The following is a 70,084-nucleotide window of genomic DNA, read 5'->3' on the forward strand; positions in this document are numbered from 1 at the left end:
ATACGTGTGGCGGATAGCTATGCGTTGGGAGACCCAACGCAGCCGGCGGTGCAACTTGAGCCGGAACAGTCAAACCCGCCTCAGCAGCGCCAAGAGCAACACCGGGATAACCGGAACAACAAAAGAAGGGAAGATTTTCCGGATCGAAGGTACGGTCCGCAGCAAGTTGCTGCTGTACAAGAAAACTCTGAGGCCAGCGGCGATCGGAGGCGAGAGAACAGTGATCGCAGCCATGGGCGGGTCCAAAGAAACAGTGGGTCGAAAAGAAACCCTGGGGCCAGAAAAAGAACTGGCAAGAACCCGCGAAGTACACCATGGAAGCTGCCATGGACCAACCTTGCCGGTAGCACACACCGAATCCAGCGCCCCCTCTGACTTGGTAGGTGTTCCGAGGGAGTTGGCTGAGCACTCATTAAGTGTCCGGAAAGATGTAAAGCCGGTAAGGCAGCCGCTGCGCCGGTTTGCTGAAGACTGGAGAAAGATCATTGGAGAAGAGGTGACAAAGTTACTGGTTGCTAGTTTCATCGTGGAAGTACTGCACACTAAGTGGCTAGCCAATCCGGTGCTGGTCGAGAAGAAGAAAGAAGAGAACCTGGAAGCAAAAGCTCCAAAGGTGTGGCGCATGTGCATCGACTACACCAACCTGAACAAAGCTTGCCCGAAAGACCCTTTCCCGTTACCTCGGATCGATCAAGTGATCGATTCCACTGCTGGTTGTGAGCTGTTGTCTTTCTTGGATGCTTATTCCGGTTTCCACCAAATCCCCTTGAAAAAGGAAGATCAAATAAAAACTGCGTTCATTACCCCGCACGGGGCTTATTGCTATGTCACTATGCCTTTTGGTTTGCGCAACGCTGGTGCAATGTACCAGCGCTGTATGCAAAAATGCTTGTTTAACCAAATTGGAAAAAATGTGCAAGTCTATGTGGACGATGTCGTGGTAAAAACTAAGGTAAAGGAAACCTTAATCGATGACCTCCGGCAAACATTTGATAACTTGAGAAGATTCTGGATGAAACTCAATCCGGCGAAATGTACCTTTGGTGTACCTGCCGGCAAGCTGCTTGGCTTTCTCGTGTCAAGCCGGGGCATTGAGGTCAATCCGGTAAAAATCCGGGCAATCGAAAGAATGACAATACCGCGCGATCTCAAGGACGTGCAAAAGTTCATCGGTAGCTTGGCATCGCTAAGCCGGTTCATAAGCAGATTGGGAGAAAAAGCTCTGCCACTCTATGCTCTCATGAAGAAATCTGATACGTTCGTCTGGACCCCTCAGGCAGACGCGGCGTTTAAAGAGCTAAAAACAATGCTGGCTACAGCGCCTATACTGGCTTCACCTCTAGAGAGAGAGCCTATGTTGTTGTATATAGCAGCAACAAACCGGGTTGTGAGTGTAGTAGTTGTGGTTGAAAGAGAAGAGGAAGGAAAAACCGTCCAGAGGCCGGTATACTACCTGAGCGAGGTGCTCTCCCTCTCAAAACAAAACTACCCTCACTTCCAGAAAATGACTTATGGCGTGTACATGGCCGTCACAAAGCTTAAGCATTACTTTGAGGAACACCCCATGAAAGTGGTGAGTGAGGCACCCATTTCCGATATCATGTGCAACAAAGATGCTAGCGGAAGGATTGCAAAGTGGGCAATTCAGATATCACCATATGTACCGGTGTACGAAAGGAGAGACGCCATAAAATCGCAAGCTTTGGCGGATTTCCTTGTCGATTGGGCGGAAATGCAATACAAGCCGCCAGATCAAAGAATAGAGTACTGGAAGATGCCCTTTGACAGATCCAAACTTAAAGAGGGTCTGGGTGCCGGTGTGGTGCTTACTTCACCCAAGGGAGATCATCTTCGGTATGTTTTGCAAGTGCATTTCAGGGCATCAAACAATGTCGCTGAGTAACGAAGCTCTGATTCATGGACTTAAAGTCGCAAAAGAAATCGGTGTGCACCGGATCATTTGCTATGGGGATTCAGATCTCGTGGTGCAACAGAGTTCCGGAGATTGGGACGCAAAAGATGCAAACATGGCCTCGTACCGGTTTCATGTGCAAAAAATTGCCGGCTTCTTTGAGGGCTGTGAGTTTCACCATGTACCGCGAGCGGAAAATGAAGCCGCGATGCTTTGTCCAAACTGGGCTCATCTAGGCAAGAAATTCCTCCCGGAATAGCCTTGGAACACTTAAGGATACCATCGATCAAACCGAGCCCGGAGTCGGAATCAATTTTCATACCGGAGTCACACATAGTACCCATGGACATCGATGAAGGGAACCCGGGGACTGCTCCGGTAAGCTCGGGGACTGCTCCGGTAAACTCGGGGACTACACCGGCAAGCTCGGGAATTGTTGCAGCTATATCGGAAGAGACAATGCTGGTGGATAACATGGAGATAGACGCACCGGTGTTTCTAGTTCGGGAAGCACCATCATGGGTTAAACCTATTAAGGAATTCCTGATCAACGGCACCTTGCCGGTTGACGAAAATGAATCCAGAAGGATCCAGAGGAGGTCCAAAGCGTACACCATCATCAATGGCGAGGTGTACAAGAGAAGTGTTACCGGTGTCCTTCAAAGGTGTGTGGAACCGGAAGAAGGAAAAGAAATGCTTGAGGAGATTCACCAAGGATAATGTGGGCACCACGCTTCATCAAGGGCGCTGGTAGCAAAAGTATTCCGGCATGGGTTCTACTGGCCTACTGCTTTGGAAAACGCTGAGGATTTGGTAAGAAAATGCAATGGGTGCCAGAGGTACGCCAAGCAAAATCATACCCCAGCCTCCGGTTTAAAAACAATACCGCTAACATGGCCATTTGCTGTTTGGTGCCTTGATATGGTTGGCCCATTCAAAACTGCAAGGAGCAGCATGACTCACATCTTGGTTATGGTGGATAAATTCACCAAGTGGCTAGAGGTGAAACCTATCGCAAAGTGTGATGGGCGCACAACGGTGAAGTTCTTAAAAGATGTCATTTTGCGGTATGGCTACCCGCATAGCATCATCACACACAATGGAACCAACTTTTCTCAAGGTGAGTTCAAAAGATTTTGTGAGGACAACAATATCCGGCTGGATTTGTGCTCAGTGGTACACCCACAAGGCAATGGCCAAGTGGAGAGAACGAATGCTTTGGTACTTTCCGGTATCAAACCAAGACTAATCGAAGCGGTGGAAAAGTCACCGGGGTGTTGGCTCAATGAGCTACCATCAGTACTGTGGAGTATAAGAACAACTCCAAACCGGTCCACCGGATACACTCCATTCTTCATGGTTTACGGAGCAGAAGCGGTCATACCAACCGACATCATCCATGGCTCACCAAGAGTACAGCTCTATACCGAGCAAGAGGTCAAAGATGCCAGAGAAAACGATGTGGACTTGCTAGAAGAAGCAAGAGAGTTGGCATTGGCAAGAACAGCCATTTACCAGCAAAACCTCAGACGCTATCATAGCCGGAAGGTTAACCCGAGAGTATTCTGGGAAGGAGATCTGGTGCTACGCCTGGTGCAGCGCACTGAAGGCCGGCATAAGCTTTCACCTCCATGGGAAGGTCCCTTCGTTCTGAGAAAAGCTCTCCACAATGATGCCTATTACTTGATCGATGCACATGAATGGAAAAAAGGAAAGGCGGACAGGTCCGGAGAGGAGAGCAAGCGTCCATGGAACGTAGCTCTGTTGCGTCCCTTCTACTCTTGAAGTTGTGGAGTAAGAAGTTCCTTTTTGTACCTTATATGCTATGAATAAAAAGATGTCGGAACCTCGAATGAATCTCGGGGACTACCCCTAAAGTTGCATGCAATATGTTTATTTTTTCAGTTCACCGGTTGCTTAGTGAACATTTTTTCTTTTCGGTTTAGTAGCGTGCTAAACCTACCGGAGTCTTCGACTCTACTGCTGTCCGCAAACCGGCTTCATGGCAAGCAAGATAAACCGGTAGCAATTAAGCACGCGAACTGCGAAAAGAGAGAGTGGAAACAAACAATCCGGAAAAGCTTAACTAACCCGGGTTAAACCGGTTTTTTGCAAAAATTTCGAGTTATTTCTAAGTTCAAGAAAATGCTTGTTTGGCAAAAGAACCTTGTGCTCATACGCCAAAGAACGCCCAGAGAAGGCAGGTAGGGCCAAGGTTAAAGAGCCAAGTGTGCATCGAATTGGATGCGGAAACAATTCTGAAATGTTTGCAGTGCAGGATAAAATCAAAACGATAAGCAAATATGCTAAGGCAAACATAAGATAATTAACTACCGGTATAACTGATACGTCTCCGACGTATCGATAATTTCTTATGTTCCATGCCACATTATTGATGATATCTACATGTTTTATGCATACTTTATGTCATAATTATGCGTTTTCCGGAACTAACCTATTGACAAGATGCCGAAGGGCCAGTTGCTGTTTTTTATTGTTTTTGGTTTCAGAAATCCTAGTAAGGAAATATTCACGGAATCGGACGAAATCAACGCCCAGCATCTTAGAATCCCCGGAAGCATCCAGAACACCCGAGAGTCGCCAGAGTGGACCCACAGGGGGCCCAGGAGGTAGGCCGGCGCGGCCCAGGCCCTGGCCGCGCCGCCCTATCATGTCACCGCCTCTTCGACCCTCTGACGCCGCCTCTTCGCCTATTTAAGCCCCCTCGACCTAAAACCTCGAGACGGAAAAGCCACGGTACGAGAAACCATCTAGAGCCGCCGCCATCGCGAAGCCAAGATCTGGGGGACAGGAGTCTCTGTTTCGGCACGCCGCCGGGACGGGGAAGTGCCCCCGGAAGGCTCCTCCATCGACACCACCGCCATCTTCATCACCGCTGCTGTCTCCCATGAGGAGGGAGTAGTTCTCCATCGAGGCTCGGGGCTGTACCGGTAGCTATGTGGTTAATCTCTCTCCCTATGTACTTCAATACAATAATCTCATGAGCTGCCTTACATGATTGAGATTCATATGATGATGCTTGTAATCTAGATGTCATTATGCTAGTCAAGTGGATTTTACTTATGTGATCTCCGGAGACTCCTTGTCCCACGTGTGTAAAGGTGACAGTGTGTGCACCGTGTGGGTCTCTTAGGCTATATTTCACAGAATACTTATTCACTGTTATGAATGGCATAGTGAAGTGCTTATTTATATCTCTTTATGATTGCAATGTGTTTTGTATCACAATTTATCTGTGTGCTACTCTAGTGATGTTATTAAAGTAGTTTATTCCTCCTGCACGGTGTAATGGTGACAGTGTGTGCATCGTGTTAGTACTTGGCGTAGGCTATGATTGTGATCTCTTGTAGATTATGAAGTTAACTATTGCTATGATGGTATTGATGTGATCTATGCCTCCTTTCGTAGTGTGAAGGTGACAGTATGCATGCTATGTTAGTACTTGGTTTGGTTATGTTGATCTGTCATGCACTCTAAGGTTATTTAAATATGAACATCGAATATTGTGGAGCTTGTTAACTCCGGCATTGAGGGTTCGTGTAATCCTACACAGTTAGTGGTGTTCATCATCCAACAAGAGGGTGTAGAGTCTAGCATCTATTTATTTATTCTGTTATGTGATCAATGTTGAGAGTGTCCACTAGTGAAAGTATGATCCCTAGGCCTTATTCCTAAATACTGCTATCGCTGCTTGTTTACTGTTCTACTGCATCTGTACTGTCCGCAATATTACCGCCATCAACCACACGCCAGTCCTGGACAGCAAAGCACTTTTCTGGTGCCGTTGCTACTGCTCATATATATTCATACCACCTGTATTTCACTATCTCTTCGCCGAACTAGTGCACCTATTAGGTGTGTTGGGGACACAAGAGACTTCTTGCTTTGTGGTTGCAGGGTTGCATGAGAGGGATATCTTTGACCTCTTCCTCCCTGAGATCGATAAACCTTGGGTGATCCACTTAAGGGAAACTTGCTGCTGTTCTACAAACCTCTGCTCTTGGAGGCCCAACACTGTCTACAAGAATAGAAGCTCCCGTAGACATCAATAACATACCGGCATGAACTGTTGTGCCACAACCAAAAGGGAGTTTTAAGTTTTACATCACGAACCCCGGCATACCGGGGTAGAATTTAACGAACAATGTTTTAAGTCAAGCAGGACCAACAAGCATTTCATAAGTAAGCAGATAACGGCAGAGGCTCAAGCAGTAGGGGCTTCAGGGGGAGCGTCGCCAGCGCTAGGACCATCCAGAGGCTCGTCATCAGCTCCGGCCTCCTCATCAGCTTCACCTTCCTCCTCGTCGCTGAGATAGTCCTTGACGTCTGGAGGAGGAGGGATGAAGGTGCGCATGTCAGCGTACTCCGCGATGTGGTACGCCCGATCCTGCCGCTTAGCGGTGAGGACCGGGTCCAGATCGGTTTCAGCTCCTTCACGTACTCTGAGGAGGGCGTCCAGGTCCAGCTCCGGGTACCAGGAGCAGGCAACGCGAAGCGCGGAGTCAGCTCCGGCACGGGCAGCAGAGCACTGCCACTCCCGGATCCTTCTGCCGACACCCTTGAGGTGGTCGCTGATGAGGGAGAAGGTGTCTGGCACCACTTCTCCAGGCCAGAGAGTCCTGAAGAGCTGGGTAGCCACGTCAGGGATGTCAGAAAGGTTCCGATCTATGGCGCGCATATGGGAAACCCGCGCATTCAGCGCAACCAGATGGTCATAGGGGTCCCATGGCGCACCAAGATTCTCATGGGCCTGGGCAACACGGTGCTCTTCAACCCTCTTCATGGCAAACGCCTGGGAGTCCGGGAAGAGACCTACCCAACGAAGGAAAGAAGCTAAGAAAATGCAACTGGAAGAAATAAGCTTGTAAACAGAAACCGGAAAGAGAAAGGAAGAAGCTTACGGAAGGCAAGCGCATCAGTCTGCGTGATCAGAAGGTCATGCTGCTTCCGCTCCGCCTCCAGCCGCGCGGCCTTGTCCTCAGCAGCCTTCCGCGCCTTGGCAAGCTCCTCCAGCTCAGCCTGCAACACCGCGTTGGAGTTGCCGGCATCCTCCAGCGCTTCGTGCAGCTTGGTCGCCGCATCGGCTTTGGCAGCCTTCAGCGCCTTGTGGTGGTCAAGGCCAAGCTGGATAAGCTGGTCCTTGAGCTCCTTGGAAGTGGCTCGCTGGGCGCTCAGCTCTTCCTGGTGCTGCTGGATAAGCTGGTCCTTCTCCTCTGGAACCCGAAAAGGAAATGTTAACAAAGTTGCGCTCATACAATGAAGAAGGAGCAAGTCAACCGGAAAAAAAGGAAGCAGTACCTTTGGCGGCGGCAAGCTGGGCTTTGAGGGCTTCGATAGAAGCTTCCGGGATAACTGTTAAATAAAAATCATAAGTGTTAAGAGAAAGAAAGCTTTCCGGTAAGAAGATGCCGGAGATACAAAAAGTTTACCTTGGCACTTGTCATGTGCCTCAGCAAGATCCCGGTGCTCCCAGAGAAGCTCCTCAAAGAGGACCTTCCGAGCGTCAGCCGTGGTCTGTTCAAGAAAAAGAGATTAGTTAAAGTTTCGCGCTAAGAACAAAGATCTTAACCCGAAACTCGGGGACTGGCTATGCCGGTTTCGCGCGTTTCTAAGATAAGTTTCGCGCTAAGAACAAAGATCTTAACCCGAAACTCGGGGACTGGCTATGCCGGTTTTGCGCGTTTCTAAGTTAAGTTTCGTGCTAAGAGCTACGCTCTCAACACGAAACTCGGGGACTGGGAAGATAGACAAGATTCAGCAAGAAAGAGAGAAACCGGCATGAAATTAAAAGTTGAAGAGAAGACAGAAAAGATCCGGAAGAAGAGAAACCGGAAAGAATTGAAAAAAGTTGGTGGAACTTACCATCAGGTTGTTCGTGGCATCATACCACGCGCTGTCCAGCTCTTTGACGGCCCGACGCAGCCGCATGAAGTGCTCCTCGGCAGACCGGTCTCCAACAGGGTCAGGCGCCGGTAGCATGTCCTTGCCCATACCGCGGGTCGCCGGGGACATGTCCGCGGTGTTCCACTTCTGCGCGTAGGGCAGCAGATGCCCCAGCTCCCGGCCTTCGCGCTTGAACTCGGTGATCCGGCCAAGCAGGCCGGTGGCCTTCTCGCTGGCAGCGCTGGCGGCGCGAGAAACGTGCAGCACCAAGGGTTACGGACCGCCAGAGGGGGCGCTGGAGGCCGTCGCCTTTCCCTTGATGAGCTTTGAGGTCTTGGGCGGCGGCGGAGTTGGAGTGGCGCCGGCTGGCTCGGTGCGAGGAGCTTCCGGCGGGGGCGTTGGAGCAGTTTTTGGAGAAGGGGGAGCGCTAGGCGCGTCACCCAAGTTGGAACTTTCCGGCACGGAAGTCTTCTTCTTCTTCTTTTCGAGGACGGGAGGAACCAGAGGTTCCGCCCGCCCGGCAGCTTCTTCTCCGGCGCCGATGTTGCTGGCGCCGGTGTCTTGGTTTTCAGGAGGGGAGACAAGGTCCTCCTCTGCGCGGTGTTCTGGCGGTGTAGGGGCCGCGAGCCCCGAACTTGTAGTGCCCCCCAGAGGGGAGGCAGAGATGTTGCCGGCACCAGATGGTGCCGGGCTTGAGTGAGGAGGAGGGGTTGAGGTCCTTGCGGATCCAGCAGAGCCCTCAGGCCTTGGGCCAAGCTTGAGTGCAGGGCTGAACAAAAGAAAAAGAGAGAATTGGAAAAAAGAAACCGGCAAAAGAACTTGGTAAAAATGAAACAAGTAGGGAACCAGGAACTTACCCAGAGGAGGTCGGCATCTGCTTGCGCTTATAGCGCCTCACGCCTGCTTCCTTCCCCGCCAAAGGCTCCGTCCGGAAGCGCTTCGGCGGAGGGGCCTGACTGGAACCGGCATCGGATGCCGGAACTTTGTTCTTCTGGCCCTGGGCCATCAGCTTTTCCACAAATTCAGAACCGGCCTCGGCCTACAGCGGAGGCGCGTGCTCGTGGATCTGCGAGTTCAAGATAGCTGAGGAAAGATCTGTAGAGGGGCGATAAAGAAAAAGTATAAGAGATTAAAAAGAAAGCTACCTCGAGCAAGGTCAGGTCATCCGAGGAACCGGTTGGTTCCGGCACGGACTTGCCAAGGCACGAGGCTTTGGTCCGGCCCATCTTCAGGTCCTGCCAACGGATGAAAGGATCCGGGTCAACCGAGTCCACGGCACGCTTCACGCAAGGGCCTCGTCGGTCCGCGTCGATGCGGGGGAAGCGTTCCTTGGCCTAAAACAAGTAAAAAGAAGGTTAACAACAGCATAAAAGTTACCGGTAAGCCGACCCGAGTCGTGTAATCTCTTACTTCTTGGGTCGGAGGGTTAGTAGAAGTGAGAGGCTGAAGGCCCCATTCCCAATCATCTGGCATGGCAGTCTGGCAGATCTGCCTAGCCTTGCGGACGGCGTCCTTCTTGCTGAGAGGACGGCCGGTGATCTTGGTGGGATCACCGGGACCGTACATCTCGCTCACCTTGTGTTGCCGGCGCTTGAGAGGAAGCACCCGGCGCGATATGAAGGTGTGGATAATATCATCGGAGCAGATGTTAGTCTCCTTCATCAGGTTCGCCATGAAGCGTACCACCCGGTTGGTTTCGGCATGATCCGACTTCGGGTTGTAGCTCCAGTTGGTTCTACTGGGCGGCGCCGGATTAAAAGGCGGCAGATCGATGAGATTTGCGGCGCCGTTGTTCTTCACATAGAAGAAGGTCCCTTGCCATAGCCGGCATGACTCGAGACCGGAAAATTTGAAGAAAGGGCTCCCTTGGCGGGAGCCGATGATACAAGACCCGCACTGCACGGGGGGTTTGGGTTTAGGGATTTCCTTGCCCTGAACGGAATTGATCCGTAGAGCAAAGAAACGGGCAAACGTCTCGCAAGTGGGACGAATACCGATGTAAGCCTCCATAAAGGTGGCGTAGCAAGAAAGGTAAAAAATGGCATTGCCGGGAAGATGATGAGGTTGAAGTTTGTAAAAGTCAAGGAAACTCCGGAAGAAAGGAGAGGCGGGAAGGCCGAAGCCGCGCTCAAAGTGAGCGAGAAAAACGACATGTTCACCAGGCTGAAGCACCGGTTCAATCTCGTCGCCAGGAAGCCGGCAGGTTACTCCCTCCGGAATCCTTCGGGACCGGTAAAGCCAGTCAATCTCATACTGGGTAACATTGGAGCCCATCCAGGCCCCACGTGTGGTACCGGCAGGATCTACGCCGGAAGCTTGGCTAGAGCTACCGGATTCTTGGTGGCTACCGGAGTCGGTGTCCATCTGGACCGAATCGGCGGTCGATCCGTCAGAGGATTGACTACGCCGGTTATCGGAGGAAGAGGCAGAGGAAGACGAAGCGGAAGAGGACTCCTCGCTAGACATGAATACAGATGCGGAAAAACAAGAAACCCGAGATTTGCCCCCGCGCGAAGATCTACGAGTAAGAGAAAAAGCAAAAGAAAAGGGGAAATAAATATACTACCGACCCAAGATCTGGAAAGCAAGCAAAGAGGGGTAAAGGTAGATTGAACCTAACCTGAGGCGATGCAGTCGCGGAGGAAGAAGTTCGCCGGAGGAAAGAAGAGCTTGCGGCTGCAGAAGAGGTCCGTCGACGGCGAGGCGGAGAAGAGCTCGAAGAAGCGCGAATGCAGCGGTCGCGAGAGGAGCACTGCGAAGAATCTCCGCACGGTGAAGTCCGGCGAAGAAGCGGCGCAAGTTCACCGGGCGGCGGGGCTCGAGCGAAGAACGGCGGACGAAGAGCGGTGGAGGCGCAGAGAGCAAATGGCATTGTGCGCGAGGAAGCGGAGAATGCGAGAAGAGGAAGAAGAGGGGGCGGTTCTGCCTTATAAAGGAAGAGAGAGAAGTGGGCCGAAAACCGTCGGGCCGCAGCGGTTCGCTCCGTGGGCTGCGACGGTTCGCTCCACAGGCCGCCACGTGGTGCGGCGATACACGCGTGGAAATGTAGAGCCACAGGAAGGTGCACACGGATCCGGAACAGTGACTGGGATCCGCTGTGGAGCAGTTAATACGCGCGCGGAAATCGAAGGGAAGTGACCCCTGACACTGGCGCGTCAGTCACAGTGCGCATGTCACTGACAGGCGCGGGGCCCGAGAAATTCTCGACTTCGCCGAGGAGGTAATTAATGACTAAGATGCCGGAGGACAGGATACCGGAGAATACCTTGCAAAGAGAGAAAGAGTGAGTCCGGGCAAAGATGCCGGATCTAAGCTAAGCGTTGGAAATATTAAACCGGTATCCTAAGACGTAAGAACCTGGCATGGTCTGTCGGATAGAATCCTCCAGACTATACCAGCTTCGGGGACTAATGTTGGGGGGATGACCCCCGGTATGCCAAAGGCATGCCAAACCGGATGGTTTGGGCCATCAAGATACCGGTTTAATGTTTATACCGGAGCACAAAGGTAAGAGTTTGGCTAAGTAAAGCAAAGCCGGTATCCCCAAGAGGGGTATACCGGAACCAGATAAAGAAGATACCGGGCTACCGGAAAGAAGAGCATCTCGGCAAGACTGGTCAAAGATTCTCTTCAGAGCTAGAAGACAAGGATGAGCTAAGCAAAGTGACTTTAATCGGAGCCCTAGCGCCAAAGAGAGGGGTGACGCTGAAAGAAGCCGGAGGACGTCAGCGTCCCTGATTAAAGAAGACCCCGGCGTCATCCATGATTAAAGTAGCTTTGTAAAGTAGTTTGTCTAGTCAAAGATGCCATTAGGGTTTCTTGTTCTGTAAGCCACCCTCTCCCCTATATAAGGAGAGGGGGCACCGTCCTTCATGGACACGCTCATGTACGCCCAGAAACCTGTAACCATGTTGAGATCAATGAAGCTAGCGATCTAGAGCAGAGTTCTTCCTCTTGTCTTTCTTCTTGCATACCTGCCTTTGGTCGTGTTCTTGAGGAAAGCATCCGGAAGTCCATCCCATCTAGTCGCAAACCCTCCCCCGAATCCTCTTGCGCCCATTCGGCCCCAACTTAAGCCATCCCATGGCATCTGCTCGTTCGCCACGACGACAAGATCCTCCTCGGAATCCCGGCAGCACGATGGCGTGGTGGCGGTGGTGGTGGAGATCTCCGACAGAGCTTCGCCTAAGCTATGTGGGAGAGAGAGGTAGGAGGGAACCACTAGGGTTTGGGAGAGGGGGCGCCGGCTAGGGCAGCCTTGAGGGGGTGCGGCCATGGTGGTCTTGGTGCGGCCGACCAGCCCTCCTCTCCCCTCTTTATATAGGTGGAAGCCCCAAGGGTTAGGTCAAAAGTCTCCGAATAAGACCCCAACATAAACCTTCCATATGACCAAACCTAGGGGGAGTGGGACTCCCCCCTTTCCTTTGGTGGGGTGGCCGGCCACCATGGGGAGGAGTCCACTTGGGACTCCTCCTCCCTTTAGGCTGGCCGGCCAAGGTGGGTGGAGTCCCTCTCTGGGACTCCACCTTCCATGCCGATTTATTCCGGACTCTTCTAGAACCTTCTAGAACCTTCCTGGAAAAATACCGGATCATTTTCAAACCTAGAAAATGACTTCCTATATATGAATCTTATTCTCCGGACCATTCCGGACCTCCTCGTGATGTCCTGGATCCCATCCGAGACTCCGAACAAAACTTCGAACTCCATTCCATATTTCCATATCTACTTAAACGACATCAAACCTTAAGTGTGTCACCCTACGGTTCGCGAACTATGTAGACATGGTTGAGACTTCTCTCCGATCAATAACCAATAGCGGGATCTGGAGATCCATAATAGCTCCCACATATTCAACGATGACTTTAGTGATCGACTGAACCATTTACATACGATACCGATTCCCTTTGTCATGCGATATTTTACTTGTCCGAGGTTTGATCATCGGTATCTCTATACCTCGTTCAACCTCGTCTCATGACAAGTACTCTTTACTCGTACCGTGGTATGTGGTCTCTTATGAACCATTCATATGCTTGCAAGCTATTAGACGACATTCCACCGAGAGGGCCCAGAGTATATCTATCCGTCATCGGGATGGACAAATCCCACTGTTGATCCATATGCCTCAACTCATACTTTCCGGATACTTAATCCCACCTTTATAACCACCCATTTACGCAGTGGCGTTTGATGTAATCAAAGTACCTTTCCGGTATAAGTGATTTACATGATCTCATGGTCGAAAGGACTAGGTAACTATGTATCGAAAGCTTATAGCAAATAACTTAATGACATGATGTTATGCTACGCTTAATTGGGTGTGTCCATTACATCATTCATATAATGACATAACCTTGTTATTAATAACATCCAATGTTCATGATCATGAAACTATGATCACTATTAATCAACAAGCTAGTTATACAAGAGGCTTACTAGGGACTCCTTGTTGTTTACATAACACACATGTATCAATGTTTCGGTTAATACAATTATAGCATGGTATGTAAACATTATCATAAACACAAAGATATATTATAATAACCATTTTATTATTGCCTCTTGGGCATATCTCCAACACTTAGTATCCTTACCTTATAATCTCCTCCAACACGATCTTTCCTGCCTATGCATTGATTGATGGATGTAGCAATGTAAAACAATAACCTATAGAGTTGATGGATTGGGATGGCTCAACTATACGTGGCCTCCTATATATATCTACTATATTATAGGGCAACCCACTCCATTTTTCTCATAATTTTGAGGCTTGGTCGGGATTAACGTGGAGCTTACACGTCTACAGTTTAGACTTTAAATTTCTGCTTCATTTTTTGTGTGTACACTTACGGTGCTCTCTAGAAATTTTCAGGGGTACTTTGGTCTATGCGGTGCCGTTTCGTGTGCGTTTGATCCTTTCCTTTGTGTGTGTGTAGCAGCTTTAGGGTCTGGCACCGCTTTGACTGGGTGTAGAAAATTCTGTTGCTCTCTCCCATCCTCCATCGACATCTCATTCTCCGCCACCGCTTAATCCTGGATAACTACGGAGGGCGCCGCCTTGCGCACGTCTAATACATGGCCTGGGCGGTCGCTGGATGTGGACGCGAAGGCGTCGGATCGAGTGGCGCCGGTGTCATGGCTGACGGAATCGTTACCAGAGGCGGCGTCGGCCCTCGCTCCCCCTCCCCCCGCGCGCTCCATCGGCGCAAGCCCTAGCCCGCTATCATTCTCTGCAGCCTCCTCTACGTTAGTTCCCTGCCGCCATTGCCCCGGGCATCGCGGTTCGACCTGAGGAGCAGTGTCTCCCGGCTGCGATTGGCAAAGAGTACCGGGACGGAGGTGCTCGAGGAGTAGGACGGCGAGCGATGTCCCGGGCGCGCTAGAGTCCCGCCGCCATCGTCCGAGCTCAGCCACGCTCGCGGCGGCAATCACGCGACGGAAGTGTGTTTGTATTTCTGTTTGGTTAATTAAATTTTTGTTTGTTTTGTTATGTAAAAATGAGAACTTCAGTTTTGTTCATGTGAAATCGCTTGCTGCAGAATTTTTCTGAATGGGCGATAAGATGATTTCAGTTGCATCCTGCTGTACAAAATCTGCGTGGTCTGGTCTTCAAGTAGAGGTCTCCTGGAAAGTGGTAAGAGAGTACGTTCTTATCTTATGTTTCCTATGTTTCTTTTCAAGCGATCTGTATCAGAGTAGCTATACTATTGATCTGTTGTTTCTTATGTGAAATTTCGTAGGTTCGTAGCCTCTCATGACTCATGGTTTCGTTTCTCTTCATGCCGCCATATTCTTCCGCACTTGGTTGATTCCACCTCTTGTGTCTAACTCGAGGTGACCGGATCTGTCCTATCACAAGGACGCTCCGCCGGAGTGTAGAGCTGGCCGGCTCGGCCGCGCTCTCCATTTGTGCCTCATCTGTCGATTTCGCCTCTTACGCAGCTGTTAGATTAATTTGTCTGGTTCAGTGGTTGCCTCTGCCCTGCGGCCGTTGCCGTACTTCACCTGGACGGTCCAATGTCTGTCCGTCGTTCTTGCCGCCTTGACAGTCATTTGCTTTGCATCAGGTTGCTTCCTTGCCCATCCTTTGCTTTGCATCAGGTTGCTTCCTTGCCCGTCCTTTTCCTTTACATCAGGTTGAACCGTTGAGGTGTTTTTTGGCAGCCCACTCTGTTTTGCTTCTGCTCTGCGGCCAGGGGAGCCGTCGACATCATTGTCTGTTAATGCTCCACATCGGCTAGAGGTACTGCTTTCAGTTTATAAACAATTACTTATCATGTTGTTGTAACATAACGATGGTAAACACTGAACATTACGTTGGAAATTCTTGATCGACACTTTGCCCAATGATTACAAAAATAACATCCCTAATATAAATGGAAAAGGACGATTAGAAATTACAATAAGATAATACAGGCTTTAACAAAATCAAGACAATTGTTTCTAGGCAAAATTCAATCACTTTCCCAATTAACTATTTACTTTTATTTTCCCCATAGCAGTTTTTGTATGTGCATGCTATTTCAGTGTGCACTGGTTTTCTGTAGATTCTTTTAAATGAAAATGCTGACTTTATTGACATACAAACATAAGTACATTAGATCAAACATAAACACATTTAATTCCTTTCCTAATATACAAATATGTAAAAAAAGCTACATGAGGTGCAGTAGATGTTCTTTTATTCAGTTAGTTTTTTTGAAATAAGGAACTCAGAGAAAGGGAATTTTGCAGATGGTCCATTTGTTTCAGTTTGTGAGTCGTTCCTACATTGTGTAACCGAGATTCATGGCTTGCAATTTGTATATGAAAGAAGCATCCATCTGATATGAATGCCATACAAGGTCATGTGTGTCATGACTCAAATGACAAAATTAACAGGTGTACTGAACAACTTTAGGTCGCAACTGTGGTTTTTTCCCCAGTACATCATAGAGGTGCCCTTGCAAGAGTAAAAGAAAACTCTCCTGTTTTTCACATGTCCCTTGGTTAGCTATAAGAAACGAATTTCGATGTATACTTCTTAAATTGAACATATGTACTATTTTCTCCTATTACTTTTTCCCAATTCTACGATACCCAAGGAAAGCATGTTGTCATTTTCAGTGAGAAGCTAATTTAACTACTGTTAAGTGTCTTATAATGCTAAAGGAACACATAATGCCTCAGAATCTGATCTCCTAGCATTTGTTAACCTTGTGTTGTTATTTTTATTGTGTACCTGAGCTAACCATGTTCCACAAATATGCATTAGTAAAGTTAAAAAGGTGCACATGCCTAGACTAAATTTCTAAGAGAACTGCGTGCTCTCAAGTGTTCTAAGACGAGCAACACATGCATTAATGATGAACCATTTGGACCGCAACTAGACATGTTTCTCTGGTTCAGCCCATTCATTTTTCTTCTTGATTGATTTTCTTAGTTAATTAATTTGGACAGTTTGGAGGTGGTACAACACGTCAGGAAATGCTGATGTGGCCATGTCAGTGCCTAATGCCTCGGCATAGAATTTGGCATTTCCTAGCTTATTTTAGCCATTTCCCTTTTTTTTTTGTTTTTTTGTAAGATGTTTACTACTCTTGCTTTAACAATATGCAATCAATATTATCGATCAATCCAATGCCATATGAGCATCATTTTCTTCTTTTTGGTTCTTTGTGCTTGACAACATGTACTTTCTGATAATGCAATAATAATACAAGTGAAATGACGCATTTTTGAGCATTTGCAGTTTGGCCATTTATATTTTCATGAAGAAACATTCATTATTTTTAGTTCATATTTTGTTGCCGTTTGCCCCACCAAGGGAGGTGTGGAAATAATATTGTTCCCACATGAAGGAATCATTTTGTAAACTTGGGGTATTATTCTTAACTAGACTATATTTGCTAAGCCTTCTGCTCGGATTATTTGCATTTCCACTATGTTGGATTTAATCCGTGTCTTCCAATAAGCGCCTTTCTATACTAAAAAATCATACTTGCAAACAGGTTAGAAGTGCAAACATGGGGATTTCATCGATCAAGGATGTGTCGGGCCCAAGCTACCGGTGGAAAGACATTTTGCTCATTGCATGGTTCTAGGAATAAAAGTATCAAGAAACACATCAAAATTTATATAAGTTGGACTTCACTTTGTTGGCCGTGAGGTATTCCTACACAAATCCAAACATTTGATTTACTTGCTCTCATTTACCAATGAGTTCATAACGCTGCCTAAACTTATTTACTCCTCTCTCTACATAAATTGCTTGAATTATCATCCAGATTTGATGGACCACAACTTCGTCAATGTTATCCTCTCATTTATATCACTATAATGTCAGGTTTGACAACATTATCATAGAAAAAATTATCATAGAAAAATTAAAACAAACAATTTCTGCACCACAAAGATAATGCAAGATATTGGTTTACCGAAGCTTATGTTCACCCTGGTCCACACGATTCAGATCTAGAATTAACCAATATAGTCAAGATATTTTCGTTTTCATATGTTTATGTGTAAATGATCAGCACCCATTAAAAAATAAAATTCTATTGCTATTGTACAACTCTTTGCTAGCAAGCTCAATTTTCAAAGCCAGGCTGCTAAATTTCATCCGAGACATGGAATAGCTCCCAAGGATAGTCGCCGGAATAGAGGAGGTGAAGCAGAGCATGGGTAGGCAAGAAAGAAGGATAAATTAGTAGATCATTATCCCCAACTAAATTTGGTCATCCTCAAGCAAGCTAGGTAAATCTATGTCAAAGCCTCAAAGGGCACAAATAATTGATTCTCTGAAATAAAATCGAATCTTGCTTTTTTCTGGTGTCATGATTTTATTTCGGAGAGGGGAAATATAAAATTAGAAGGGGAAAGAAAAGAACCTCGAATTTATGCTATTTGGATGAAGTTAAGAACCCATGTAGCTACCGTTGTTCTCTATAGTATCATTTTCCTTGCATATGTGTTGAAGAATGAAGAGTTCAGAAATGAAGTAGAACATACTATTTTGAGACCAACCAGGAGGAAGTTGTAGCTTTAGTTTCAGCTATAGTAGTGGGGGTGTATGATGTGAGCTTTTACATACTAATTTAACTAATTTTCTTCCATACTAATCTCTGAAAATTTAATAAGCGTGCTCTGAATTTAGAACTGATGTGGTGCTCCTGTGTAGTGAAATGCTTGCATGTATGGTGTTGGTTTTGGTGTTCTGAAACTAAACTGAACTCTGGTCTTTGTAGGTTTAGTCGTCCCTGTGGCAGTTGTGGTCGATGATGAAGGCAGCGGCGTCTTCCCGGCCGCGGTGAACGGGCATGCTTTTGTCCTCCTTGGTGCCTGTCGTAAGCCGAGTTCTCTGTCCTGGCGATGAGGAGGGGCGAGCTGCGGATGGCCAGGATCAACGCGTTGCTAGATAGTATTCTGTTATGTATAGCCAGAGGACCATGAAAGATACATAAGGTTTCCGGTATAATTATCCCTTCTATATTTCTTACTTACACTGATTTATTCAGTAGAGATTTTGACCAGATATAAAGTATCTGCCCGCAACATACTATACTGATGTATAATCAAATTTGCAGAGCTTGCATTGGCATTGTAGAAGACGATACTTTGGTCTTTGACTATATAGTAGATTTGACGCTGAAAGTGACCATCTTCAGGTACAATAGATGCGAGAAGATCCAGGACCACCGTGCTTAGAGATCAACGTGAAATAATCTTTTGTTCATCGGTATAGCAATCATGCTATGACTTAGGTTCTCTATATATAATAGTTCTTTTGCATTACCCTCTGAGATTACCAATTGATCATCCATTGCAGTACGATGATCAATATGCAGGAGTTATTATTACGAGACTGAATTTATGTGTGTCTCTGATGCCCGCTTATTTACTTGGTCCTCAAGATCAACCTTTTATGCACAAAATTTGTGTGTACCTTGTATCAGATTTTATCACCAACCATCTTAAAACCCATTGTTTAAACCAGTGAATCTTCATTACTTCCATCAATTCAAGTGTGGGTTTAAAATTATTACTGCCATCTTATTACACAGTTGGCGCGGCGTGCCGCCGAGCCCATCTATGCTAGTGTATACATATAACAGAACATAGAAAGATTACATAGATGTACGCGGTTAGGTTAGAGAGAGTCCTAAACATTAGGGGCTGCATATTGTACATGCTGTCTAGCACCATTCCTCAATCTCAACTGTGTCAGATTAAGATTGGGCCGATATGCCTCGAACATTGGCAATGGTAACAGCTTAATGAAGATGTCAGCAAGTTGATTTTTTTATGAGATGAACTTGATATGTAGTAGGCTAGTAGATTCTGAGCAACATGTTCCCTAACAAAATGAGAGCAAATAACTTTCAACATACACTTCCGATAAAACAAACAAGATCATTTTGGATTCTACCACAACCCTTTCAGAATCTGTCCCTTTTTTTCTCAGTATCCTTACCATATAATCTCCTACAACATGATGTTTCCTGCCTATGCATTGATTGATGGATGTAGAAATTTTATTGTAGATTTCTTTGCTAGTTACACAAAAAGTACAAAAACATTACACAAGCAGGCTACATTTCATGCAAACAAGATTATATGTAACACTTATTCATACTGTAACTAATTCTATCGCCAAACCGCCAGCCAAACCATTTAAACAAAGCCCATACTACGACCTCCAAGACTCTGTGGTTGCACCCATAATTCAGAAACTCCTGTGCCTCTGTTTCTGTTGGTGCGTGGATAAGTGGATTCCATTCTCCGAGCCAGGTAGCTAGCTTAGGTATGTGCTCGACTATAATGGTATTTACCCGCCTACTTATCACATCCGGGTCTGCTCCTACATTATATTCGAGCACACCAAATCAATGCAACTTTTTATCTGCCTGGCCTCGTCGACTCGTGAAGCTGCAAATCTCGGAAGATCGTGTCAATCAGGGTTTTAGCCAAGTTTTTACTTTGTTTCTTCAGATTAACAGAAGCCAAACATGCATAGGGAGAACAGATCAATGTTCGTACTGCAACTTACCATGGTTTTCTAAATCGGAGTATGTCGATAGCTAAAAAAAAAAGATGATGACGTTAAATCGGAGTACTGCAACTTACCATGGCTCTGAAAATATCAACATGTCATCTTTTTTTTTAGCTGGGAATGTTCGTACTGCAACTTACCATGGTTTTCTAAATCCAGATCCTCGTCGCTCAACTTGAACAGAGCATTTCCTGCTTTTGAGTTATTCGCAGCCATTCCCAGCTTTCTCTCACGGTATATTGTAGCTTTGAAGTTCTCGCAGTGTTCTGTGCTGACACACAAATGTACTTATGTTTCTCCAAAAGGATACTGCTTTTAGCCTCTAAATCTGACCATGTCTTCAGATCAGATTCCATCACGGCACTGCATTCGATTTAAGCCAGTGGTTTGTGCTTTGTTTGCGTACCTTCGGACATCTTGGTACACTGGTAGGTTTTACTTACTGAAAAAGAAAAGTATAGTCATGGGCTCATGGCCTCATGGGGAATATCAGTAACGTGGAGATGATATTTTCTGCAGGTATTTTTCACTCTTTTCTGAGAAACACACCTCTCATGCATGGAAAAGATGCATAAACGAGTGTTTGGAAAATGAGAGGATAAAATTTTATAACGTTGTTTGTCCCTATCTTCAGTGCCGAAAAATAGCAAAACAATTCTCAACACACCTAGGGAGTTCTGAATACTCTTGTAAGACTGATTTTATTTAAATAAAGGCAGCAGTATGCATCAATTGATGCAGAGGCAGGGGATCCCCCATTTCGAGAAAAAAAAAACCTAGGGAGTTCTGAATTCCATGAAAAAACAAACAAGATCATTTTGGATTCTACCACATGGTTTGCAGAATCTGTCCTCTTTTTCCACAACATCCTTAGCAACAAATAATCTTCTCCATTACCTCTCACAAGTGCGTGTTCTAGTAACTCCAGTTCCATCATTGCAGTAGTATTCTTTAGCTTTTCATATGACTAGCACCAAACTAAAATGTTCTCCAACTTCTCTTTACATAAAGCTCAAACTTAAACTAGGTGCCTGCAGGGCATAATATTACCGGCCTAGCTGCAATGGCAGGTATGTTATCAACACCTTTCAACGACTTTTTTTTTCATGAGAGGACAATTCGTACACCAAAAAAAAATTAAAGCCCATCATTTCGAGTTCATCGTGTGGACCATCATCCGTCCGCCACAACAGATACCGCATTACGGATGGAGCTGAATACACTACCTCAATGGGAAATTTTCAGTAAGTGATGTGCAATGATTACAGTGAGCTGCAAGGTGTTAGGGATTGATGGCTGGTGCTTAAAGATGACAAGAAATAGATCTTTCACCAAAAAAAAAAATTCAAAAAGGGTGGCTGGCTGCAGCCTATCCAATAAACATCTAACAGGAGAAACTTGAAATGGAGCCATGGGACAGGGTCCCTGATTAAATCAAACCAAGACACCAAAGGAACAGCTTTAGATTTACGTTGCTTAATTAGTGGGCATAATGAGGACAAGGCCCTCGCCGAAAGAGTTAGCAGCTGGACCCTATTTTAATCACACAATTAAGTGCTATGACAGGCAGTGTCCTTTACTATTTTGAATACTGATCAATTGATATAAGGATTCAAATATATCCATGTAACAGGGCAAAAAAGGTGATGGACTGTAGCTTGACCACATAGCACATTACCGCCGCATCAATTCTCGGCGCCGCATGTCAACTTGTCACTAAGGTCAGTTTGCTTACGTGTAGCGCATTTCCAGATAATCAGCACACATCACTAAGTCAGTAGCTATCCATCTCTAAGTATAGGCAAGTGATTCAGGGTAAGTCTACGAATCCAGGTATATATGAAATTTGATATCCATCCTATGCTAATCTGGGCACGGAGGACTGATCTAGCTAGCAGTGTCTTGTCAAATCGCTCAACTAAACAAAAGAATTAAAGAACAGACAGATAGCTAGATACCGCCACAAAGAGCATTATTGTAGGATCAGCACTGTTTCAGGTTCCAAATTACACAGAGCAAAGCAAGGTTCCTCTGAAAGCCACAAGACTAGGTTCATGCACAACAGTGGCGCATACTGTGTGCAGGAAAGCCTAGACAGAATAAGCACAAGGCATAATATCATGGAGGGAGGCATGAGCTTTGGAACGAGATGAAGATTTTTTGGGAATATCTCAAAAACTTTTCTTGCCCCGGCCTGACATATATTCCTGCACCAAACACTTTTCCTGCCTTCTGCAGCACTATTCTTCAGAGGGTTAGTCGCTAAGCAAACACTTATTTGGTTACATAGGATAAAAACTTGCACTTACATATTCTCTTATCCTTTTTATTTTCAGAAAACATATTCTCTTAGTCCCTTGTCGTATCGGCTTTATCACTGTTATTTGAGTGCCTATTTAATTAGCAAAAAAAATTAGAGATCGAGCGTACAAGGTTCAAACTTCCCCGCTGCAATTTATAAACTTATAAATAAAGTTTTTCAAACGAAATGTGCAAGGTTTAAAAGCCAGAACAGTTTAGTCTGACACCTTTTTCATGCTTAATTCTGAACCCTGTTTTGTTGTCGAACAATTTGCATCGCAAAACATTTTGCAGTTGGATCAGTGGCTGACTGACTCTGTTTTACAAACATATCTCTACTATAGAACTCTTTGTGCCATTCATGTCAGCTCTGAGCCTGATGCACTGCAATGCAGTGCAAAAAAAGGGGTTGACAGAAGCATCATTCGCCAGCTCACCTTCCTCCTGCATCTTGAGAGGTTTCTCATAAAAGCCACCCATAATTCTGCTAGCATAATCACTAGTCTTTTCTGATACTACCAAGATTCCTCTTGAAGTGGTGCTAATCCACGGCTGAGGTGGCAGAACAGGACCAGGGGTCCAGGGCCCTCTTACTCCACATTTCAAGCAATAAAATGAGGGGGAGGGCAAGGTTACTGCAGCCCACCACCACCTTCTCCTTCTCCCTCCCGGACCAGAATACCAGATACCATTCCCTTCCCCCGGAAAAAAAGCCTATAAACCATCGCACCAGCCACCAGGCAAGGGCAGTCACAGAGGCAACAGCTACGAGCAAGAAACGCTCTAGCAAAGCAAAGGCAACGCAAAGCATTTTCCGGCGAAGTGCTCTGGTCGGGACGAGCTTGCCGTACTTGCACTCTTGTGCTTCTCCCCTGTGATATATAAGTTGTCGGAGGCGGGAAGCCATGTCTGTCTCGTCCGCTCTGTCGTCATTCCTGTACGGGTGCTTCTACCCCATCGGCGGCCGCCACAACCACCGCGCCGGCGCGTACTACCACAGCAGCCACCCGACAAGCGCCGACACCCTGTACTACAACAACCAGGGCGCGCTGGCCGGGCGCAGGATGGGCCGGAGCAGGCCGCTTTCGTTGCAGGTATACATAGCTCCTCTCTGCTCTAGCTCTGTACTCTGTGTTTCCTCCAGCTCCTTGTCGTCCCTGCATGCTCTGTTCTTCCTCTACTTGCTCCGTTAGCTTGCAGATAACGATTTTGCTTTAGCCATATGCGTGGAAAGATGTTTTTGTTTTGCTCAGATGAGCACATCAGCAAGTACAGGAACCTGGTTACCTATGCGACGGCGACTCGACATGCATGTTCAGATTATTCTCAGCCCATTATTCTCAACCCACTAACACTGCCAGCCACTATCATCCTCCCAGCTGTAGACAAGGTTAATCACCTTGGCTAATTCTTCACTCACATATCTAGGAGAACACGATACTCTGCATGTGTAGTCGCAATCGCATATGTAATGAAGTTGCATGCGTCCTAAAAAGACAGAAAGAACCATAAAAGAACCTTTTCACCTCCTTGGCTTGGCCTGCTGTGTTGAAGAAACTTGGAAGCCGTAAAATATGCGACCCAGCCCAACATTATTTATTTACCTTAATAATCAATCAACATAGCGTGCTGCTAACCACTCGAGTAGACGGATGATGACTTTGTTTTATCCGTGCGTGCATATGCAGACTGTTGAGCTGAAGGTTCGGATGTGCTGCTCGGGGTGCGAGCGGGTGGTGAAGCACGCGCTGACGAAGCTGCGGGGCGTGGACAGCGTGCATGTGGAGGTGGAGATGGAGAAGGTGACGGTGACCGGGTACGTGGAGCGGCACCGGGTGCTCAAGGAGGTCCGGCGCGCCGGGAAGAAGGCCGAGTTCTGGCCGGAGCAGCCGCTGCACTTCACCTGCAAGGAGGAGTACTTCCGCGACGAGGAGTCGTTCCGCCCCAGCTACAACTACTACCGCCACGGCTACAACGGCGACAAGCACGGCAAGCTCCACGAGCCCCAGCGCGGCTCCGACCCCGTCAGCAACATGTTCAACGACGACGACGTCAACGCATGCTCCATCATGTAGTGTAAATCTCGCCGTCGTCCTGTGTGTGGGTGTGTGGGTGTGATCATTGTGCTCGGCGCCGGCGTGCACGCCTGCCGGCCGCCGGGGCCGGGGACGAAGTAGTAGCAGTGGTAGCAAGATGGGCAAGTGGAGCATGCGCTCGTGTAAGGATGCTTAAAGCGCGGTGGTATGGAATGATCAGTGGTGCCCTCTACGGGTTACACGACGTACTCTGATCTGCCCCCGAGATTCCAGGCGTGCGTGCGTGCTTGGGAGCGTGCGAGCCGGTTCAAAGTTCAAACTGATGGCGAATGGGGTGTTTCGAGCTACAGTGGAAACCGTGCGTGCGACTGGCTTTTTGTTGGTGTTTGGCGCGGGGCAGGGAGCGCTAGGTTTGGTCGTGGCTAGGACAGTTAAATACTATTGCGCGCCGCATCTGTGATTGGTTGATGGAATCATGGTGCAACTGAAATAAAGCGTGGGGAAACGTTCTTCATGTCCCAAAATTTGCACCAGCTGCCAAAGTGCAGCCGCCAGGGATGTGGCAAAGGTGGACTGCTCCCCTGATCTATGATTCCACAACTATGTTTTGGGTCTATGAGGTCGATTCTACTCCCTTGGATTCAAACCAGGGGCATAGAATTAAATATCCGATTTAATTAACTTTATCTAGATACGGATGTATCTTAAGATCTATTCGTATCTAGATAAAGTTGAGTCAATCAATATGAATTGGAGAGAGTACATGCTCCTGCTATGGAGCTCCAAACTAAAAGGTGCAATTTTCACAGTACAAAGCAATTTATGGCTGATTGTCTCTCACTCTCTCGTGATGGCTAGGATAGCTAAGCCGTCTTTGCCGTGTGACCGCAGGAAAACGCACGGCAACGCACAGGCATACGGCAAAGAATTGACAAAACGCACGGCAAAGACATGCAACACGGCAAATGACAGAAAAACGCACGGCAAAGAATAGCTACACGGCAAAGAGTGAAAGAGGCGCACGGTAAATACATACTGCACGGCAAAGCCATCCCTTTGCTGTGAGCAATGTCAACGATGCACGGCAAACAAAGCCATTGCCGTGCGTTTTGGCCTTTGCCATGCGTAATATGAAATTTTCATTTTTTAACTTTCTTTTGTATATATTTTAATACTTATCTTTTCTCTTTAGATTGGTATTAGTTTTTAGCTAGTGTTACTTAAGACAATGTGTATACCCACGCTTCTACAATACAACAAGTACTCTATATCTTCACCCCCGATATATATATCAGTATTTCGGAGCAACCCACGGCCGAGGAATCTGCTAACTAAGTGTTATCGCCCATTCAAAGTTGATTATATATTACATGTTTGAATGAAAACAGCTACATTTCATCTAAACCCTAGCCTACTAACCGCCCGACGGGCGTTCGACGGCCCCGCACCATCGTCGCCTCCCCTTCGCCGCAGCTCCTGTTCCGCGCGCCGCCTCTCCATGCGTAGGGCGGTGACCAGACGCCGCTGCTCCAGCAGCGCGTCGTCGCATGCCCTCCCATGTTGCGCCGCCTGGAGGGAGAGCTCGACGACACCGCGAATCTGTGCGTCTTCGCGGGCACGGCGTCGTCCTGGAGCTTCTTATCCGACTCGAAGGACTCGACCGGCGCTCGTTGCTGATCCGCCGCCTCATCCGGGTGTGGCCCATCGTCGTCGGACCACTCGAAGTCGTCCTCCTCCTCCTCCTGCTCCGCCTCATCCTCCTCCGCCTCGTCCTCTGCTAACTAAGTGTTATCGCCCATTCAAAGTTGATTATATATTACATGTTTGAATGAAAACAGCTACATTTCATCTAAACCCTAGCCTACTAACTGCCCGGCGGGCGTTCGACAGCCCCGCCCCATCGTCGCCTCCCCTTCGCCGCAGCTCCTGTTCCGTGCGCCGCCTCTCCATGCGTAGGGCGGTGACCAGACGCCGCAGCTCCAGCAGCGCGTCGTCGCATGCCCTCCCATGTTGCGCCGCCTGGAGGGAGAGCTCGACGACACCGCGAATCTGCGCGTCTTCGCGGGCACGGCGTCGTCCTGGAGCTTCTTATCCGACTCGAAGGACTCGACCAGCGCTTGTTGCTGATCCGTCGCCTCATCCGGGTGTGGCCCATCGTCGTTGGACCACTCGAAGTCGTCGTCCTCCTCCTCCTGCTCCGCCTCATCCTCCTCCGCCTCGTCCTCCTCCTCCTCCTCCATTTGCGCCTCCAGTTGCGCCGCCAACGCGTCGGTGTCCGCCGCCAACGCATCCGCCCGCGCCCCCCCAGGCCGCCTCCATTGCCGCCAGCGCCGCCTCCCGCTACTGACGCTCCTTCGCCGCCTGCCGCTGCTGACGCTCCACCGCCTCCCGCTATCGCTGCTCCATCGCCTCCTGCCATTCACGGTACTGGAAATCCCGCTCCATGTGCAGGCGTTGCCGCTCTGCACGCCACCGCTCGCCCATCTCCTCCGCCCGGCGCCACCGCGCCTCTTCCGTGGCGGCGTTGAACACCGTACGGTGGTGGTGGAGACGGTGGTGGAGGAGGGAACTGGCCGGCGCCGAGGCGGTTCATCATTACGTAGGGCTGTGCTTGCGAGGGAGAAAGGGGTGCCGGCGGCTGTGGTGCCTACCATTGAGCCGCGGGGGGGGGGGGGGGGGGGGGGGCGGGGGCCTTTTATAGACGCCGGTGTCGCCAGAAGAGGCGGGAAGATAGCGCGGGAAGAGGCCAGAAGCGGCGGAAACAAAGCGCAGGAACACGCGGTGGCGTGCGGACGCCGGCAACGTGTAGAGGCCGCGTAGCACCGACGAGACTTCTCGCCTTCCCCTCCGTCGCCTACGAGTATTCCTGTGAAAAAGTCATGCTTAATAGATCATACCTAGCTCATTTGATACATTGCTGCATGGAAACACCATAGTTGCAAGTTGTCGTTGCCTAATCGACGGTACCCCGGAGGAGGGATCCTCACGAGGGGGAGAAGAAGTAGGGGCCATAGGGCGGAGTGCTCTCGGGACGGTGGTACGCGAGTTACCCAGCTTCGGAACACCTGCACGATGACAGGGCCTACTGCTGCTTGTCTGGAATTATCTGGGCGCTTTCGCGTTGTTACAATGAGTTGTGGTTGTGAACGTGCACGTGAACGTGAACGTGAACGTGCCTCTAGGGCTCCCAGGATCCGGCTTATAAAGGCGCACGGATCTAGGGTTTACATGGAGAGTCCTAGCCGGATTACAGGTTGCCTAACTACGGTACAAGGTCTTGCCGTGTACGTCAAGGATCTGCCTTCCTCCCTACGTCATACTGGATCCGGGTTCCACATGGGCCTCCATGGATCCGGGTTACTCCTGGACCTCCATGGATCCGGGTTACTCCTGGGCCTCCATGGATCCGGGTTACTCCTGGGCCTCCATGGATCCGGGTTCCACATGGACCTTCACGGATCCGACTTCCTCCGATGGTCGGTTGGGATCCGGCTTCCCTATCCTGGGCTGGACTTCATCCTTTAGGATCAACAGCAACTGGGCTGCCCGGTGGGCCATAAGCCATCACCACCATCTGTGGGCCACCCGGGCTTGCCGGAATCGGACCATGTCGATGGTATACCTATGAAGTATATCCACAACAGTAGCCCCCGGAGTTCTCCAAGATTCACCGTTCTTCCATCCAGCTCAGCTTGCGCATGTATCTTCATCCTTTGGCTGGAACGAATAATAGAGAATCTTGAAGGACTCCAAACTTCGTATCTCCAACCAAGTATTGGTCGGAAACTTCATGATCCAATGGTCAGATTCTTCGGAGACACCATCCAACGTAATCTTCGGTATGGATCCGACTAGCCAAATGTAGGTTCGGATCTGACTAGCCAAAATATAGGTGTGGATCCGACTACCCAAAATATAGGTGCGGATCCGACTAACAAAAGATTAGGTGCGGATCCGGCTACCGAAAATTGAGGTGCGGATCCGGCTACCAAAAAATTGAGGTGCGGATCCGACTACCAAAAATTAGGTGCGGATCCGACTACCAAAAATTAGGTGCGGATCCGGCTACCAAAAAATTGAGGTGCGGATCCGACTACCAAAAATTAGGTGCGGATCCGACTACCAAAAAATTAGGTGCGGATCCGACTAGTTAGCCAGATTTTCGCCATCTTTGAAATTTTTCTTGACATAACCATATGTATGTAGCCCCCGAGCGTTGAGTCGGCTTGCTCCAAGGAGACTCGATGCTCAGAAACTTAGCCCCCAAGCGTCAAGGTGGAAAATTTCCGGCCTGTTGCTCCAAACAGAACTTCATTGGTGTAGCCCCCGAGCGCCAAGGTGAATTTACTTGAAAATCCGGCTTGGTGCTCTTAGAGTAGCTTTATCTTTATATGTGACTTAGGAATAGCGTAAATCCCAAGCATCTAGGCGGAAATTTCCAGCACTGATACCCGAAAGGAAACACACTTTTCACCTAAGATCAAACCGCAGCCCCCGAGGGTTGGTTCCGGCTAAGCATAGCGGAATCAAGACTCAAGTTGCTTTTCCAGCTGTGCACGCCATGGATCCGCCTAACCTCGGGAGATTGTTGTACGTCCAAGTGTCATGTACCTGATACATAAACATAAAAACATATTTGTATTAAATTGTTTCTTTGATCATGTTCAACGAACAAATGTAAGGCGGAACAAAAACGGCCTTTGAACAAATGTTTTAAAGCTGAAACTATGCAGCAGTTGAACAACATAAAACTGTCAAGGCGGAAACAACTCGACTATCTTGAACAGTTAATGTAATTTATATGTTTTAAGCAAGTGCTGGTTTATCCGTTCTTCTGGTTTATATGCTTGACTTTTCGCGAGACGGCAAACTTTAAACACAGAACATCTGCTGAGGCGATAGCGCTTAATAGCGAAACAATCAAGAACCTCAGAAACAGAGGCCGGCTTTAAGTACCGAGATGTCACTACTAAGGAATCCACACATAAAACAACAGAAAACGTGTAGGCCAGAAAACTCAAGCTAACGCCCGAAGGCGGAAATTTTGCAGCGTACTGGAGCCTTAAGCGGCAAAAACAGTACAAAGTTTTTCACGAGCGCAAGGCAAATCGTGGGAAAGATATGACCAACAGCGAAAGCGGTAAAAGACTCAGGATATGAGTGAACCAATCTTAATCTCATGATCATAAAATATTAAAATATGAAATATAAATAGGGACTTAGCTGTTTGAGCGGAGTCAATGTCGGTCGTGGCGGTTTTTCTTCGGCGTTCCGTCGAGCCGGTGCGAGATTGATTGTCGCAGTGGTCCTGTAGGTGCGGATCCACCTACCAAAATTTAGGTGTGGATCCGACTTCCAAAAATTTAGGTGCGGATCCACCTACCAAAATTTTGGCATGGATCCGGCTACAAAAATATAGGTGCGGATCCGACTACCAAAAATTAGGTGCGGATCCGACTACCAAAAACGTAGACGCGGATCTGGCAACCAAAAACATAGGTGCGGATCCGACTACCAAAAACGTAGGCCCGGATCCGGCTACCAAAACCAGAATTTGAAATTTCCGGGTCTAAGGCGGATTCTTCCGTGGAAAGCTCCAGCGACTCGGATCGGATCTTTGCAGCTGCGTCCTGCTCGGCGGCGGTCGTAGCTACATTACTTACCAGTGCGTTTCCGTCGAAATCAACGGTCTCGCAGATGAAGATGTGGAACCCGCCCGGTTCCGGCCTCCAGACGCCGCTGGCCCCACGGTGGGCGCCAACTGTCGTTGCCTAATCGACGGTACCCCGGAGGAGGGATCCTCACGAGGGGGAGAAGAAGTAGGGGCCATAGGGCGGAGTGCTCTCGGGACGGTGGTACGCGAGTTACCCAGCTTCGGAACACCTGCACGATGACAGGGCCTACTGCTGCTTGTCTGGAATTATCTGGGCGCTTTCGCGTTGTTACAATGAGTTGTGGTTGTGAACGTGCACGTGAACGTGAACGTGAACGTGCCTCTAGGGCTCCCAGGATCCGGCTTATAAAGGCGCACGGATCTAGGGTTTACATGGAGAGTCCTAGCCGGATTACAGGTTGCCTAACTACGGTACAAGGTCTTGCCGTGTACGTCAAGGATCTGCCTTCCTCCCTACGTCATACTGGATCCGGGTTCCACATGGGCCTCCATGGATCCGGGTTACTCCTGGACCTCCATGGATCTGGGTTACTCCTGGGCCTCCATGGATCCGGGTTACTCCTGGGCCTCCATGGATCCGGGTTCCACATGGACCTTCACGGATCCGACTTCCTCCGATGGTCGGTTGGGATCCGGCTTCCCTATCCTGGGCTGGACTTCATCCTTTAGGATCAACAGCAACTGGGCTGCCCGGTGGGCCATAAGCCATCACCACCATCTGTGGGCCACCCGGGCTTGCCGGAATCGGACCATGTCGATGGTATACCTATGAAGTATATCCACAACACAAGTGTTTTTAGCTAGAAGAAAAGAAAGAAAAGGAAAGAATGAAAAAAATGAAAAAGGGTTTTGCCGAGTGTTTACACACGGCAAAGATAGGCGCGTATTCTGATTGGTTGACAGCTTATGCCATGGATCGGTGACATGGCGAAGATCCGTGTATGGCTGGGAAAAATCAACGGACACGATCCGTTCAGCCTCCTACTCACCAACCACACACCACGTCCTGGCCATATCTTATCCTCAAATTGGACCAACCCACTCATATCCTTATCCTCAATGAGCGGCTGATAGAGCTAGCTACCAGACTCGCCGCCAGGCATGGTCGGCCTCGAGCAGGCGCGCCGTGCCTCGCCGCCAGGCTCTCCTCCGACTTCCCCATCGTGTACAGCCGCCCTTCCTCGCGCTCGCCCGCCGCCGGTCAAGGGAGCCGCCCCCGTCCCTCCTCCTGCCGGTCAAGGACGCTGTCACCCTCTGTCGTACGCCGCTGCCAGGCTCTCCTCCGATGTCCCGTTCGTGCGCCGCCGCCAGGCTCTACTCCGAAGTCCCGGTCGTGCGCCGTCGCCATCCCACGAGCTCGCCCAGCTCCCGAATCCCTTGGATGTGGCCGCCGCCGCCGGTCAAAGAAGTGCTCCCATCCCATCTGCCCGCCGGTCGAGGACGCCGCCGCACTCTATCGTGCGCCGCCGCCGCCCTCTATCGTGTGCCGCCGCCAAGCTCTCCTCTGACGTCTCCGTCCTGCGCCGCCGCGCTCCCTCGTGCTGGCCCAGCTTTGGAATCCCTTAGACGTGGATGCCACCGCCGGTCAAGGACACTGCTCACGTCCCTTCTCCCGCCGGTCGAGGACGGTCGAGGACGTCAGCACCGTCGCCATTTTTTTTTAATTGAGCAAAACCTCTATGCCGTGCGTCCAGGTAGAGCACACCCGGCAAAGAACTGAATGCACACGGCAAAGGGGGACTCACGGCAAAAGTGTCCAGCGCACGGCAACGAAATGGCTCACGGCACAGGCGATCCACGCACGGCAAAGAACACGTGCATGGCAAAGGGTCTTTGCCGTGCATAATTGCCAAAACGCACGGCAAAGATTCTTTGCCGTCGTAGACGTTGCCGTCTGATCTTTGCCGTGCGTTGGCGGACGGCAATGCCTTTGCCGTGCAATTTTTGGTCTTTGCCGTGCATTTAGCTCGCACGGCAACGTGTTGTTTTCCCGTAGTGTAAACTTTAGGCCTCGCCCATTGCAAGCCCGAGACCGATACTATTAGTCACTCTTCCTTCTTCGCTAACAGTTCATGATCATGGCTTAGCACTTCTTGGGGAAGAGATGAAAGGGGCATCATCTTTTGGATGTAAATATTTTTTAGTAGAATGACGTCATTGAATTTCAGATACAACTCACCATTTGCACAGATCCCGAAGCAAATCTAACTGGTTGGAGGCATTTTTCGTAGTTGCAACCTAACTTGCAACTAAAATAACTCAGTTACAATCTCACTTGCAACTAAAAAGATCTTTTGGAACCCAACTTGCAGAGTGCATGAATCATGATGCAAATCTGATGTTGCGGGAGTCTACTAAACACTAGCTTAGTTCTCATTATACTGAGAACTAGCCATTCTTATCTTCTTTCCACCATTCATTCAGCTTGCTTACACCAACATGTGTGATAGGAGTATGAAGAATGTCCAACTGGAAGGTTGTACGTCTAAGGTAAATATTACCGCTGACTTGCTACAACAAAAAGAAAAGAAAAACTACCAAGGCAAAAATAGAACATGGTCCAATGAACTTTAATAGAACTACTACCAGCAAAATAAAAAAGACCTGACATACCAATACCCACAGACATTGTAACAATTTTTTTCTCGAAATGGGGATAATACCCCAGATTTTGCATCAAAATGATGCATATGGCTGCTTTATTACCTTATTATAAGAGACTCCAGCGTTTACAGCTTATTAGAACTCACTGATCGACTAAAGTCAAGACAAAAATTAACCATCTAAATAAACAAAGAAGTTGTCCCAAGAAAACATCATATTTAATCTAAGTTGGTGCCGCCAGCCACACTGGTTGTAAAAATCGCGTGCGACCATCTCGAGTTGGTTGCACCCAGATTCTATGGCACCCTGATGATTCTCTGGTTGGAGATAAAACCACGTACGGATCCAATGAATAGCTAGAGGAATTACCTGCAAGAAATGTTGAGGTTTTGGCTTGTTAAAAACCACTTCATTACGCACATTCCATATAGCCCAAATCAAAGCGTAGACACCCACACAAATCTACAGTACAACATTCCTTGGAATACTGCTAAGCCAATTACCAAAAAGATGAGTGATATTAACAGGTGGGGATAAACCAAAAGTCATATATATTATGCGCCAAACAACCTTAGCTAGAGGGTATTCGATAAACAAATGTTGAATAGATTCATCCTTATCACAGAAAACGCATTCCTTGCATCCTTGCCAACAGTGGAGCAACCACAGCAGGTCAATCCTAGGGAGAGCTCTTCTAAGATGGATCGTGCTACGGAGAACAGAAGCACCAATTGTTCAGACCATTAAAACATTTCAGAATCGGACTTTTTTTCTTTTTTTTTTCTTTTCTGAAATACAGACTTTTCTTTTGTTAGGTTTGCTAAGTTTCATACCGCTAAAAAGCTTTCCAGAAACATTTCCCATATTCTGATAGATTATATAATACGTGCACATTCCGTGCAGCATTGCCACAGCAACATTCAGGTTCTTGTGTCACAACTAGCACCTGGAATGACAATATTTCTCCGATGAACTTAAACAGGACAACAACCATACAAAATCGCCTCCTACACTAAGGATGGATGATGTGGACCTAAGCGCTCTTCTTTGAAGATTTCTTGTGGATCTTCTTCCCAGGCTTCACCTTATCCGATCCGGACGACGATTTCTTCTCTTTCCTTCTGTTGTTGTCCTTCTTCACCTTGTACATCGTGATTGCCTGGTAACAAAAGTTATGTACATCTGTTTGTTAGATAGATGGTCTGGACTAAACAAATGAATGTACGATATTATTTGATTTCAGAGCTTGCCTTGCTGACATCCAACGGTTCCTCGAAGTTCTTGGCCAGTAGGCTGTTCAAGATTTTGTCATTTTGCTGCTTCTCCAGGTTGCCCATTCCTTTCCCTTCAGCCACAGGGAGAAACTGCAGAAAATAAACAGGTAAGCTGCTGGAGCTATCAACTTGTGAAGGCACATGGATCTACAGAAGGTGAACGAGTTTATAGGAGGAGAGAAAAACCTTTCTATGTTTGCCAGCTTTCTTAAGAGGCTTCTCGCCTGGCAACTTCTTGTCGAACTTTCCACCACTAGCCGTTGCTGAAGAAGCCATACCAGCAACATTCTCAAGGTCTTCCTTCTTAGATTTTCTAGGCAGATCAGCTTTAGTTCCTGTGATCGGAATGGCTGTGGCAGCAAGCTGTATATGACTGCATAATTTTTTTCAGAAACTATTATATTAGATTCTTGAGTTGCTAATGTAATGAATAACAGACAAAAGTAGCGTATGAGGTATGCAGATGATATTAGATAGCAGGAAAGGATTACCTTGGCAGAGCACCAACTTTTGCAGCATTCCTTAGATTCCCAAGTCTGTTCTTTTCTTGCTTATCGACCCTGCCCTTCTTCTCTTCCCTTCTTTTAGCAAATGGATCAACACCTGGTTCTGTTAACCAAATTTAATTAGAAGGGTAACAGATTGAGAAAATAGGTTTGAAGACACATACATGTTATAACTAATTACATATAAATTGAGGACTAGTTACATTCAGTCAGTCATAAAAGAAAAGAGCATTGGAAACTGATTACTGGACAAAATCTGTGTAAATAAGCAAAAGCATGCAGGCTGCTAAGCTTTTGTATCACCACACAAGATAACTACATAGATAATCAGTAGAGGAGAAGCTCACAAAGATTGCTCAACATGCTAAAGAAAAGCTTTGTTAGCTAGAGATAAAGGAGGCAAATTGCTTACCATCTGTCATTTTGGCTTCAATGATGGGAATGTCTCTGTCGTCATTAACGCGATCATAGCCATAATTCCGCTTCCACGAATTGGTTTGCTCATCCCATGTACGCTTGTTCTTCTTGCGGTTGACAATCCCTGGAAGTATGTTACTGTTATGCACTTATACCAGATCCAGGTAAATAGAATTCGAACAAAAGCACTCAAAGAGCCGGCAAGAATAACAAGTTCACCTTTCTGTTTTGCAAAAGCCTCCCACTTTGTAGGAGGCGCCGGCCTTGGTAACTGGTGACAGGAAAGAAAAATATTAGCTTGAGTATTCATCTCCCTTATTTCATTTTCTTCCTATATGAATACGCATACAAGGGTACCTCATACAAAGAAAGTTAATTATACTTTCTAATTCGTTGTGAGAGGGACAAAGATAATTATACTGTTAAATAGTAGCGAACACTGCATCTTGTTATGATGTGGTGTTGTAGGCCTGAAGAGTAATTTAGTTTATGCTAAGTTCGGGCTAAACAAAATTTAAATCTCAGGTTTACAATTACAACTATACTCTATAGTCTATACAGTTATAGAGAGATGAGCAGGAAAAAATTGCAGATGAGATGGATTCTTATTCTTATGAATCTCAGTAAGAAATGGACTGCAACAGCTTCTTCAGGTGATTGTTGGTTACCACTGCCATTCATTTTCTTGTAGCCTTTGATAGAACAAGACCATTGAATTAACAAGTTATTTTTTAAAATAAAGAAATTGGAAATGCTCCTGCGATGCAACCTCGAGTGCATCTACATTGTGATACTGCATTAGTTGGCCTTTTATGGCATTCATACTTCAAAAATAGATGTGGACAATGAGATGATCATTTTTTACCGCACCTTGCAATCGCTCATGCTGATCCTCTTAAACTTCTGTACAAGCCGATTTTTATATTCTAATTGTTTGTGGTGCATATTTCTTTGGTACATGCTGCTCCTTTGTGATGTATCCTTGCGTACATTGTGATTTGATGAATGTTTGTGATTCGATGAATGTGCCACATGGTCACCTGCATTAACGAGCCAAAGCAGTATTTCAGGTACTCATACTCCATCTCAGTGTGATTCAGCTTAGTCATGAAGTTCAGTTCAGTTTAGGACAGCTCAGTTTGTACTAGCACACAAGAGCAGGATCAGCATAATCTGTTTATGTGTATACCTGGTTGGTTAAGTTTATTTACTTAAAAAAATGACTCAATTGAGGTCAGTATTGTCCATGAACAGATGCGTGCAATACTTGAGAAGTAAGCAATAACCAATTTTTTTCCACGGGATTGTGCAGTTTTACCAAATCATGGTGTACAGAAACAACAACCTACATTTACATAGCAGCATGCTTTTTTTTCTCTCATACTGACTTTTTTTGGGACCAAATCATGGTGTATAGAAACACCAACCTACATTTACATAGCAGCATGCTTTCTTTTCTCTCATACTGACTTTTTTTTGGGTCATAACAGTCATTCTATTTTTGCAGAGGTATTCTTCTATGTTTATATCCCTTCTTTTCTTTGTAGGTAAAGATGTTACTACATGCATTCTCTGCCTATATTTGTATACTATTATATTTGTTGTCTTAACTCTCTGAAATTGATTCGTACTCCCTCCGTTTTTTATTTACCTCGCGTTCTACGTTCATTCAAAGTCTAATTTTGTAAAATTTGACTAAGAAAAAAAAGAAAAAAATATTAACATTTGTAATACCAAATGCATTTGAAAATATACTTCATGACGATTCTAATATAATAGGTTTTATATTATAGATGTTGATATTTTTCCTAAATATTCGTTCAAACTCAAAAGTTTGACTTTGACTAAACCTAGAATGCGAGGTAATTGTGAACTGATGGAGTAATTAACATTAAACGATTTTTTATTTTAGTATATAGCATAGCTAAGCTGAACAATGTTTCAAGCCAAAGTCAATACTTGGGTAGTCTTACTGACTCTTCACTTTAATTGCAGCCCTGTCAGAAGTTCATCCATGGCTCCTAGACAGGTTAGTGTCCTTCATTCCAAGATATCTAATATACTACTATTTTCTTATAATATACTTGAAATGATACTGAGGTACACTCCCCTACTTCTATACATGTACTATGTAGATGTAGGCTCTGAAATTATATGTCTAATACCGTTCCTCTTAAACATTTATAATGTCAGGTCAACGCAAAAACTACTACTTTAAAAATAACCGAATAGTTACCCCATATAATTGCTACTTGTGAGCCGACAAAACTCCTGTAAATTAGCTCGTGGAATAAGAAGCTGGGAGAGATTTAGATCTGTTGATCCCAGTTATGCTTGCGTTCAGGCTTGATACATTGTTTTAAGCATCTTATTCCAAATCACTTGCTTGTCAATCTTTGACCAAATGATTTCGGCTCATCAGGTACTTCACCGCAAGTGATAACAGAATAATAAATCCAATTAGTGTGCTTAAAATATGGCACTGCAGTCTATTAAGTAAACAGAATACCACAGTCTATTAGTAACATGTGCATGTTACTGCTCTATGTTACTCCCCACCATGACTAGTCTAAGGGCATGTGTGGCCATCTTGTAAGTGCTTGCTTTGTTTGCATAATTCTGAGTTTTAAATGTAATTGACTGACAACTGTAGAAGATTTCTCGATTAAAGAACGCAAAGCCTCGCTCAGATTGAGGTAATAAATAAGTGAATCTCCTTTGGAGCAGCTTAATACCTACCTTCACCACTCAGCTAATGAGTATCTCCCACGCGGCCACATATACCAAATATGAACTTGAGTGGGAAAAACATATATTCGTGTTTGTTTTTGCACTTCGATCCATTTCTTCTGTTTTTTACCATGCATCTGAAAATCTAATCTTCACATTCTTATATCGAATGGTGATTGCTATTCAAGCTGGTCTAAATTTCTTTTTGTGCAGCATACCAAGGACCATCGGCGTAGCCACACCAATGAAGGCAGCATTTTTTTTCATATATAGCATAAGTAATGGTTGATGGTTAATGGTAGGAGAGCGGAGATGTTATTATGCTTACATGCTTCTCGCGGGGGAGGCGGTTGGCGGGCGGGGGGAGGCGGACGACGGGCCCGTCGCGGCCCTCGGTGGCCGGCAGCGCGAAGAGGGCGTCGGCCACGGCCTGCGCCAGCTCCGTGGCCTTCCGGAGGCACTCCTCCCGCAGCTCCGCCCTGGAGGACGGGGCGGCGGCGAGGTGGTGCGAGGGGTCGTACGCCATGAGGTGGCCCAGGTCCACCTCGTGGTTGGTGGACGTGACGGCGGCTGATTCTTCCGCCATGGCTTATTCGGCGGTGTGCTGCTGGGGTTTGAGGGAGGAAAGGCGGCGGAGGAGAGGATGGCCGGGGCGGTGAGGGTAAGAGCGGCGGCGCCGGCCGGTGGTGTTAGTTAGGGTTTCTGTCGGGGAGGGCAAGGTGATCGTGTCGGGAGAATGGGGGTTAGGGGTTGGTTCAGAAATTGAGGCTGTGGCAGAGACGTTCAGCCCAGTTTGGCAATGGGCCGCCGCCCACGGTCTCTCTCTACAGCCTTTGATCCTTTTGAGTTCCAATCAACTAATTTCCTTTTACTCCCACACTAAAAAAACAAATTCCCTTTACTCCCTCTAAAAAAACTAATTTCCCTTTATTATCCTAAAAATATACTCATTTCCCTTTATCGTTTTTTCCCTTTTCTTCACTTCCAGACGAACATTTTCTAGATCACATATTACTGCACAAATTTTAAAATAGTACTTGAACAACTATGGATGGCACCCGCAGGGTATGGGTACGGGTAGAGCCATCACATGTCCGTACCCGTTGCCTTCAATTTTACACATCACCCATACCCATACCCGTCAACGGGTACAAGTTTTCCCATACCCATCACCCGGCAGGGTAAGTGGGTACCCGCGGGTAAAAATACACACGCTTACAACACATCAAATTGATTAAAAAATATGACATTAGGTGAAGCAATCCAAAATAGGGGTCTAATCCTCATTAACCTACTATCGATTGTGAGACCGGAAAGAGTGAGGTTCAACCTAGCAACACGAACACGTGATTAGGAAGAAAAATAAGTAATTTAGAATATCACGATGGCCACTTGTCAAATTTAGATAGGTGAATGGGTATGTGGGTATGTGTTCTACAATCCCCACACCCGTACCCGCTCTACCCGATAGGTATGATATTATCTCATTTACAAATCTATGGGTAATATTTTATCTCATACCCGTACTCTTGTTGGGTTGTTCTGAACAACAAGTTTAGCCTTTTACCTTGATCTGATCCAAGCCGGAATTCATCTAAGAGAACATGCCCAGAGTCAACACTCAACAACAACTACAAGAGATATCCAAAACTTCTGAAGATACAAAAAAAAACATCCTAGTTGGAAATTTAGTAACAAATAGACTTAGATAACGTAGTCAAATCGAGTAGGAAAGTGAGAAATTTTCAAACAATCGACTAGCAATTGGCTAGGTGCCTAGGTCCCGTTTTCTAGAAATAAACCGCTTGAGAATTAGATTTTGTGTGAGTGAATTAATAAATGGGATGGAGTGGATCATATTTATAAGCGAAGGAAAGGATAAAAATCAGGAATACTCACCGTGTGAGTGGGCAAGTGTGCAGTGGGTATATGAAAGAATTTGCACTAGAACCATGCACTAAAATTCATGGATTAGGAGGAGATGTAATCTGATTTTACTGACATTGTGGGCGCCCTCCCCCACCTTTGTGGTGGCAACGAGCAACCAAGTAGGAAGGGGATTAATGGAGCCGTGAAGGTGGCATTGATTTTTGAGAAAAGAAAAAAAACATAGCATAAGAAGCTTCATGCGTGGTTAGAGGAGAAATACCATAGAGTGCCTACCTGCCATGGTGGACTTAGTCAATTGTGTGATTGCCTCCTTGCATGCAATAGAGTTACATTACATACATAGGTTGAGGACCTATATCATAGGGGGCCAGGGCAGCCACCCTGGCTGACCAACCCAACCCCAGGAACAATCTTGGTGGGATGAAGCTGCAAAATAAGCTTTATTGGACTAGATCATCGTGGAAATTTGTTTATTTCTCGCATACTTCGTTGACTCTGGTGCGTCACTCCAGCAAGCACATGTTTCCCCTGCTTTGGTCGGGCCTCCTCACTAGGCTTGATCTTTTTCTCAGCAGTAGACTTCAGTTCAAAGATTCATTTAGCCATGCGCCCAGTAGAGAAAAAAGCTTGGGTTCAACGAGAGATCAACCCAAGACCTTGTGAAACAACAATGTCCGCGTCTTGCAAAAATCTTTAGTGGGAGGGCCTTCGCCAAATGTTTGAGTTACCAGATTAGATTTAGACGGAAGTGCGGGACTCGGCGTGCTGCCCACAATTAGCATGACGAGGGAAGATAGATCCATTGCCGATCGTGCCGCGTACGACTTTGTTATGCTACTACACGACCAGGGGCGGAGGTAGGATAAACAAATAAGAGGGGCCGGAGTAGAGAAAATGACTATTTGGGGGGGGGGGGGGGGGGAAACCACATCATGTAGTACTAAATAGCAGGGACCTAGGCATAAGTACTGAATCTTAGGGGGCAGGCCTTGCTGGCCCCTGTCTCCGCCACTATAAGCGACGTCTGCAGGTCTTCCCTCCATTATATATTGCTACCGTTGGCCTGCTATCGCTGGCACCTGAGCAGATCCATTGCCATCATCCGCCATTGCTTACACCTCACTATAGTCTCTACCGGTCTAGCATGTCCCGAAGAACCACTACTTCAGGCTAGTAGGTGGCAGCCATGGTAAGGCTCTAACATAATTTTTTGATAAAAGTCTCTGTTAGTTATTCTCTTATTGACAATTTTCTAAAATGTGAAGCCTCTAAATATTGTGCAGATCAGTGTTGACCGGAAGAATAGAAGATTGGTGGTGTGTGGTCTGCATTTTACCCACGAGTACATGGCAGGTGTGGTTTTGCATAGTCTATGTTCCCTAGTACCGGTGTTGACGATTTCCGCTCGAGCTCTAGGGTGAGCAACTTTGACGTGTGGCACCCTTCAAACTAGAGCGAGAGAGTAGTGGGCTCTCTTTGGTATCGGAGATGGATTGTGACATTGCTCTTGCCAGCTGGAATAGACGAGGGTGTAATTCCCCTTTAACCGATGTTGGAATATAACTATATTTCTAGCCCTTTTCACTAGTTTAGATTTTTTCAAGGCAAGCCGTTGAGGGGATTCTTCTGGTCTGCATCTACTGAAGCAAGAAGAGGACAGTGTGCGGTGGCATGGGACATGATCTGCTCTCCGAAGATCTTTGGTGGCTTGGGCGTGAAGAATTTGAGGTTGCTGAATTTGGCGCTACGAACACGCTGGCGTTGGCTGGAATTGGAGGATCAAGGCAAGCCCTGGAAGGGTCTACAGTTCGCGCTGCCTCAGCAAGCGGAAGAGGTGTTTCGGGCGGCAATATCCTGTCAGCTAGTTTAGATTTTTGATTAATATGACTACTGCATCAATCTTATATGGTATGAGAGTCAAGAGGTCCCTGCTTATGGACTGTTTTAAAGAAGAATCATATTTACCCGTAGATTTGTTAGTATTATGCATATTGTGTAGCTGAGTTAAGTATCCACCAAAATTATTAGCAAAGTATGCAATTAAGTCCGCTCAAAGTAGAAAATTGAGGTATGACAAACACAAAAGGTTTACTTTTGTTCAGGATAATAGTTTGTGCATCTTTACGTAACGGCGTCCTTCACAAATAAGACGAAAACCTACATATGCACAACGACGTAGCTTATCTCGTCTGGTAGCAGTAGCAGTTCAGAGATCACCATCAAGGGAAATGCTTTGAGCTTCCATCTTTGGACTTATGCGTTTGCAACAATGGACCACGGAGGTAATGGCCGGCCTTGTTCCATCACGCAGCACCAATGACAAATGTCATGCTGTATCTTTTGAATCTGGTTGCCCCTTTAAGTTTCAACTTCCGGTCGGCGTGGATGTAGATTAATCAGATCGCACGTAATGAAGTGGATTATTACTTTCTAATCTGACAGCCGGACAAATTAAGCCTATGAGCATGCACCCACAGCCACAGGTTGACATGAACCCGTTGATGGTGACACCCTTTTGGTCAAAGTCTTACACGGCCAATCATCAAGTGATTGCGCGATTTCATGAGCCTAAACCCACTCAGCATTCTTATCCTGTCTAATGCTTCTCCACCAACAAATGATTAGGCATCTTTGTCGGAGCAATTTAGGAATGTTTAGCTGTACCTGTATGACCAAGAAAGAACCTACATTTTGAAATGAAGAAAAACGCTGATATGGAAATGTCGGGTACATCACAGCCATGAAGTAAGAATGTTGTTCCTGAAGTTATGGTTGCAAAAAGAAAGTAAACTCACATATATTGAATGAGCTCACGTATAATAGATTCCATCCTGTTCCTGAAGAGTCAAGATAGAACCATTCGTAGCTGGCTTTGAAGTGCAGCACACGGCGTGGTGGATCTAAAAACACCGGAATGCTGCGATCTTCGATAGTGCACAGCCTTCGGTGCCTTCCCTGCTCAACGACATCAAGACCGAAGCGCGGCAATGGGGAACACGGGAGCCCGGGGTGTCCGCCAAATCCTCCCCTAGATTAGGTCTCCTTTCTTGGATCGAGTTGTAGTGCGGGGTGGTTGTCCTTTTTAGACATGTACATATAACCTTCTTTCTATCTATCAATACATCGAAACGCAAATCTTTTGCGTTTTCGCGAAAAAGTGCAGCACCGTCAGATCTTGCATCGTACAAGAATCATACAAAAGGATGTGTCGTGTGTGCAGCAGTTTCAATTGTGAATCGGGAGGCGCCTTTTGGACGTTTTTTCTTTACATGTCCACCTTCTATAGAAATATCGATGCGGAGAGTTAATTCCACTGCGATCACAAAAAGATTGCACTCCCGGTCCAGTATCTGAACGAATTAATCAGCCCGTTCCACTGTCAGTACATGAAACTTTTTAATTGAACCGTAAATAACAAAAATATATTCAGATTTCAGAGTTCATTAATGTAAAAACTCTGTACGCTCCGCGTTCCAAACTGCACAGGGAGAGGAGTAGACAAGTCGCATTCAGAAAAAATCGAAAACTTCTGCGGAGCGTGTCCGGTGTCCCTACCTCGGCCAAACATATGTTAAAACTCTGCTATAAGTAGTGCCAGCACACCCTGATCCTAAAATTTGGGTAAAGAAAAATACCGCCAGTGAAATGTGGTGCACTTTACACCTAGAATCCAAGAAAAGTGTCCCTGAAGTCATGTTTGCACTTGCATAGAGAATGTTAGAATGTAAACTAAAATTTACTGTGGTTGGAACTTGGAAGGACCTCTTGGAATTTAGCACCTTGTACAAGGTCTTCGACGCAGATATCCTGCAAAAAATAATTCTGACCCAGTTTCTGTAGAAAAAAGATTGCGAGTTTAGGACAGGCTGTTTCTGCACCTATGTGCATAAGCACCTTTTATTTGAAATGTATTTTGAACATATTTTACAAAAAATATGTCGTCTATATCTAGACATGTTACATGCTCACAAAGTTGTTTTAGCAAAAAAGACGACATGTTTTGTGCCCCGTGTAAAAAAGGAGTTCTTGGTGCTAAAATAGTCTATTTCTGAAGATCTTTCTTTTATCTTTTTTACATAGGACATAAAATTATCTGTTTAATGTGAAACTCTACCTGCACGTGTAGTCATAGAACATGTTCCTCTACATGTGGATTTTTTCTCCTAAACATATTTTAGTGTGAAACTCTATATGCACGCATTGACGCATAGTCATAGAACATGTTCCTCTACGTGTGGATTTTTTTCTCCTAACCATTTTAACATTTTTAAAATTTGTTTTACACATACCAAGTGGTAACCGAGTTGTTTATTGTCGTTTATCTATACCTAATAATAAAGGAGCTAAGGTTTCTGCCAAAATTTTCGTCCAACTTTTATTTGGACCATTTTACCCTCCCACCAAATCACTTAATACTTCACATTGCCACCGTACCGGTTCGTTTAGTTTTCCTGCTATCTACCGGTTCACCTTGCCTCCACGCTCGCGCCACCATGGACCACAAGATGCGCTGACCGCTGCTGGGCCAGCTCCGCATCGAACCCATCTTAATCACAGCCTAACGATCTAAAGAGAGCTTAAATTAGTACCACCTCGCTTCATTAAACAGAGTTTTACCAGTTTATATACGCAGGTTTTCTGGATATCCACAAGCATCCAAGGAACAGAAAGGAAAAAACTCGTCGAGGTGCGGTAGCGCACCCCATCGATGGCGGCAGTGGTGTGATTATGTGAGCGGAAAGACTCGGGATCTGAATGGAAGAAAAGAACGAAAGGAATCAGAGCATTCTGATGGTGGAAATTAAGCAGTTGAACTCGTCAGGAAATCGAAATCGGGACGCCTCCCCTGGTCACACAGCCGCCGCCCGCCGGGCCCGCCGCCTCCGGTCAGGCCAGCGCCGAGCGGTTCCTCCGGCCGTCGTGCCACGGGAGAATCCCAGAAGCCCCCTGCCCCGACCCATGGTCTCAGACCAGCACAGCCCAGCGGCTCCGAGATCGTGGTCAGGAGACCAGCGGGCGGCCCACGAGGTAGATGTGCCCCTCCAGGCGGGCGACGAGATGGCGCTGCTGCCTCCAGACCCGGCGCCGACGCCGGTGTGCGCCGGTGTACTGAGCCTCTCCTGCGTGGACAGTCTGCTCTGCAGATCTGATGCGGGCAAGCCTCGCTGCGTTGCGTTCTCCGCTCACCTGCAGTTCTATTGCCAGGCGGAAAGAAAGGCAAGAACAGGAAGTTAGAATACCTACGATTGTGTATGTATCTACCATTTTACTACTACCATCAGACGAAGTGAGACAGAGCTGTGGAAGCATGTACAATTAAGCATAAAAAGCTTTCACTTTGGTCTCTCCAGTTTTTTTTAGAACCCCTGCCGATTTCCGTCCGGCTGTTGCTATTTGGTCTTTGATTCCTGACCGTGCGACCACCTCTGGCCTACTCTTGCCTTCGATTTGGCGGTCCGTTTTGGGCTATTGGTACAGGTACTACCGAATAGACAATCACTAACATGAATAGTTGCCTAATAGAGGGAAAATTTTAGTCCACCTTTGCCTTACGTCAAGACTAACCGATTCATGTACGGTGGCAAGTTGCTGGAGACAAGCCGAGCCAGGAAGCAAAAAAAGACAGTATATATGGTGTAAGCTAATTAAATAGAAGGTTGCAAGTAAATAAGCGCATGTAATATTTCTCAAAAGATTTTTTTCTCGGGAATGTACAAACAACAAGAACAAAAAAAATCATAGGGGTGAGTGTATGCGCGTGTATGTGAGCGTCTGCGTTTGTACTGTGTTTCTCAAAAAAAAAAAAAAAAAAAATCCTTACTTCACTATTGGTTTTGTTCGAGATGTGAAATAAGAATCCAGTAGTTTGATCCATGTATGTTCCTAAAAAAATTATTTGATACAATATACAATATTACATGGCAAGTTCCTAAAAATATTTATTTAATACAATATACAATAATACATGGCACGTTGCTAAAAGTTTTATCTCCAAAATAAAGACACAAACATATCACACTTCACATTATTTTCTTTTATAATGTTAGAATAAAAAAAATGTCTATAGGAGACATGGCATTTTAAGGTCTCCGATACTAAATATAAAAAGTTTTATTTTGCTAAAATAGCTTACCAAAACATCTTATATTGGGAAGTAGAGGTAATAATAATATTCGAAGGCTAATGTCTTTCATGATGCACTTCTTAATTTGTTTGTGAAACTCTAAAACATAATTTTTTTTATCTGCATGTCAAAATCTAAATTTATTCTGTCGTAGCAACGCACGGGCATTCTTCCTAGTAAACTTCTAAAGTGAATGTACTCAATGCTCTGCATTCTAAACTGGCAAGCTGGAACTGACTGAAGCAGAGCAACGGGGCCAAGAATAGACAAGTCGCAGAGGAGCGTGGCCGGTGTCCCTACCTCGGCCATGGCGTGGACCAAGTACTTCTGCAACATGTGCCTGCCTACACTAGCAGCTTCATGTGTGCCTCTTTGGTCCTCCTCCTGCCACGTTCCATCAGTTTTTACTCGCAAACATTTTCTCTTCCTACGAAAGTTCCTCCATTATAGTATCTGCTAATGAACGAATGAATTAATCTGCCCATTGCGCAGATTCAGATTGTACCACCCCACACGTGCACTGCCAGTCACTGCGCCACACGACTTGCACTCCGTACAACTGCTGGATATAACTAAATTCTCGCGAGTGATTAGTAAAAACTATATATAAAGTAGAAATTTGACGCCGAAGAGTTCAGTCTCTGAATATCTGTGTGACTTGACCTGACTTGTTTCAAAACGAGGTTTAAATAGTGTTGCGTCAGAGCGTCAGGTCAGGAGAGGAGCCTGCGGCGCACGTAACCTGCTGTGGCGCTCGCTGCCGTTTGCTTCCTGCAGCGGCAATGGTGAACGGCTCGAGACGCAGTAAATTCAAACATCATCATTTTCTTCTTCTTTTTTCCCCTACAACTCTGATGCACCAAGCAGAAGAACAGATCTTCAGAGAGCATGAAATGGATGAGACAATCTTCAGAGGGGATAAATGGATGAAACTTCAGAATGAAATTCCAAGCACATGATGATTACTAGCAAACAAATTGTGTCACCTTTGACTCACGAAACACGGGGGAAAGGATCCAACAAGATCTCCACTCGCAAATCCTTCTCGCAAGCCTCCAAATGCACTTCTCCTCGCAGGTCTTAATCGGCTCGGCTGATTGACATCGTGAGAGGCATATTGTTAATCAATCAGATTTAGTAATTAATTAACCATCACCACCACCACTCGCAGTCTCGCCGCTTCTTAAGCTTCCTGTCTCCTTCTCCCCCTCCCCCCGCTTCTCATCGTCCACCATTCTCAACTTCCAGGAGCTACCGTTGCAGTGCCCGCCACCGATGGACTACGAGCGCATCCACGACCCGCCCCACCGTCAGGTATCGATCGATCCTCCCTCCGTCGCTTCCTTCCCGTTTGGATCTTCTCTGGGAGTCTGGTCTGGGCACTCTTCTTGGTTTTCATCCGTACTGCTTGCTCCCGAGCTCGAATCATGGCGGCCGACTCCCAGTCTCGGTGGTTGGTTCGGGTTTTTGTTGTCTCCTCCGGGTGTAAGCGCGGTTTAGTTACCCGAGATGCCATTGGCACCGGCGATCTTGGTTCGATTTGGTAGATTGTGCTGGTCCTCTCTAGTCTTGGATTCCTGCTGTTCGTGAGGTTTCTGCTGCTAACGTTGTTTTGGGAATCTTGAGGTGTGACCTCTCTATCCATCTCTTTAATGATGATCAGTTCTTGGAAAGCAGGATGTCTGCCCTGCCGTTGCTGAATTCGATGCGCTTTCTGCCGATAGGTCCACCTCTTTTTTTTTTTCCGCGTCTTGACTGCTCCCCTGCAGCGCTCTGCTTCTGTTCTTCCATTCCTCCCCAAAATCCGGCCTACATTTCGACGCTTCACTGCTGAATTCGCTGCTCACTTTGCAGAAAAGTGGTGTCTTTCAGCATCCTGTTCCAGCTGATGCCTCTGCTCTGCTCAATTTTGTCTTTAATTCGGCGACGACGATGTGAGTGTGTGTCGTAGCTTTCAGCATGGGATTGATGTGGGTCGGGTATCTATCTGTGCTGCACGGTTTTCTAGAAAGCTGGGGATCCTTTTGTCCATTCTCGCGTGGTTCCATCAAGTTTTGGCAATTTCTTCTCGGTTCAGTTCGCCGCAGATATGAGTACTAGCTCTCCCAACGTCTCGATCCCCTTCTTTCAGAAATCACTAACTTCCTCTCTGCCGCGATGCAGTCGGGCGGATTCTCCCCGGCCAAGCTGCGGGCGATGCTCCTCGGGCTAGAGAAGCAGCAGCACGACAGCGAGGACAACTCGCCGGACGCCAACGACTCCGGCGAGCTCGACGACCGGAGTAAGTCCCACTGTTTGTACATACAGCTCAGTGGTTACCATTTACTGAACGCTACTAACTCTTCGGTACCAATTGTGTTCGACAGGGAGCTTGGAATGCTCCACCTCCACAGAGATGTCGAGCAACAGCGGCCACAGATCGAGGAACCGGGCTCAGGACGACGACAGCTTCGACTCCGAGAGCAGCTCGTCGGGTCCAACTACGGTGAAGAGGTCGTCGGCAGTGTCCGCTTTGCTGCCGCCGTTCTCTAGACCGACGCCGTCCAAGTGGGACGATGCAGAGAAGTGGATTTCCAGCCCGACGGCGAACCGCACTGGCCGCACAGCGAGCGCCGCTGGGATTCCGCCCAAGAGGTCGGCGTTTGCTTTCCCCGAGCACGGAGCTCATCCACCGGCCGTTGCTAAGGTTGTCGCCGAGGTGCCGAGGAACACTGGTGGAGCCTTGGCTGGTAATTCAGTTGGTAAGCAAGAACTTGACATGTTTTTGATGTTTTTATTATGTTATCTCACACTGATTTACTTGATAACGCTTGCTATGTGATCATGAGCTGATAAATGTTGCTGTGTCGGTGACTTGAGAGCAATATCTCTGCTTGATGTGTCTGGAATATCCTAGCATGTTTGTCTGAACTTTGGAGGTTGAACTGGCATGTTTCATCATTGTTTATGATGTAGCACGCTGAGCTGGGTCAAAGATTGTTTGGAAGTGTTTTGGTTGGCAAATTTGATGTTGTTGGTTGGCAAATTTGAAGCTGTTGGCGCCGGCTGAGTCAGGGACAAGTGGAACATAACATCATGATACATTAGTAGGTGGTGCGAAAAGGCCCGACTGTGATGTTATCATTCTAGTAGGCTTGATGTTTCCCTTTCCTGAAAAGCCAATCTGCCATAATCCACTACTTATTTTCTCTAAATTTATTCAACAAACTGTTTCAAGTGGGTTTTTCTACCTGAAGCAGCAACCAGTATACCTGCATGGTATTCACTCTTCTTCAAATGAGGAGTTTGTAGTGAAAAATTGCGGTGCCAGACCTATATATATTTCAGGGATACTGATCTATTATTTACTACTTATAATCGACATGCTTATATCCTGCCCAAAATACTGACAGTAATAGTAATAAATATATTCTTGTTTATGTAACTTGCAAAACAGAAATGAAATTTCTTGTTTGCGCTTTTATTTTATCAATACATTTTAGTGTGCTGATAACATATTCTGTATACAATATATGTAGGTTTCACTCAGCCGGATTCCTTGAAACCTGCACAAACTGCTCCAATAGTCGAGGAACCAGAACACGTAGTTAGGTCTGTCTCGATGAGAGATATGGGAACAGAAATGACTCCAATTGCCAGCCAGGAGCCCTCTCGGACAGGGACTCCTATAATAGCATCTAGCCCTACTTCCTCCCGGACACCAACTCCGCAACGCAGCGTTGAATTCGGTGGTGCTAATGTTGATTCAAGCAAGATGGGCATGTCTGAGGAGGAGCTACAGTTGAACACCAGGAAGGAAATTATGGATCTCGGTGAACGGCTAGGCAAGACAACTATAGCTGCATGGGCAAGCAAGGAAGAGAGAGCTACTGCAAATTTCGCAAACGTTCCAGCAGATAAGGCTCTAGAAATCGACAGAGAGACCCGTGCTGCAGATTGGCAGGAGGCAGAGAAAGCAAAATATCTTGCAAGGTAAAATTTCTAACTATGTGCTAGCGGATATTAGTTTAAGTGCTTAACTGTAATGTCACTATACACAATTCGGTACGGAGTTCAGAAAATTGCATTATTAACAATATGTCATTATTTGCTAGGCCTATTTAGGAGAGACATTTGCACACTTGTGAAATATCTTCCTTATTGCACATTTCTCCTAAACCAGATTTATCATTCATCTTCTTCAATCCTGCAAATTCTTGTAGGTTCCAGAGAGAAGAGGTAAAGATTCAAGCTTGGGAAAATCACCAAAGAGCAAAATATGAAGCTGAAATGAAGAGAATAGAGGTATACCTTGAGATGCTGACTATATATTAGTTGATGATCTAATAATACCCTCTGAAACATCACATCTGAAAAGCATCGATGCAGTTTCATACTTTTGATGGCTAGTCCCTAATGGTGAAGAGCAAGAATCCTATTGAATACTCCTACTTGAATCTCTGAAGTAGAATCCTACTTGAATATAAAACTGTCAGTTCAATTTCTCTGAATTAGCAAATGAAACAATCTCTGAATATGAATGTTTAGTTGATAGCATTTAGCCAGATAGATTACAAGAAAACTGAAAGAGAAACTCAAGCATCCAACATGGCAACATCTAAAGGAACTGCCACTCTTCTGAAATTACAGGCGAAGATGGAACGAAAGCGAGCTCGAGAGCAGGACGTGCTTGCTCGGAAGCTGGCATCGGCGGGGCGCAGAGCGGAGGCAAAGAGGCAGGCGGCGGAGGCGAGGAGGAGCCAGGAAGCGGCGAGAGCGGAGGAGCAGGCGGCGCAGATCCGGAAGACCGGGCACATACCTTCCTCGTTCTCATGCTGGTGCTGGTGCCTGTGACCATCTTCTGTGTGTGCTGTAGTGTTTGAGCAGAGATAGAATAGTGTTCCTGAAAACCTACCATGTAAAATGCAAGTACTGGCTCATCGTTTAGTAGCAAGGAATGCAAGTGTGGTTTCACTATTTTCGGCCCCTCAATTTGCAGATCGGATAACATCTACGTGCAAAAAAGGGAAAAATATCTGTATTACATTAGTGGAGGGAAAGAAATAGTATTGGATCATTAGCTGTATCATTAACCGAGGGAAAAGATAGTATCAGGCTATTAATTTCGTAGGAGAATATAACTGATAATAATGATGAAATTATCACCATTTGGAAAAAAATGATGAAATTATCAACTAGTTTTGGATAACATGTGTACCCACGTCGACCATGAGATGCGGGATCCGACGGCTGGAAATCACTCCGCGCCATAAAAGGAAAACATTCCCGTTCCATTGTCAGGGGCCAAGTGTCCTGCGAACTGTGAACCGCGCGCTGTATATAAATGAAACGGCTACAAAATCTCTCTCGTCTCGATCCAGACCCTGAAGACTCGCTCCCGATCATCATCGACTCCAGCCGAGAGATCCCGATCGCGCGATGATGGAGCCGCCGCCGCCGACGACGTCGCTGGACCACCGGGTGCCGGCGGAGGAGAGGCACCGGATCGAGCGGGTGGCGAGGTACGTGGCGCGCGACCGGGACGGGGACCTCGCCGAGGCGATGCTGCTGCGGCTGCTCAAGATCACGCGCAACGGCCGCCGGTGGGGGTTCCTGGCGCACGACCACCCGCTCCACCCCTACTACCTCCAGCAGAAGGTCTCCGAGCAGTGCCGCATCCTCCGCCCGCGCCCCGCCGCCGCCGCCGTCGCTGATCGGTGACCGGTCTCCGCCGTGCCGTGCGTACATCCTGAGGACGCGCGTCTTTTGCTGCCTCTGTTCTGTCCTGTTGTTCGTTCTTGTTTCGTCATCGGATCACATTTTTTTCTAGGATTACTTTGTGCTTAAGACGAACGTGACATTGTTGTGAGATAAAATCTGGAGACGATTCGAGAATCGAGGAACAAATTTCCATTTTTGAGGGGAAATGGAGGAACAACTGTGAATTCAAATAACATGCTTTTTTTTGGGAACAAATAATATACAGGCTAATTGATGTTCTTGCTGAGCTAATGTCGAATCCTTTCTTGGCGGTCTGACCATGCCATACTTCCCTAGTTTCAGTGGGCGGGCTGATCAAATGGGTTTGCATGCGGCCATTGCTTGGGTGGGCCAAACACCAGAATTTGCTCTTGCCCATTCAAGCTAAACCTTGAACAATATCAATTGACATGCAAATTGTTGTGTTAGTTTCTTGTCAGTTGTCTACCAAGTTTTTGTGTACCTAAAGATAAATTTGTGTTTTCAAGTTAAATAAGTGCATACTATGTTTATAGTTTTGCTTCAGATGCGTTTCTAGTGTTACTAACAATATAATTCTATTTGGCCTATGTATATCTTACTGAATCTAGTTTCATCTCCCATTCAAATGTGAAACGAGTCGAACCACCACAATAACTCAGACAGCTCTGATCGTTCTTAAGCGCACATGACAAAAGGACCATTATTATAGCAGAGCACCACACCACCTGTCTAGATAAAAATTGACAATTATCACTTGTAAAATTCACAGAGAGTGGTACATTCTCTGACGGATAATTGCAACCATAGACTCATTCATGACACTGCTCTTGAAGGCGGCAATGGTGTCAGGTCTCGCGACCTCCACGGTTATGGTCTTGCTCCCTGGGGTTCTTCTGGAGGGAGGACTGCCTCCAGCCTGTCGATGAACACATCGGTCAGCACCGTCTTCGAGGTAAGCATGGCTTGGAGCAGCACAACAACCTGCAAGACAAGGAAACTTACGTAAGCTGGATCTAGCAAGTGTTGATCATAAATTTAAAATTCATAATCCTTAGCTTACCTCATGTTTCCCCATGGTGATGTCCATCTCCACCACGTTAGCCTCATCTCTCCGCCAGTGCTTCGCCACTGACATCACAGAGGCCTGATGAATGAGTAGATCATCGTCTACCACATACTTTCGGTCTTCGACCAAGTCATGACAACAGCCATTACATGAGGTATATGATAACAGACCCATGTAGTTCTCTGGTTCGTGGTCCCCTTCTTTGAGAGTGAAGCACTCGGGGTGCTTCCTCAACGGGCTAAGGGGTGGATCCAGCAACGCCTCCTTGCGGTAGCCACCTGTTAAGAATCCAGTTGCGTCGAGATCGATGACACTGTTGTACAGATTGTCGAACCTTTGGAAAGGCCGATGTAATTGGTATCAGCTTGATATTTATATATCCCCTCAATCGAAAAGGAACAAATGGACGAACCTATTACTTCCAAAATGAGAAGTGACATCACCATCTCTCATGTTTTTGATCAGACAGCCCACCGGGTAAGTCAAGAAACCGAGGAGCAGATCTATGAAGTCATGCTTGCATTCAGCATACATGACCTTGTTCTCCTGCCTGTCATAGAAAAGCTTGATCTTGCTTTCTGATAAAGAGCCGGAAGTTACTTTAATTTTCTGATCGACGCTGGCTGGTTTCACGGTGGGATGAGCAGCATGGTCATCAGTTCCCTTGGATAAAAACACATCGGTGAATGTGGTATTTGTCAAAAGAGAAGCCTTGAGCATGGATACAACCTAAAATTCAGAAAAAAATCCAAGTTAGTAGAGAAAAGTATTCGCCTTCTAGCTGTGTATATGAGTCCTAGAACTATAAATCATACTCTCCCTCCGTCCCTGATTATGTGGTGCTTTTTCAATGTTGAACTTTGACCATCGATTTAACCAAAATATGTGTAATAGTATATTATTGAAGTCGTATTTGAAAGAAATTTCGAATGGTATTTTTTTACAACAAATAAGTCATGCATTATTAGCCAATTTGTTGATCAAGTAAAACCACGGAGCATTAGTCAATTTTTGTTGATCAAAGTAAAACCACTCACTTTTTCAAAAAATAGAAGACAAAAATAGGGACGGGGAAGTATTTACGTCCTTCCAGCTGACACACACTTCAACCTCTTCAAAACCATGGAAGACGGCATCAGAACTGAACTTGTGAATCAGCGAACGTATGGTGCTAGTGGATGCCGGCTTGATCTTCCAGTCATCTGTGATCAAAAACCGTTCCTTACATCTCACGAACGACTCAGACCCAGAGATAGCGTTGCAGTAGACATGAACGAGTCTGGACATGATTATCCAGCAGCTGCAGGAATTGCCGTCTACCAGTAGATTCGGCTGTTTCTTGACAAAAGTATCGTGAATGCATCCAGTAGTTATATAACACCTGGTGATAGATAACAAATGTTTGATTTCCTAAATCAAAGAATTCAATATATATAAGCAATACATTGACCGCGCGGTTATTTTTCATCGAAAAGAGAATATTGGGTAAGTATTATTGTGATGCATACCCAAACTCGTGCCTATGCGAAGGCGTGAGAAGCATGCCATGGCAGGCGTCAACCTTCAGCAGCTTACTGCCCCTGAGACGGTCGACGCTGTCACAAAGGTTGGAAAGGCATCCCGGCGATGACGCACCTGCCGCGCTGAACTGGACGGCGGAGAGCGGGAGCGTGAGGAAGCTGAGGAGGACGTCGACGAAATCGGAGCCCGTGTCGGCGAAGAGGACGCGGTTCCGCGACCTATCCACCGCGAGCGTGATCTTGATGGAGGGTTTGGAGGCCATAGGTGCCGAGTGTTCGTGCTGGTTCAGATGAAGTACAGAACACAATGGAATGCATCACACAGGAAGAACTAAATGAAGTGGGGAATAATTTGTGTGCTTTTGTCCCCCATCATGATGCTCCCTTAGACTTTTATTTTACGAGTGCGCACTAGTGCTTTTTTTGATATTCCTTTAGCATCGCTCCTTTGTTCTTTACCTTTTTATTTTCGTTTCACGGTCATGTCCAGCAACAGTTATCTATTTTGAGTGCGATTATAGCTCAGTGGATTTTAAAAAACTGTTGTTTCTCAGTGACATTCAGAACTGAGATCTTCTCATTTCTTTTATAGTGGCATGAATCTCGTGTAAAAATACTATTGACTTGCAAAAAGATTATTTCTCAATCATCTAGAAATAACAAAACATATATTAAAACTTGGTACTCCCTCCGTCCCAAAATATAAGACGTCTAAGGATTAGTTAAAAGTCATTGTTTTTAAAGTTTGACCAAGTTTATACACAAAAATATAAATATTTACAATACTAAATCATTATCAATAGATTCACCCTAAAGTATATTTTCTTAATATGTCAATTTGATATTGTAGATGTAAATATTTTTTTCTAAATATTTGATCAAAGTTTGTAAGGTTTGACTTTTGACCAATCATTAGACGCCTTACATTTGGGACGAAGGGAGTACCACTTAAGACTATCCTACCAAATCAGAAACGCATCATACTTCCCTAGTTTCAGTGGGCGGGCTGATCAAATGGGTTTCCATGTGGCCATTGCTTGGGTGGGCCAAACACCAGAATATTTGCCCTGACGCATTCAAACTGAACCTTGCACATCATTAGTTGATATGCAAATTCGTGTTAGTTTCTTGTCAGTTGTCTACCAAGTTTTTGTGTACCTAAAGATAAATTTGTGTTTTCAAGTTAAATAAGTGCATACTATGTTTATAGTTTTGCTTCAGATGCGTTTCTAGTGTTACTAACAATATAATTCTATTTGGCCTATGTATATCTTACTGAATCTGGTTTCATCTCCCATTCAAATGTGAAACGAGTCGAACCACCACAAAAACTCAGACAGCTCTGATCGTTCTTAAGCGCACATGACAAAAGGACCATTATTATAGCAGAGCACCACACCACCTGTCTAGATAAAATTGACAATTATCACTTGTAAAATTCACAGAGAGTGGTACATTCTCTGACGGATAATTGCAACCATAGACTCATTCATGACACTGCTCTTGAAGGCGGCAATGGTGTCAGGTCTCGCGACCTTCACGGTTATGGTCTTGCTCCCTGGGGTTCTTCTGGAGGGAGGACTGCCTCCAGCCTGGCGATGAACACATCGGTCAGCACCGTCTTCGAGGTAAGCATGGCTTGGAGCAGCACAACAACCTGCAAGACAAGGAAACTTATGTAAGCCGGATCTAGCAAGTGTTGATCATAAATTTAAAATTCATAATCCTTAGCTTACCTCATGTTTCCCCATGGTGATGTCCATCTCCACCACGTTAGCCTCGTCTCTCCGCCAGTGCTTCGCCACTGACATCACAGAGGCCTGATGAATGAGTAGATCATCGTCTACCACATACTTTCGGTCTTCGACCAAGTCATGACAACAGCCATTAAATGAGGTATATGATAACAGACCCATGTAGTTCTCTGGTTGGTGGTCCCCTTCTTTGAGAGTGAAGCACTCGGGGTGCTTCCTCAACGGGCTAAGGGGTGGATCCAGCAACGCCTCCTTGCGGTAGCCACCTGTTAAGAATCCAGTTGCGTCGAGATCGATGATGATGTAGCCCGACCTACGGTCTTCGCTTCATCATGTGCTTCAACGACAAGAACCACACTCAAGGCCGAGGTCACGGAGGCATGGAAGAGAAGAAGGAAGAAGAGCGCCCGAGGTCGCCAAGAAGAGACGGCGCATGAAGCACGACTGCTCGGATTATCCGCCCCACTAAGGCCGGACAATCCGCCCCCCTATGTGTCCAAGTCAATTCGGGCCAAGTCCCATGTACCCCCCTTGTATGCCTAAACTACCCCTCCTTAGTGCCTCCCTATATATAGGCTCCCACCTTCCCCTTCATGAGGAAAAAAAGGAATGAACTTGAGAGAATTTGGCTCATGCCTCCACCATCCCTTTGGGATTAGGGAAACCCCCTCCTTAGATTATCCAAATCTATTGTACAAGGCACTCCTTATATGATTAGTCTCTCACACTCGTGATTCTACCACCGGTCTCTCACTCGTGTGATTCCACCGATCATATACCGATCTTCCTCTCGGAGATTCTACCGCGTGTCTCTCCCTTGAGAGATTCTATCGGGATAGTGGTTCGGGCTATCGGGAGTAAACCGAATTGTATCGGGTTGGTGTGTGTTTGCGTGTGTTCATCGTGTTCATCGTCGTGTTCTTCGTGTTCTTCCTCTCCCCCACCTTTCCCTCGGTCAATTCGTGAGATCGGGCAACCCACGTGGCCTTAGGCCGCATCATATGGTATCAGAGCAAAGGTTGCCACGAATTTGACCTCCAATTCCACCGATTTTCGCCCAAAAATTTTCCCAAAAAATTGCCCCAAAAAATAGCTCGAAAATTGATCTCCGGATTTGTTGCGTTTTTTGTGGTTTTGATCCACGGATCTGGTGTTACTAGTGCTGATCTATCAATCCCCCAATTTTCGTGCTCTAATTCCGTGTATTCCCAGAGAAATTTGAGGATTTGTAAGCCTATTTTCGTGCTGTTCATAGTCGTATTCTTCAAGAACAGCTTCGTCCACGTTTGGTCGATCACCCGCGCCGCTGGCCCCACCCGCCGCCACCAACCGCGGCGCCTCCACGCTCTGCCGCGCTCGCCCAAGCAACCCTCCCGCGCCGCCCGGCTAAGCTCGCGCCGCCGCCTGGCCCGCTCCCTGGCCAGCTCGGGCCGCCGGGCCCCAACTCCGCGCCTTGCTCCTTGCTGCTCCAAGCTGCCGGCCCCTGCCCCGCCGTCCTCGACCTGCACCGCCGCCCCGTGCTGTTCATCCTGACCCGCGCCGCCAGGCTTCGATCCCCAGCGCCGCCTCTGCCAAATTCGCACGCGTCGCTCTCCTGCAAAACCAGTGCCCCAACCGCACGCCCGCAAAGCTCCTGGCCGCGCGCCCCAGCTCCCCACGCAAGCTCGCGCCCCAGGCAGTAGCTACTCCACGCGTGCACGACCCAATCGCCCACGCTGCCGTGACGCCCGGTTGAAACCGGATCCCAGACCGGTGCCATCCGGCCCAGTCCAGGGGCTCTTTCGGTCCAGCATCCGGTTTAAACCGGGTGGTCCGGCCAGGAATCCGGTTTGACCGGGATCTGGAGCGGTTTGACCCAATTTTCGGCCAATTTGACTCCACTTTTTGCCCCAAATTTTGACAACTTTCCGGAGCCCGTTTGACTCCAAATTTTAACAGCATCCCCCAAATACTCCACATAGCCCATCTCTAATTTTTGACGATTTTTGGAGCCCAACTTTCGACCGCTCGTTTTGACCCAACTTTTCGGGCATTGACTTAATTTGCTCGGTTTTCGATTTGGAGTGCATCGGTCGTCTACTCCACCTTCGCGCCTACACCAACTCCGCGACGACACCGTTGGCACCCCGGATTCCGACGCAACCTCGACATCGTCATCGACACCACCACTTCGCCATCGCAAGTTCGTGTGCTTGACACCGCCTAACCTTTTCACTAGGTATAACTTGCCACTTACCCCTTGTAGCCTCATTTCTTTCTTTGTGTACCTATCCCATTGAGAGTGGCTTTCCGAGTGTTGCGAAGCATTGCACAAGTGTCACGATCGTGAGAGGGTGTGTGTGCGTTGTGTTGAGCAAAGCTCCGAAGCAAGCTCGGTGAGAAAGATACACAAAAGAAGAAAAGTGTGACATATACATAGAGAAAAATAAAGCTTCTAAGCATAGAAAAAAAAGTGAAAAAAAAGAGAAAAGAAAAAAAAAGAAATAGAAAAGAGTGTGTGTCCACCGATACCGAGGAGTGCAAAGCTTGTGCGCACTAAGAGAGAAAAGAGAAGAGTGGCATTTGTGCAAATCTAGTTGCTTCTCTCATATGCAACCAAGCTACCGTCTCTCTTGTGTTGGCGTGACACCGAGCATATAGTCTTTGTTAGGACCATCTTTGTCACTTGCTCACTTCCTTGGTCGCGCTAACCCCATTGTTTTCCTTTGTGTGTGTTTCCGTGTTTCCTTGACATAGATCACCACTCTTGACATTTGACTTTGGATCTTACCCACATTTGACAATAGACTTTTCCGTTGATCTTTTTCGTTTGCTATCCACCCCTTACCCACCACATATAGTGTTTCTTAGCCTTTTGCGTGTGCTTTGAGTGTGTGTGTGAGTAACCCCGATACATTTCGACTTTGCTCTTGATTTGAACCATTTCTCCGATACTTTCTTGAAAGGTGGGATACTTGTGTAGTTTTCCTTCCACCATACATATACACCTATCCTAGTGAGATATACATGATGACCCCACAAGAGCAAGCCGAGATGAGAGCATACTTTGCCGAGCTAGATGCTCGAGAAGCCCAAATGACACCCAAAGAAAAAGCCGAGTGCAACGCATACTTCAAACACCTTGAGAGCAAGAGTGATACACCCCATGAGTCGAGTGAGGATGTTTCGATTTCTAACAACTTAACCTCTACTCCTCTTGTGTTGTCTTCCTCTTTGCTAGGTTGCTCGGACATCGACGACGCCATTGCCATGGAGATGAGGAACTCCACTATATGTGAGATGAGCGACTCCACTATATGTGAGATGAGTGCATCCACTATATGTGAGAATGAGTGCCTCCACTTCGAGAGCATGAGTGATACACCGAGTGAGATGAGAGTGGTAGTTGATAGGTCATGTGAGGCCACTTCGAATTCTAACAACTTACCCTCTACCTCTAGTGTGTTTCCTTGTGTCTTATTAGGTCCCATGGATGATGAGACGCCGATAATGGAGAAGATGTACATGGTGCATAAAGATGATGATATCACACCATGCTTGATTGAAGATGAACATGGAGGCCACATCGAGCCTACCTCTTCCACAACACCTACCTCATATGAGCGGGACTACAAAGGTACCTATATGGGTGTTGATGATGCCATGATCCCACTAGTGGATATGAAGATTGATGAGTGCATGCATGATCTTGATGATACAAATGCTATGTCATATGCTTCTTTCATTTTCCCATGTGATGCTTTGCTTGATACCAACATTGTTGATCATGTGGACTTGATTGCTTGTGATAACATGACCATGCCATGCTATGAGTGTTTCGATTTCTATCCTATTGCTTGCAATATGTCGAACAATTTCTCTTTCCCATGTATTGCTTGCAATGTTGATAATGATGCTTGTGTTGTGACAACCTTGCCGAACAATTGCTCTTTCCCTAGGTTTGTCGACAACAATGATCAAATGTTGAACATGTTTTGTGCTACATGCTTGCAATATTCTCCCATTAATGCAACCAAAATGATGAACAATTTCTCTTTCCAATGCTTGGCTTGCAATAGTGTTAATATGCTTGTGAATGAGATTGCCCCCATAGCTCTATCACATTTTGGAGACTTTGCATATATCCATGTTGATCATGTTCCCATGTTTACTCCGCATATTCACCATATCTATTATGATGCTTTGCTTAACGCTAATGGTGATGTGCAAAAGAGATGGACCATCATGATGGATGATGTGTTCATATACCATGCACACACGTTGTTCTTGTTGTCTAACATGTGTGTAGGTACCCAAACTCCAATGTCAACCTCGATTGAGCACGAGTTGACAAAAAGAGCTCTTGAGAGCATGATACAAGTGAGCTCCAATGAGTGGTTTTGCCTGCACACTTCAACTACACAAGATCTCTCAATGAGAGCACACCGACACTTTGATAAGGTGACCTCCTTCTACTTGCGCCCTCTTCCTAAATCCATTGAACTTTGGCTACGCTTTGATTGCTCCTTTGCTTTTCTTGTGCTATTGATAGGGCTCTTGACAAGTGAAGGGACATTCAAGCGTTGGTGTCATCTACCTCCTCTACACATTCATGAAGACTCATCGTCGAGGACGACTCTTTTTCAAGTGGGGGGAGATGATGTAGCCCGACCTACGGTCTTCGCTTCATCATGTGCTTCAACGACAAGAACCACACTCAAGGCCGAGGTCACGGAGGCATGGAAGAGAAGAAGGAAGAAGAGCGCCCGAGGTCGCCAAGAAGAGACGGCGCATGAAGCACGACTGCTCGGATTATCCGCCCCACTAAGGCCGGACAATCCGCCCCCCTATGTGTCCAAGTCAATTCGGGCCAAGTCCCATGTACCCCCCTTGTATGCCTAAACTACCCCTCCTTAGTGGCTCCCTATATATAGGCTCCCACCTCCCCCTTCATGAGGAAAAAAAGGAATGAACTTGAGAGAATTTGGCTCATGCCTCCACCATCCCTTTGGGATTAGGGAAACCCCCTCCTTAGATTATCCAAATCTATTGTACAAGGCACTCCTTATATGATTAGTCTCTCACACTCGTGATTCTACCACCGGTCTCTCACTCGTGTGATTCCACCGATCATATACCGATCTTCCTCTCGGAGATTCTACCGCGTGTCTCTCCCTTGAGAGATTCTATCGGGATAGTGGTTCGGGCTATCGGGAGTAAACCGAATTGTATCGGGTTGGTGTGTGTTTGCGTGTGTTCATCGTGTTCATCGTCGTGTTCTTCGTGTTCTTCCTCTCCCCCACCTTTCCCTCGGTCAATTCGTGAGATCGGGCAACCCACGTGGCCTTAGGCCGCATCATATGGTATCAGAGCAAAGGTTGCCACGAATTTGACCTCCAATTCCACCGATTTTCGCCCAAAAATTTTCCCAAAAAATTGCCCCAAAAAATAGCTCGAAAATTGATCTCCGGATTTGTTGCGTTTTTTGTGGTTTTGATCCACGGATCTGGTGTTACTAGTGCTGATCTATCAATCCCCCAATTTTCGTGCTCTAATTCCGTGTATTCCCAGAGAAATTTGAGGATTTGTAAGCCTATTTTCGTGCTGTTCATAGTCGTATTCTTCAAGAACAGCTTCGTCCACGTTTGGTCGATCACCCGCGCCGCTGGCCCCACCCCGCCGCCACCAACCGCCAGCGCCTCCACGCTCCTGCCGCGCTCGCCCAAGCAACCCTCCCGCGCCGCCCAGCTAAGCTCGCGCCGCCGCCTGGCCCGCTCCCTGGCCAGCTCGGGCCGCCCGGGCCCCAACTCCGCGCCTTGCTCCTTGCTGCTCCAACTGCCGGCCCCTGCCCCGCCGTCCTCGACCTGCACCGCCGCCCCGTGCTGTTCATCCTGACCCGCGCCGCCAGGCTTCGATCCCCAGCGCCGCCTCTGCCAAATTCGCACGCGTCGCTCTCCTGCAAAACCAGTGCCCCAACCGCACGCCCGCAAAGCTCCTGGCCGCGCGCCCCAGCTCCCCACGCAAGCTCGCGCCCCAGGCAGTAGCTACTCCACGCGTGCACGACCCAATCGCCCACGCTGCCGTGACGCCCGGTTGAAACCGGATCCCAGACCGGTGCCATCCGGCCCAGTCCAGGGGCTCTTTCGGTCCAGCATCCGGTTTAAACCGGGTGGTCCGGCCAGGAATCCGGTTTGACCGGGATCTGGAGCGGTTTGACCCAATTTTCGGCCAATTTGACTCCACTTTTTGCCCCAAATTTTGACAACTTTCCGGAGCCCGTTTGACTCCAAATTTTAACAGCATCCCCCAAATACTCCACATAGCCCATCTCTAATTTTTGACGATTTTTGGAGCCCAACTTTCGACCGCTCGTTTTGACCCAACTTTTCGGGCATTGACTTAATTTGCTCGGTTTTCGATTTGGAGTGCATCGGTCGTCTACTCCACCTTCGCGCCTACACCAACTCCGCGACGACACCGTTGGCACCCCGGATTCCGACGCAACCTCGACATCGTCATCGACACCACCACTTCGCCATCGCAAGTTCGTGTGCTTGACACCGCCTAACCTTTTCACTAGGTATAACTTGCCACTTACCCCTTGTAGCCTCATTTCTTTCTTTGTGTACCTATCCCATTGAGAGTGGCTTTCCGAGTGTTGCGAAGCATTGCACAAGTGTCACGATCGTGAGAGGGTGTGTGTGCGTTGTGTTGAGCAAAGCTCCGAAGCAAGCTCGGTGAGAAAGATACACAAAAGAAGAAAAGTGTGACATATACATAGAGAAAAATAAAGCTTCTAAGCATAGAAAAAAAAGTGAAAAAAAAGAGAAAAGAAAAAAAAAAGAAATAGAAAAGAGTGTGTGTCCACCGATACCGAGGAGTGCAAAGCTTGTGCGCACTAAGAGAGAAAAGAGAAGAGTGGCATTTGTGCAAATCTAGTTGCTTCTCTCATATGCAACCAAGCTACCGTCTCTCTTGTGTTGGCGTGACACCGAGCATATAGTCTTTGTTAGGACCATCTTTGTCACTTGCTCACTTCCTTGGTCGCGCTAACCCCATTGTTCTCCTTTGTGTGTGTTTCCGTGTTTCCTTGACATAGATCACCACTCTTGACATTTGACTTTGGATCTTACCCACATTTGACAATAGACTTTTCCGTTGATCTTTTTCGTTTGCTATCCACCCCTTACCCACCACATATAGTGTTTCTTAGCCTTTTGCGTGTGCTTTGAGTGTGTGTGTGAGTAACCCCGATACATTTCGACTTTGCTCTTGATTTGAACCATTTCTCCGATACTTTCTTGAAAGGTGGGATACTTGTGTAGTTTTCCTTCCACCATACATATACACCTATCCTAGTGAGATATACATGATGACCCCACAAGAGCAAGCCGAGATGAGAGCATACTTTGCCGAGCTAGATGCTCGAGAAGCCCAAATGACACCCAAAGAAAAAGCCGAGTGCAACGCATACTTCAAACACCTTGAGAGCAAGAGTGATACACCCCATGAGTCGAGTGAGGATGTTTCGATTTCTAACAACTTAACCTCTACTCCTCTTGTGTTGTCTTCCTCTTTGCTAGGTTGCTCGGACATCGACGACGCCATTGCCATGGAGATGAGGAACTCCACTATATGTGAGATGAGCGACTCCACTATATGTGAGATGAGTGCATCCACTATATGTGAGAATGTGAAGGAGATATGCCCTAGAGGCAATAATAAAGTGGTTATTATTTATATCTTTATGTTTATGATAAATGTTTATATATCATGCTAGAATTGTATTAACCGAAACATTAGTACATGTGTGATATGTAGACAAACAAGAAGTCCCTAGTATGCCTCTTAAACTAGCTTGTTGATTAATGGATGATTAGTTTCATAATCATGAACATTGGATGTTATTAATAACAAGGTTATGTCATTGTGTGAATGATATAATGGACACACCCAATTAAGCGTAGCATAAGATCTCGTCATTAAGTTATTTGCTATAAGCTTTCGATACATAGTTACCTAGTCCTTATGACCATGAGATCATATAAATCACTTATACCGGAAAGGTACTTTGATTACACCAAACACCACTGCGTAAATGGGTGGCTATAAAGGTGGGATTAAGTATCCGGAAAGTATGAGTTGAGGCATATGGATCAACAGTGGGATTTGTCCATCCCGATGACGGATAGATATACTCTGGGCCCTCTCGGTGGAATGTCGTCTAATGTCTTGCAAGCATATGAATGAGTTCATAAGAGACCACATACCACGGTACGAGTAAAGAGTACTTGTCAGGAGACGAGTTTGAACAAGGTATAGAGTGATACCGAAGATCAAACCTCGGACAAGTAAAATATCGCGAGACAAAGGGAATTGGTAATATATGTGTATGGTTCATTCGATCACTAAAGTCATCGTTGAATATGTGGGAGCCATTATGGATCTCCAGATCCCGCTATTGGTTATTGGTCGGAGTGAGTACTCAACCATGTCCGCATAGTTCTCGAACCGTAGGGTGACACACTTAAAGTTGGATGTTGAAATGGTAGCACTTGAATTATGGAATGGAGTTCGAATATTTGTTCGGAGTCCCGGATGAGATCCCGGACATCACGAGGAGTTCCGGAATGGTCCGGAGAATAAGATTCATATATAGGATGTCATTTTATGTGAAATAAAATGTCGCGGAAGGTTCTATGGAAGGTTCTAGAAGGTTCTAGAAAAGTCCGGAAGAAACCACCAAGGAAGGTGGAGTCCACAAGGGACTCCACCTCCATGGCCGGCCAGCCCTAGATGGGGTGGAGTCCCAAGTGGACTCCACCATAGGGGGCCGGCCACCCCCCACATGGGAGGTGGGAATCCCACCTTTGGGTGGGAGTCCTAGTTGGGCTAGGTTTCCCCTCCTATGGAAGGTTTTGGTTTCGGGTCTTATTCGAAGACTTGGACACCAACACTTGGGATCCACCTATATAATGAGGGGCCAAGGGAGGGGGCCGGCCACCCCAAGACCATAAGCTGGCCGCCCCCCTTGAGTGGCCGGCCACCCCCTCCCAAACCCTAGCTTTGCTCCTCCACTCCATATTGCCCGCATAGCTTAGCGAAGCTCCGCCGGACTTCTACACCGCCACCGACACCACGCCGTCGTGCTGTCGGATTCAAGAGGAGCTACTACTTCCGCTGCCCGCTGGAACGGGGAGGTGGACGTCGTCTTCATCAACAACCGAACGTGTGACCGAGTACGGAGGTGCTGCCCGTTCGTGGCGCCGGAACCGATCGTGATCAAGATCTTCTACGCGCTTTGCAAGCGGCAAGTGATCGTCTACCGCAGCAACAAGAGCCTCCTCTTGTAGGCTTTGGAATCTCTTCAAGGGTGAGACTCGATACCCCCTCGTTGCTACCGTCTTCTAGATTGCATCTTGGCTTGGATTGCGTGTTCGCGGTAGGAAAAATTTTGTTTTCTATGCAACGTTATCCTACAGTGGTATCAGAGCCGTGTCTATGCATAGATGGTTGCACGAGTAGAACACAATGGTTTGTGGGCGTTGATGCTCTTGTTATCTTTAGTTTGAGTACTTTGCATCTTTATGGCATAGTGGGATGAAGCGGCTCGGACTAACTTTACATGACCGCGTTCATGAGACTTGTTCCTCGTTCGACATGCAACTTGTATTGCATAAGAGGCTTTGCGGGTGTCTGTCTCTCCTACTATAGTAAAGATTCAATTTACTCTTCTATTGAAAACATTAGTATCAACGTTGTGGTTCATGTTCGTAGGTAGATTAGATCTCTCTCGAAAACCCTAAACCACGTAAAATATGCAAACCAAATTAGAGACGTCTAACTTGTTTTTGCAGGGTTTGGTGATGTGATATGGCCATAATGTGATGATGAATATGTATGAGATGATCATTATTGTATTGTGGCAACCGGCAGGAGCCTTATGGTTGTCTTTAAATTTCATGTTGAGTAGTATTTCAAAGTAGTTGTAATAGTTGCTACATGGAGGACAATCATGAAGACGGCGCCATTGACCTTGACGCTACGCCGACGATGATGGAGATCATGCCCGAAGATGATGGAGATCATATCCGTGCTTTGGAGATGAAGATCAAAGGCGCAAGAACAAAAGGGCCATATCATATCACATATGAACTGCATGTGATGTTAATCCTTTTTATGCATCTTATTTTGCTTAGATCGCGACGGTAGCATTATAAGATGATCCCTCACTAAAATCTCAAGATAATAAAGTGTTCATCCTTAGTAGCACCGTTGCCAAGTCTTGTCGTTTCGAAGCACCTCGTGATGATCGGGTGTGATAGATTCAATAAGTACATATGACGGGTGCAAGACAGTTTTGCACATGCGGATACTAAGGTGGCCTTGACGAGCCTAGCATGTACAGACATGGTCTCGGAACACGTGATACCGAAAGGTAGAGCATGAATCATATGGTTGATATGATGAACACTTTGAGTGTTCGCCATTGAAATCACACCTTTTCTCGTGATGATCGGGTTTAGGTGCGGTGGATTTGGTTCGTGTGATCAGTAAGACAATGCGAGGGATATTGTTTTGAGTGGGAGTTCACTTAGGTTTTTAATTATGTTGAATTAAAATTTGAACTCAATTTGTCATAAACTTAGTCTAAACTATTGCAAATATATGTTGTAGAGATGGCGTCCCCAATCAATTTTAATCAGTTCCTAGAGAAAGAGAAACTTAAGAGCAACGGTAGCAACTTCACCGACTGGTTCCGTCATGTGAGGATTTTCCTCTCTGGCGGAAATCTGCAATTTGTGCTTGATGCACCGCTAGGTGACCCTCCCGAGAAGATGAATCCGATGAAGTAAAAGCTGTTTACGCGATTCGGAAAACTCGGTACTCTCAAGTTCGGTGTGCCATCTGTGCGATCTGGAATCCGATCTTCAAAAACGTTTTGAGCACCATGATCCTCATGAGTTGATGAATGAGCTGAAAGCTATATTCGAGACTCATGCGGCCGTGGAATGCTATGAAGCATCGAAACATTTCTTCAGCTGTATGATGGAAGAAGGCAGCTCCGTTAGTGAGCACATGCTCGCCATGACCAGGCATGCGAAGAAACTCAGTGACTTGGGAATAGTGATTCCTAACAGACTGGGGATTAATCGTGTCCTTCAATCACTGCCACCAAGTTACAAGAACTTTGTGATGAACTACAATATGCAGAACATGAACAAGGAGTTACATGAACTCTTTGGCATGCTAAAAGCTGCTTGAGATTGAGATCAAGAAAGAGCACCAAGTGTTGATGGTCAACAAGACCACCAGTTTCAAGAAACAGGGGCAAGTCTAAGGGAAAATTCAAGAAGGGTGGCAAGAAAGCTGCCACGCCTCCTATGAAACCTAAGAACGGCCCTAAGCACGATGCTGAGTGCTATTCTTGCAAGGAGAAGGGACACCGGAAGCGTAATTGCTCCAAGTATCGGCTGATCGAAGAGCGGCCTTGTCAAGAAGAAGAAAGAAGGTATATTTGATATACATGTTATAGATGTTCATTTCACTGGTTCTCGTTCTAGTACCTGGGTATTTGATACTGGTTCGGTTGCTCATATTTGTAACTCGAAACAGGAACTAAAGAATAAACGACAACTGCTGAAAGATGAAGTGACGATGCGCGTTGGAAACGGATCCAAGGTCAATGTGATCGCAGTCGGCACACTTCCTCTACATCTACCTTCGGGATTAGTTTTAAGCCTAAATAATTGCTATTATGTACCTGCGTTGAGCATGAACATTATATCTGGATCTTGTTTAATGCAAGACGGTTATTCATTCAAGTCTGAGAATAATGGTTGTTCTATTTTTATGAATAATATCTTTTATGGTCGAGCACCACAAAAGAATGGCTTATTTCTATTAGATCTCGATAGTAGTGATACGCATATACATAACATTGATGCTAAGCGAATAAAACTTAATGATAATTCTACTTATATGTGGCACTGTCGTCTTGGTCATATTGGAGTGAAACGCATGAAGAAACTCCATACTGATGGATTACTTGAATCACTTGACTTTGAGTCACTTGATAGATGCGAAGCATGTCTAATGGGAAAAATGACAAAGACTCCATTTTACGGTATGATGGAGCGAGCCATGCGACTTATTGGAAATCATACATACCGATGTATGTGGACCAATGAGCGTAGCATCGCGCGGTGGTTATCGTTATGTTCTAACCTTCACAGATGATCTAAGTAGATATGGGTATATCTATTTCATGAAACATAAATCCGAAACTTTTGAGAAATTTAAGGAATTTCAAAGTGAAGTAGAAAATCAACGTAACAAGAAGATCAAATTTCTACGATCTGATCGTGGAGGTGAATATCTGAGTTATGAGTTTGGCATGCATTTAAAGAAATGCGGAATACTTTCACAATTGACACCGCCGGAACACCTCAACGAAACGGTGTGTCCGAACGTCGTAATCGAACTCTCTTAGATATGGTTCGTAGTATGATGTCTCTTACTGATTTGCCGTTATCATTTTGGAGTTATGCATTAGAGACAGCTGCATTCACTTTAAATAGAGCACCATCAAAATCCGTAGAAACGACACCGTATGAATTATGGTTTAATAAGAAACCTAAGCTGTCGTTCCTGAAAGTTTGGGGTTGCGAAGCCTATGTAAAGAAGTTACAACCGGACAAGCTAGAACCCAAAGCGGAGAAATGCGTCTTCATAGGATACCCTAAGGAAACTATAGGGTACACTTTCTATCACAGATCCGAAGGCAAAATCTTTGTTGCTAAGAACGGAACCTTTCTTGAGAAAGAATTTCTCACTAAAGAAGTGACTGGAAGAAAAGTAGAACTCGATGAGATTGATGAATCTATACTCGTTGATCAGAGTAGCGCTGATCGGAAGTTGTACCTGCATCGCCTACACCGGCAACGAGAGGAAGCTAATGATAATGATCATGAAACTTCGAACGAGGAAACTGCGAACCTCGCAGATCGACAAGGGAACGTGCCACTCTGATTGGTATGATCCTTGTCTAAATGTCATGATTGTGGATAACAATGATGAGGACCTACTGACGTATGAAGAAGCAATGATGAGCCCAGATTCCAACAAATGGCAAGAAGCCATGAAATCCGAAATGGGATCCATGTATGATAACAAAGTATGGACTTTGGTAGACTTACCCGATAGCCGAAAGGCTGTCGAGAATAAATGGATCTTCAAGAGAAAAACAGATGCTGATGGTAATATTCTGTCTATAAAGCTCGACTTGTCGCAAAGGGTTTCCGACAAATTCAAGGAGTTGACTACGATGAGACTTTCTCACTGTAGCGAAGCTAAAATCTGTGAGGATTTTGTTAGCAATAGCTGCATTTTTCGATTATGAGATTTGGCGAGATGGATGTCAAAACGGCGTTCCTTAATGGAGACATTGAGGAAGAGTTGTATATGGTACAACCCAAAGGTTTTGTCGATCCTAAAAATGCTGACAAAGTATGCAAACTTCAGCGTTCAATCTATGGGTGAAGCAAGCATCAAGAAGTTGGAACCGACGCTTTGATAAGGTGATCAAAGACTTCGGGTTTATACGATGTCATGGAGAGACCTGTATTTACAAGAAAGTGAGTGGGAGCTCTGTAGCATTCCTGATATTATATGTAGATGACATATTATTGATCGGGAATGATATAGAACTATTAAGCAAAGTGTTAAGGGATATTTGAATAATAGTTTTTCAATGAAAGACCTTGGTGAAGCATCATATATATTAGGCATCAAGATTTATAGAGATAGATCAAGACGCCTAATAGGGCTATCACAGAGTACATATCTGGACAAGATTCTAAAGAAGTTTAGAATGGACGAAAGTAAGAAAGGGTTCTTACCTATGTTACCGAGGCAAGGTATTGAGTAAAACTCAAGGACCGGCTACGACAGAAGAAAGAGAAAGGATGTGTAACATCCCCTATGCCTCGGCAGTAGGATCTATCATGTATGCCATGCTATGTACTAGACCGGATATAGCACATGCTGTTAGTTTGACTAGCAGATATCAAAGTGATCCAGGAATGGAACATCGGACGGTGGTCAAGAATATCTGAAGTACTTGAAAAGAACTAAGGATATGTTTCTTTGTTATGGAGGTGACCAAGAGCTCGTTGTAACAAGTTACACCGATGCAAGTTGGAACACTGATCCCGATGACTCTAAGTCACAATGCGGGTACGTGTTTATATTGAATGGTGCTGCGATAAGCTGGGCAAGCTCGAAGCGGTGCACGGTGGCGAAGTCTTCAACGGAATCGAGTACATAGCGGCTTCAGAGGCTTCATCAGAAGCGGTATGGATGAAGAGGTTCATTGTAGAGCTCGGTGTGGTTCCTAGTGCATTGGACCCATTAATCATTTACTGTGATAACATGGGTGCCATCGCCAATGCACAAGAGCCAAGGTCACACAAGAGGCTGAAGCATATCAAGCTGCGTTACCACTCGATTCGCGAGTACATCGAAGATGGAGAAGTAAAGATTTGCAAAGTACACACTGATCTGAATGTAGCAGATCCGTTGACTAAAGCTCTCCCTAGGGCAAAGCATGACCAACACCAAAATGCCATGGGTGTTA

The 70,084-nt window shown here is 46.4% G+C and overlaps 5 protein-coding genes and 1 long non-coding RNA gene across 11 annotated transcripts; 4 read left to right on the forward strand and 2 right to left on the reverse strand.

Moving 5' to 3' along the window:
* The first annotated feature begins 13,850 nt into the window (after nt 1-13,850).
* LOC127297318 (uncharacterized) lies at nt 13,851-18,846 on the forward strand. 4 transcript variants are annotated; one of them, XR_007849073.2, is made up of 5 exons: nt 13,851-14,260; nt 14,359-15,062; nt 16,810-16,967; nt 18,046-18,269; nt 18,385-18,846. It is a non-coding gene; the product is annotated as an uncharacterized lncRNA (long non-coding RNA). The 4 variants fall into 4 exon arrangements; XR_007849072.2 differs by having other exon boundaries at nt 14,359-14,886; nt 14,984-15,062; nt 18,046-18,846; XR_007849071.2 differs by having other exon boundaries at nt 14,359-14,453; nt 14,560-15,062; nt 18,046-18,846.
* Nucleotides 18,847-22,781: 3,935 nt separating this feature from the next.
* LOC127297319 (heavy metal-associated isoprenylated plant protein 44) lies at nt 22,782-24,435 on the forward strand. Its single transcript, XM_051327615.2, has 2 exons — nt 22,782-23,245; nt 23,840-24,435. The coding sequence occupies exons 1-2, from the start codon at nt 23,057-23,059 to the stop codon at nt 24,224-24,226; spliced, it is 576 nt and encodes a 191-aa protein (XP_051183575.1). The 5' UTR covers nt 22,782-23,056; the 3' UTR covers nt 24,227-24,435.
* Nucleotides 24,436-33,309: 8,874 nt separating this feature from the next.
* LOC127297320 (ribosome biogenesis regulatory protein homolog) lies at nt 33,310-38,141 on the reverse strand. 2 transcript variants are annotated; one of them, XM_051327616.2, is made up of 7 exons: nt 37,721-38,141; nt 34,882-34,933; nt 34,658-34,786; nt 34,231-34,348; nt 33,926-34,112; nt 33,716-33,829; nt 33,310-33,624 (listed from the first exon to the last, which is right to left on the reverse strand). In XM_051327616.2, exons 1-7 carry the CDS (start codon nt 37,976-37,978, stop codon nt 33,499-33,501), a joined length of 984 nt encoding a protein of 327 aa, XP_051183576.1. In that variant the 5' UTR covers nt 37,979-38,141; the 3' UTR covers nt 33,310-33,498. The 2 variants fall into 2 exon arrangements, with proteins under 2 accessions (XP_051183576.1, XP_071675628.1); XM_071819527.1 differs by lacking the exon at nt 37,721-38,141 and adding an exon at nt 35,533-35,665.
* An 8,219-nt stretch (nt 38,142-46,360) lies between these two features.
* Nucleotides 46,361-50,362, forward strand: LOC127297321 (uncharacterized). Its single transcript, XM_051327618.2, has 6 exons — nt 46,361-46,720; nt 47,570-47,687; nt 47,773-48,147; nt 48,925-49,378; nt 49,609-49,690; nt 50,036-50,362. The coding sequence occupies exons 1-6, from the start codon at nt 46,682-46,684 to the stop codon at nt 50,237-50,239; spliced, it is 1,272 nt and encodes a 423-aa protein (XP_051183578.1). The 5' UTR covers nt 46,361-46,681; the 3' UTR covers nt 50,240-50,362.
* Nucleotides 50,363-50,755: 393 nt separating this feature from the next.
* LOC127349265 (uncharacterized) lies at nt 50,756-51,305 on the forward strand. The gene has a single exon (XM_051375024.2). It carries the CDS (start codon nt 50,825-50,827, stop codon nt 51,104-51,106), a length of 282 nt encoding a protein of 93 aa, XP_051230984.1. The 5' UTR covers nt 50,756-50,824; the 3' UTR covers nt 51,107-51,305.
* A 508-nt stretch (nt 51,306-51,813) lies between these two features.
* On the reverse strand, nt 51,814-54,082 carry LOC127297322 (uncharacterized). 2 transcript variants are annotated; one of them, XM_071819529.1, is made up of 5 exons: nt 53,702-54,082; nt 53,304-53,574; nt 52,606-52,922; nt 52,188-52,527; nt 51,814-52,108 (listed from the first exon to the last, which is right to left on the reverse strand). In XM_071819529.1, the coding sequence occupies exons 1-5, from the start codon at nt 53,974-53,976 to the stop codon at nt 51,995-51,997; spliced, it is 1,317 nt and encodes a 438-aa protein (XP_071675630.1). In that variant the 5' UTR covers nt 53,977-54,082; the 3' UTR covers nt 51,814-51,994. The 2 variants fall into 2 exon arrangements, with proteins under 2 accessions (XP_071675630.1, XP_071675629.1); XM_071819528.1 differs by having other exon boundaries at nt 53,277-53,574.
* Between the last annotated feature and the right edge of the window lie 16,002 nt (nt 54,083-70,084).

The sequence above is a fragment of the Lolium perenne genome, chromosome 4, assembly GCF_019359855.2.
Source record: "Lolium perenne isolate Kyuss_39 chromosome 4, Kyuss_2.0, whole genome shotgun sequence".
Taxonomy (NCBI): domain Eukaryota; kingdom Viridiplantae; phylum Streptophyta; class Magnoliopsida; order Poales; family Poaceae; genus Lolium; species Lolium perenne.

What these genes read in the sequence shown, in the direction of transcription:
- LOC127349265 (XM_051375024.2), top strand. Translation starts at nt 50,825, where the DNA reads ATGATGGAGCCGCCGCCGCCGACGACGTCGCTGGACCACCGGGTGCCG.
- LOC127297321 (XM_051327618.2), top strand. Translation starts at nt 46,682, where the DNA reads ATGGACTACGAGCGCATCCACGACCCGCCCCACCGTCAG. An exon ending in ACGACCCGCCCCACCGTCAG is followed by an intron (nt 46,721 to 47,569) that starts GTATCGATCGAT and finishes GCCGCGATGCAG; the next exon opens with TCGGGCGGATTCTCCCCGGC. An exon ending in CGGCGAGCTCGACGACCGGA is followed by an intron (nt 47,688 to 47,772) that starts GTAAGTCCCACT and finishes TGTGTTCGACAG; the next exon opens with GGAGCTTGGAATGCTCCACC.
- LOC127297322 (XM_071819528.1), bottom strand. Translation starts at nt 53,976, where the DNA reads ATGGCCTCCAAACCCTCCATCAAGATCACGCTCGCGGTGGATAGGTCG. An exon ending in TCGCATAGGCACGAGTTTGG is followed by an intron (nt 53,575 to 53,701) that starts GTATGCATCACA and finishes ATCTATCACCAG; the next exon opens with GTGTTATATAACTACTGGAT. An exon ending in TCACCATGGGGAAACATGAG is followed by an intron (nt 52,109 to 52,187) that starts GTAAGCTAAGGA and finishes CTTGTCTTGCAG; the next exon opens with GTTGTTGTGCTGCTCCAAGC.
- LOC127297320 (XM_051327616.2), bottom strand. Translation starts at nt 37,978, where the DNA reads ATGGCGGAAGAATCAGCCGCCGTCACGTCCACCAACCACGAGGTGGAC. An exon ending in GCCTCCCCCGCGAGAAGCAT is followed by an intron (nt 34,934 to 37,720) that starts GTAAGCATAATA and finishes TCCTGTCACCAG; the next exon opens with TTACCAAGGCCGGCGCCTCC. An exon ending in AACCGTTGGATGTCAGCAAG is followed by an intron (nt 33,625 to 33,715) that starts GCAAGCTCTGAA and finishes TTTTGTTACCAG; the next exon opens with GCAATCACGATGTACAAGGT.
- LOC127297319 (XM_051327615.2), top strand. Translation starts at nt 23,057, where the DNA reads ATGTCTGTCTCGTCCGCTCTGTCGTCATTCCTGTACGGGTGCTTCTAC. An exon ending in GCAGGCCGCTTTCGTTGCAG is followed by an intron (nt 23,246 to 23,839) that starts GTATACATAGCT and finishes GTGCATATGCAG; the next exon opens with ACTGTTGAGCTGAAGGTTCG.